Source organism: Chenopodium album, chromosome 7, assembly GCF_948465745.1.
Source record: "Chenopodium album chromosome 7, dcCheAlbu1.1, whole genome shotgun sequence".
Lineage (NCBI taxonomy): Eukaryota > Viridiplantae > Streptophyta > Magnoliopsida > Caryophyllales > Amaranthaceae > Chenopodium > Chenopodium album.
The window spans coordinates 61,447,745-61,519,833 of NC_137840.1; the positions used below are offsets into that span (position 1 = coordinate 61,447,745).

Below are 72,089 nucleotides of genomic sequence, written 5' to 3' on the forward strand. Positions count from 1 at the left end.
ATCATATAATATATTGCCATTTTAACGAGTACATTGTAATCAGGTATAGTAATTTATACCACCAACATTGTCAAATTTATATTTAATTTAAGATATAACATGTACAGACTTGTTTTTTTGTGATCGGGGAGGCATGGCCTTCCATGCTTTTTCTTATTTGTTGGTTCAGTTTCTTCTTCTTCACCTTCCGTAATGACAATTGGAACGACATTTTCAACTGCTTTTCTTTTCTGGGACGTTGCTTTCTTTTTCTTCTGCTGCTTTCTTCTGCTGGGGGTTCCTAGTAAGTGACAAAGCAACTCATTCATTTATATTAAATCTTACAAGATGTACATTTTGATAATTGGATCTATTATCAAATAATCAAAGACAAATTAGGTAACAACTTACCTCTTCCTGTATGTTCTTATCCCCGAACTCATTTCCACCAAGCTCTGGGTTCTCATCCCCAACTTCCTGTCCACTTTGAACATGAGACTTATCCCCACCTTGTGCTCCAGCTTCCTGTCCTACATCCCCTAATAGTGAAGCCTATTTACATAAAACATAATTGTCAGATTCATTCCCAATCTTATACAATACAATAAGTTAAATTGCTTGAATCATTTTTGTACTAAGAGAGTCAGGGTTAACTTACTGTAGTTGCCCTTGATTCCTTTCCCAAAACTGCATCTTCACCCTCATCGGTGGCATTAGTCTCACCCTCTCCACCATTCCCTTCTGGAGGCTTTTTTTACACATAATAACAAAATATCCCAAATTTTACACAACATAATAATTTAAATATGCATCATTTTTGTATGAATAGAGTAATGGTGAACTTACTGAAGATGCATTTGATTCCTTCGATGATCTCTCTGATCCAGTCGGTAATTGGTTGAGTAACAAACCCGTTGTTGCCTTGTCTTGGGTCTCAGTACTATGATCCATGATAGTTCCCTTCTGTGACCCTGCCTCCCCTGAAACATTTGTCTGCACAAAATGTGACAAAATATAAATATACACTTCACTAGGTCTTCAGAATGGGCGATAACACTTATTATTGTTGCTAGAGTGTTACATAAAATGTATCATTTTTGGTTTCTTAGTGTCTATTAACAATTACCATTGCTTCTTATCCAAAAGGAACTAATCAATCTTGCAAAACATTGCAGTAAATTGTAAATATAAATACGAAGTACTTTGGTGGAACACAGGACTTACTTCACTTTCAGGATTAGGGTCAGCGCTATGTGCATCTTCTGTAACTTTGCTGTGTTCAGGACCAGAAACATTTGGTGCTTCAATCTGATGCTGTCAAGTAGACAATTTACTCAAATTATTCCAATTAAAACATCGCTTCTAAGAACATTAAGATATCAAGCAAATTATAAATTGTTACCTCAGACTCAGACGCAATTACTGATGCCGTAGTAGTGACATCTACCCAATTATTCAACGCAGGATCGTTGTTTAGAACGTCCTTTGGATTGCTTCAGACCCACATGAAAGTAACATGGAAACATCTGTTATTTATAAATTTTTATAAATGTTTTTTTTTTTTTATAAATTTTCATTATAAATTAACACAAAATACCAATTTAATTAGCGAAGCGTGAAGCATTCACAGTGGACGATCCTGTTAGGGTTTTCAAGCAGTATATGTAATTAATAATTCTAATTTTTTTCCCCCACGAACAATAGCAGTCGGAACAACATGCAATAGCAACGCCAATTAAACAAATTGAGTTATGTAAATCGCTAATCAATAAACCAGTGTACAATTAACTACACTCTTAGAAAACCCTATTAATTTGCAAATTGAATCATAATTTGAGTTCAACACTAAGCTTGCAATTTTCAGAATCAAAGTTCTACTACAATCGGGGAATAATTTAAATGCATGAAATTATGTCTACAAAACGATTAAGACACTATTACGATTCTCCAGACGCATCCATGGTGTGTTGAGTCGTTGATGAAGTCAGTTACTTTGAAGTTTTAGAATTAAACTAATAGTTTGAAGTGATTACAGAGGATAACTGAGGAGCAAATGTGAAGAAACGTTTGAATTCTAAGTGAAAATGGAGAAAATGAAACGAAGGCGGGCAGAATATCTATCTTCTTGAATTGTATCTAACCGCTTTACATGGTAATTAATATGCAAATTTTTTTAAAGACAGTTAATTAATATTAAATCATTAAAAATAATCCATCAATTATTCTCATAAGGCATTATTATACATTATTTAATTTAATTAGGAAACAATATTTACTTTATATTTTAATTGGTTAGTTTTTTTTTATTGAGTAAAGTGTTGTATTAATTAATGTTTCTTTTTCGATGAAAGAAAACTATTACGAAACTATTATTTAGAAAAAAAAATTACGCTTGCTTTTATGAATATTAAAAGTTGTTTTTTTACAATAAAGTGATAAGTAAGTAAAAACATAATAACACTTCGATTTAAAAAAAATAAAAATAAAATACAATTGACTAAAAATAAATGATTAAATAATTAAATATTATAGAAATAAGCTAATGACACCAGAAAATCTAGAGAATACTTAAGGTATTAATTGTAAGACGCCTAAAACAACGTGTAAGCATAATTTTTTTTTTTTTTTTTTAAAAAGGCAAACCACAAAATATTTTGCATGAAAAACTCTGACTTGTCAAATCAAAAGTATAGGCACTAGGTGTATAAGGTTGTCGGTTTGTGATTGTTGAGGTCCAATGTTTCATTTTTTTAAATCTTTTAATTTTTAACTTAAGCATAGAAGTTCCTGATTACTATTTACATGTTATGATACATTCATTTTATTACGTATTTGTAATAATTATTTGACACCATTTTTTTAAGACTCGTAAATTTTTAATTTACATTAATGATAGAAGTAAATTAACATTTGTATTAGTAACAATAAAATTGATACAAAATTATTTGTTAAAAACTTTGAAGATATAACGTTTATGGACGGCGATGTATATGAACCGACCAGACAAATAAACAACTCTAGTTCAATATCGGTTTAAGTTTGTTCATGTTCGTTAATGTAATAAACCACTCTTTTTATTCACAATTTCAATATTTTAAATAAAAATTACCTTCTTTTTATTCAATTAAAAAAAACTGCCATCCTTTCCCTCACAAAATAAAATAAAAATAAAAAAAACTGCCATCCTTGATTTAAGGAAAACTACCATCCTAATATTATTTTTTTAAAAAAAATAAAATAAAAATAGTAACCCACTAATTGTATTTTTAATATAAAATACGATTAAGTTGTTGAATAATACAAGAATCCGGTAGCTTGAGATAATACTTATATTGTACAAGCACACATCATGTGCGTCTCTTAGCTTCTACACCTAATCGTTCAGATTATTTCATGAACAACTGGTATATCTATGTTCATGACACATATATACACTAAGCTTGTTCATGAAACGCTCAGTTAATAATCGAGTCGTTCATAAACGACTCGCAAACATATATGAAATTAAAATAGGTGACCTTGATCAGATGCTTAGGCTTTCTTCAAAGCCCGGGATCGTGTTCAGACTCACCTAATAAGTTGACTAAACTTGAACATGGACAAGGTAGTACTAATCTAATTATTGGGTAGTACTCATATAGGCTCGGCTTAACTACAACCCTAATTGTGTAAGGTTGTAAAGGTAGTACTCATCTAAGCTCGGCTTATCTCCAACCCTAATTGTTTAAGGGTAAGGGTGCAATGTTTAGGGCTTGGTTTTGGGTTTATGATAGACTTATCATTTCATCTACATATGCTACTGTAATCTGAAGATCCCGGTTGACACAAATAACACATGGAATTGACTTGCCTAATTATTTATAATTTTATTAGGGTATATATTCTACCAAAACGGGTAACATGACCGTAATCGCATTCAATTACACTATCGTGGTATAACACATCATCATTGTATACCCTTCAACCATGTATTGTTATAATTATTGACAAAGCTTGAATCAAGATACACGCATACGGTGTTGAGACTCTATACGCCTAATTTTGTAATAAATCGCATTTTGTAAGCATCTGAATTCCCGAGACGGTTAAAACCTTGACACGCTTATGTGGTATTGAAAATGTATAATCGCAAACTACAAATTAATCGTAGAATCGACACGGCTTAATTCAATACACGCTCATATGGCATTGAGATTGTATACTCGCAATTTTTAATCTTTCGTTCAATCGACAAGGCTTAAATCATGTCACGCTCATATGGTAGGAAGATTGTATACTAATGTTGTCTAATTAAAGGTATTATTTACACGGCTTAAAACCTAATACACTCAAACGGTATTGAGATTTTATAATCTTCGGATTCAATCATAATAGACTCAACTCATCACATGATAATGAGATAAATGATTTTCAATTTTGTTATCAATCTCGTCCATCCATGATTGACTACCCAATTCACAACACATTTGTCTCCATCTCTAGATTCATTTGTATTAAAAAAGTTTATAATTCCACTTTTTTTTTAATCCATAATTTTAATGTTACATACAAATTGTCATAAGATTTTCAAGACATAAACTTTGGTTTTTTTTTAAAAAAGGACAATTATTTTTTAAAATTCTTACATAATTTACAAAATGTTAATCAATCGAAAAAAAAAAATTAACCCACTACTCCTACTTTAGAAGTTATTTCATCACAAACTTAAAAAACTACCCACTCATTTCACCCATACATCTTGACAAACGAAGTTATAAACCGTCACTTTCTATTTAAGAATTCCATTTACCAAAAAAATAAAAACAAAAATAAACTTACAAACTCTAATCCGCTCCCGCAAAAACTCAAACATTTACTTCCTTCAACATGGTTAAAATCACATAACTTTTAGATGTAGATGACGTCTCCATCGCTGAGGGTGTAAGTTTATGTTACTGTTAATGTCTTCCCTTAATTTTGTTCATCATGTGTAGATATGGTGGTGCCATATATTCTTAACTTATTTTTGGTGTCCTTAAAATGAATTTAGGCACCAAATAAACAACAACCAAATAACATCGGCGACGGAAATGGAATCGAAGAGGTTTTGTGCAATTCTTTGTAATTTGGATATTTTTTAGTAACTAGAGTATTATTATGAACAAATATTTTTTACAAAAATCCGATTTTCTATTATTTAATTTTTGGGTAATTAAGTTGATGTGATTGTTTATTGTTCATCATTTCACTCATCCTTGTTGTGGTAGGATGTTGATCGTAAAGGGAAACGTCCCTTAGAGTGCGATGAAGACGATGGATCATCATCAAATTTATCTAAGCGCCAAAAGGTGATCTGATTCTTTGTCTTAATATTATATAGTGCGAAAATAGAAATAACCTGTGACAAATAATTTTAATATACTTATATGAATGAAATTTACTGATTATGTTTTTTTTAAAACTTAACTTGTATTTATTTAATGGAATTGGGTGAAATTAAAAAAAATAAAAGGTTAAATGATTATTTTAATGAGTATTCACTCTACTAACACAGATATATTATTTTATCAATTTATCCCCTAAATCTATTAAATTATTTTATTCATTTTTTAAATTTTAATAAACTTTCAGATTAACGACATCAATGAGAACCAGACCGGCACCCAAGCTCTTCTCGATTGGAGGAAATCGGTATAAATATTGATTTCTTTATCTTTTCCCAATATTGACTTTACTTAATGACTTAAAGTTGTACTTCTATTAAAAACTTTAAAATAGGTCTGGATACTAGAAATTATTTATTACACTTAAATGTTGTAATTTTCTTCATATCCCCGTAATTAAGTTAAATGTGTGTACTGTTACTTTCCATTAGAGAGCATTTGATTAATTCCCAATTTCCAGACTTGGTACATGATGGAATTCGAAACCGCAGAATTTAAAAAGGAATTGATGGAAAGTTCATACCCTCATTCTGAAACTACACAATGCTCTTGTGTGAAGTGGGTTTTGGAGCTCGCCATTGACCCTAAGTGGAGGAGACAGTTGCCTAGAGGTTTATACTTTCAATTGTGCAATTCTCATGTTATTGAACCTCTTGATCCGACAGACGTTTGCTTATGGAAGAATCAAGACTTAATAGAAAAAATTTGGGGATTTATGTCTGAGAGAACCCTATCCAAAGTCATGTTGACTTGTAGGGAATGGGGTAGACTTATTCAATTCTTTGTGCACGACACCCCCTACAGGGGTAACTGGGAATGGCAGCACATGCATGAACCTAACTTCATATATGAACGAGGACCTCAACGTGGGATTAGGCGTCCATACATCAATATCTACAAAGAGTACTTCGGAAAAATCGGTTTTTATTATAGTTCTAGATGATGTTCATGCACTACTACAACTTATTTGTGTGCAAAATACAGTATTAGTCTATTAGTTTGTTTGTAGTGTTTTATCTATTTACCTTAGCGTTATTATGTGTCATTGATTATGTTTTCGTTATTTTGTGTTACATGTAATATAAATTTATATGAACTATTAAATTAGAAGTGTTTAAAATTTGTCAAAATTTGTTCAAGGGCTAGCAAACCTCATGCATCATATGATATCAAATATTTGAAAAACCTAAAATTGTTCAGTTACCAATGAGGATAAATTTAAAAAATAGTTTAAAATTTACTTTTTGGAAGGGACTTGCATATATATTTATAACCCTGTTACTATAACACCCTAGAGTTTACTACTTTTGAAACATATTTACGTATTCTTACAAACAAATGGAGAGTATAGAGTTGGCCAAAGAAGATTCTAATTCATCTAAAAAATTTGGGGCTTGGGAGACGATTTTTTAGGCTCATATTTTCCCGCATATGACAAACATATCTGATTTAATGAGAATTCAGATTATCAGCAAATATTGGCAACAACAAGCTGGCTTGCGAATCAAAGAAGATCATAATGTAAATTGGAGTGAATTGGAGAAGATTTATTGTAAGAGCGACAATTCATGCACTGCAGTCCACAACAACGTTGAGGACTTAATGGATTGTAAAGATTGTGATTGGTTTGGAATATGGAGGAAAAACATGTTCAAGAAGGCAAAGTATTGTTACACTAAACACCATGGTGTGTTGTTTCTTCACGATGAGGATAATGCTAGGCCATGGATGAAGATGCTAAACACTAAGCATAACAAGAACACGACTGTAGCCCTGTAACTAAAGTAGATGATAATTAAATGTTTATTATGTTATGTGATAATTATAGAAAGTTTTATTGAGCTTGTAATGGGAAATTTTAATTTTATGCATAAGAATTGATAATTTGAAGCTTGTTTAACTATGTTCATTTTTTGATTGATTAAACTTGTAGCTCTGTTTCGTGTATCAATCACAAGATTTTACCTTATGAACAATTAAGTCTACAGGCTTAACTAATCACGAAAATGTAATGCAATCAAGTTTAATATACAAAATAGTGTTAAAAAAAATTAAAAAGATTAATATTTCTTACAAGCAAATGAAAACAATTGGTCAACCAATGTCAGCCTACACTCCCATCAAAAGTCGCACATAATGATGACCTTTATCACAAGATGAAAAAATCTTATTACCCATTCTATTATGCGAAGTAATTCATATTCATTTGGGAGCAATTTTTCTAATACAAGATCTCAAATCGTTAAGGGTACCATAATTTTAAATTATATATCATCATGTAATGTTTATCAAAATAAGTTTGTGATAAAAGTCACTATTAAATAATTGGACCGTAAACTATCTTATAAAGGTCAATATTAATCCTCATGAATGTTTTTTTTAGAAAAATTAAAAAAAGAATATATCAGTTAAATCACACCACATAATTTTTAAAGGTCAATATTAATCATATTTTCTAAACAACATGCGATGCACAAAATAACCATTTTTTTTTTGACATAAAATTTTATCTAAAAAGTTGTATTATAAACCTTTATTATAATTAATTATTTAACTTTGGTCACATAAGTATATCACTTTTTTTATTTGGCATTACACTTTAACCTAAATTTGGTAATTCAAATATATCTTAAAATTTAAATTATTTAAATGTAAAGTAGATGATAACCATTGGGGAACCAATGTATGGATATTGTTACCTCGATTATAACATAAATTACTAAGCTTTGTTGAATAGTCAGACTTTCTTTCGTACTATTTATTCTATTTTTATTTTTGCTTTTTTTTTTTGTTTTTTTTTTTTTTTTTTTTTTTTTTTTTTGTGTGTTTGAGGAAATACTTTCTTCCCACTTTATTATGAACTATTTTATTTATAGCTCAATATCAAAATGCATTTGTAATATATATTGTCTCAATAATTACAATTACATATCAGACTAAAATTCAATACCAAATACAATGAACGTTTAGTAGTTATGTTGTGACTATAGGGTAGAGGTTGAATTGATTATAACATCCACATGAACTGGTATGAAGAAGTATTTGCGAAAAATAGATTCTGTAAAACAGTTTATGATTCTGTAATAATTTCCCTAAACCCTAAACCCTAATCCCTAATCCCTAAACCCTAATCCCTAAACAATAAACCCTAAACCCTAGATCTATCAAAACTAGATGGACCTAGTAATAGGTGTTAGGGGTGTCCATTCGATTTTGGATATGGATTTTGTCTAAATCCCATTCATTCCGATAAATGATTCGATTTTCAATTTCCAATCAGAATCGATCAAAATTTCTCTCCCAATCAAACTCGATGGTATCCTAATTAAACTTTTGTTAGTAGGATCCAAAGTTAGCTAGAGTTTAAAGAACAAAGAAATAAATATTTATTACAAAGTCTCCCAGATGTAAGTTATGTAGTAATGAGTATTTGATTTAAAGTTTGGATTCGACCCGAATAAATAATTCAGTTTGGATTGGTTTGGATTTCGTATTTAATCGAAATAATAAAGGAAAAATTGCGGAAAATAATACAACCTTTGGCCCGTTCTTTTTAAATAATACAACCTTTTGATTAATTCTTAATAATATAAGCTTTGGGGGTGTCAATTTTAAACAAGACATTACCTGTTGGTAACCTGTTTTTGAAGGTAACTTGACACGTGTCATTGTTTTATTGGTTTTTCAATATAATTAATAAATTAAATAATTATTATTATTAAAGAAATTTTTTTTTTAAAAAAAAACCCAAACCACTCAACCACCACCACCCAGTCACCTCCTCTCCCCTCCCCCTTAACCCCGACCTCCCCCCTTAACCCCAAACCACCCAACCACCACCACCCAGCCACATCCTCACCGTCGGCACGCAGACCACTTCCCCCTTAAACCCGACGCAGACCACCCCCTTAACCCCCTTTCCTTCCCAACCACCACAACAACCACCCTAATCCACGCAACCGCCACCACAAAACCCCCCAAAACACCACAAAAATAACCCATTCCCTTTCCCAAATCCCGATAACCACCTCCCTCCCCTTTTATTTCTCGAAAACCGCTCCCCTCTACTTCCCCTATATCGAAAAAAAACCCATCATTGTGTCGTTCACGTTTTGGTGGTGGTTGGGAAAGGGGAAATCGACAGGGGGGAAAGGGGGTAATTGGGTCGGTCGGGGTTAGGGGGTAATTGGGTCGGTCGGCGGCGGAGGAGTGATGTTGCTGGTTCAATGGAGGGTAGAAAGCTCAGAAGGTGCTTCAATGGAGGAGACGAAGCTCAAAAGGTGCTTCAATGGAGGAGTGAGAGTAGAGTGCAATGGAGGAGAGAGAAAGGGGGAGGGGTGTGGCGAGGCAGAGTCAGCGTGAGAAGGGGAGGGGGAGGAGGTGGCGTGGTGGTTGCTGGGATTATGGTGGTTTTTGTTCGCGGGGGAAGGGCGGGCTGCCGTGGTGGAAGAGGTGGTTGCCTTTTTTTTCCTCTCTTTTTTTTTAAATCTAAAATTAATTATTTAAATAAAAAAATTTAATTTATTATTTAGACCAATTACCTGATGACACGTGTCATGGGTAACCGGTTTTAAAGGTTACAAGTTTTTTGTCTTGTTTAAAATTGACACCCCCAAAGGTTATATTATTAAGAATTAATCAAAAGGTTGTATTATTAAAAAAGAACGGGCCAAAGGTTGTATTATTTTCCGCAATTTTTCCAATAATAAACACCCGTAATAGGTATTCTAGTCACAAAAATACTTATTATTACACAGTAGACACATAAACCGTTGTAACGTGAAATAGTTGAGTTTTGTTTTTTTCTACGCAAATCCAAAAAATCAATTTATATAAAATTTATGACCAATAATGATTCATATAAAATAGTCGATCACGTGTGGATAGAACGTCGTTCAAAATAATTGATTTAAATAATGGACGCACGTCGTGAAATAGGTAGACATGTCATGACTTTAAACGTTCACAATTACAGTGGAGCCTAATTAAATCAAGTTAAGTTCAATGCTAACTTTAAAATTATGATTGAGATATGATCGAATTAATAGTCGTAGAAATCAAGTCGATCCTATTTAGTTCCGAGGGTGTCCATTCGGTATAACTGTTTAAGTTCGGAACCTAGCCGAAATTGACCCAAAACCCAAATCAACCCGACCCGAGTTAAGAGTAATTTGAGACGAAGGAAGTACAAGAATAACTCAAAGAAATTATTACAACAATGACAATGATAATAAGAGTACGTATTTAAACTAAGATCAATAAGAGAGTGAGGTATAACTCAATTAGTTCTTTTTAGTTTCAGAAGATCCTGAAAGTGATTCTTAGCCTAAAGTTCTAAACACACACACAAAAAAAAAAGTTAATTAAAGTCAAACAATTACTATAATCCATGAAAAAAATAGCCTTAATAAATATAGTGAGTTTTTCATCAACAAATTAATAAATATATATACAGAGTTGAATTTAACCCAATGAATCACCCGAATATGACTCGACTAGAAATTAACCCGACCCGAAGTTGACCCGGATAATGAACCCAAAAATTGACCCGACCCAAACTGACCCGACCCATTCTTGACCGGACCCGAACTAGACCTGAACTGTTGACCCGATACCCGACCCCACCCGATTATCAATCGACCTAAAATCAACCACAAACCTGAAACGAACTGACCCGACACGAACTTGACCCGATAATCTTTTGACCCGAACTTGACCCGACCCGAAATGCCTCGACCCTTACCCGACCCAAATGACCCATTTTCCAGGTCTACAATCAGCTATGTTCAATTCATTTCAATTTTTAATAGTCCTGTTCACTACCACAAAATGTGGAATAAGCAACACATAATACACAACGCTCATCTTATAAAGGCGTTCTCTAGAATTCTATAAAACGCCTATGTAAGATGAGCGTTTTGTATGTGAAAGTTATAGAACGCCTCCCTTAGTCAACCGTTCTATTTGATATACCCCAATTTTACACCACACAATATAGAACGCCCCTCTCCATTAACCGTTCTCTATGTGTTTAACATAATTAAAAAACTAAAATAAAAAAATAAAAACCTAACCCTAACCCTAACCTTTTCTTTTCTCTCCAGTCGTCCCCTTCACTTCTCCCTCCTCTAATTTCCCTTCTCACTCTTCACTCTCTTCTCACTCTTCATTTCCTTCTCTAACACTAAGATCTAAAAGACTAAAACTCCTAAATTTTTTTACTATTTTTTTACAAAAAAAAAAAATCATCTAACTTTTTAAGTTACTTTAGATCTAAATTCTGTTAGTTTATCTTATTCTCGTAAAGCATTGGATGATTTTTGGGTGGTTTCGCTCACGTAATTCCGATCGTAATTTTTTGGGTGGTGTGGTTTGAATGACGCCCTTGGTTCGATTGAACCATTGAATCTCGTTTTTCTCTATTTTGAGCAACTTGTTTTACATGTTTTCTCAATTATTATTTAGATCGTACTTTTCTAGTCTTATCATTTGTTGTTTTACATGTTTTTTCAGATATAAATTGGAAATTTGTTGGTATTCATATGATGATTTTTATCTCCATTGCTGATCTATTCTCCACCATCGAGCCACAACTCGTCGCACATCCACCCCGATGCAGTGGTTACGTCGCAAGCCATAGTCTAGCCACCTCCGCAAGCCCATGAGCATTAACATTAGAAGGTTTTTCATTTGTAGATCTGATTTTAATTTTAGTTTAAGTTAAAATTCCAGATTTTAGTTAGTATTATTTTGATTTAAATGTAATTTTTTTTTTATTAAAATACTTTTAATTTATTTTATTATTATGTATGTATTGTACATAGTAGTGGAAGAGACTAATTTCCACCATTTCGTTCTCTTTCTCCCACCTTTTCTTTTTCTTTTTTTCGGTTGCTCTAAGTCTTTGAACTTTGGCTCTGTTCTTAACTCTTCACCATATCAACCACAGAAAACAATACTTTTAATTTATAAATTATAATTGTTGAGATAATTGTTTACTTTTAAGTTTGGATTATAACTATTTGTTGTATTATTCTGTATTTTTTTTAAGTGTTTTTGTTGATTTTGTGGATTATTGTGGGTCGTTGGTGGCCGTGGGTAGTGAATCTAGGTGGGGGCAGTGGGTAGAATCATTTTATTGTTCTTCGAAGTTCTATCTTCCAAAAACCGTCAAATTATTATTATTATTATTATTATTATTATTATTATTATTATTATTAATAGTAATAATAATATTATTTTTTTTTTGAAAAAAAAAATATGGAATAGAGAACGCCTATCTATAATAGGCGTTCTCTATTTACATACTTATAGAACGCCCATTTTCAAATGACCGCTCTTTTTCCCATGTTTTTTATGTACTTTGTACCTAGAATATGAAGCGCCTATCTTAGATAGGCGATTTATATTGTGTTAAATATAGAACGCCTCAAAGAGGCGATCTGTAGACTTTATAAGGCACCCCACCAGAAGAACGCCTCTGAGGCGTTCTATATTGCTTGTTTTAGGCGTTCTATATTCCTATTTTTGTGGTAGTGGTTACAGACAGTCTAGTTCATTTACACTCAATTCATTCTACGTGAATACATCGTAGCATATGTCCTCCCAATTTTAATTTTGACAAATCAAAATTTTAAGTATATCTACACACTTTAAACTACAGTTCAAGATACGATAACACACACATTGTAAATTAATTAAGTAAATACGCCTTCTTAATTTTAAAATAAATCGTAACGCTTTTGCATAACCTTTCTATTTTTTCCAAATAAATAAAAGTTGACTGTATAAGGGGTCCATATACAATTTTTATTTGCAAATACCCACTTATACCTTTTTGTTAATTAATAATTCAAAATTGAAAGGGGACAAAATACCAATGTTCTGCACCGTTGGATTGTCCAATCACAACTGTCCACGTGTACTGTCAAATATGTTTCGTTTTCCAAAAAAAAAAACAAGTAAATGATTCCTATAAATCATATTTGATACTATATAATCGTTTAAGATACTGACCCGATATTAAGTAAGTTTTGGTACCAAAATTCAAGTGAAAATGACTATCTAATGTAAACTCCCCCGCCAAATTAGAATTTCTATTACTAACTTGTGGCGGGAATTAAAATCTCTATAAATGAAACATTAGTGTACCTCATATCTATATCCAAAGAGCACAAATACTCTAATAAAACACACTACAACTTGTTACTCCAGATTAATTTTTACATTGTATTTCACGATAAAATATAAATGGCTAAGCGGAACAGATGCACAGGTAACTAATCGATTTCTTGTAGTCGAAAATGGTTCTTCAGTTAAATTAACATTGTTGTTCTATTTATATTGATGTTTGCATGCACGTAATGATTTTTGCCAGCACCCACAGAGCTAGATCAAAGTCAGATTCAAAGAGTGAAAGATCAACACAGCTTTCGACTATTCATGCGAAATGTCTTGTACCACATAGGACCTTTGGATACGGGAAAGTTAGTAAGTGTTGGTGGGCATGACCCATTTATTGAGCAAATGTTTCAGGAGGAGCGCTTTAACTACATGATTCACAAAGGCATTGCTGGGGCTATACCAATTAACAACAAAGGGATACGGCTAATCACACTTGCTGATGTTGATGACCGAATTGTGAAGGTTGAACCAATAGATCTTGATGAAGAGATGTCCCCCAAGCGCATCAAGAGAATCGATTTTATTGATCTGTCTACCGAATAGTAATTTGTTGGGTGTTTGTATAATTTCTTAATTAGGATTTTATCCGTTATTGTGCTCCAATTTATGTATCAGAGCGTTGTATCCTGTTCTACACTCTTTTTAGGATATACAATATGCAACCAATTCGTCTATTATATTGATTCCATAAAAACGAAAATGACCTTACAAATTAGACAATGATTAAAATAAGTAATTAGTAGACTGAAATATCACTAATTAAAATGGCTTATATTTTACATAAAGTCCTTCATAAACATCACATACTAGATTCCATAAAAAAAAAAAACATCACATACAAGATTCATTACAGATATAGCTAGCTAAGACAGTAATTTTAATAATTATACGAGAAGATTTCTGAAACACCGAGTACATCACTTTTTGTGTCCAAACCATTGCTTGTACTCCCATGCATCATAAATTCTTCTCTTCCTCATGCCACCATAAGATTGAACAAGGTAGGAAGAACCCTTATGAAAAGCTTCTAATCTCCATGGTACAGTCCAGTTGCAGTGCTCACAGTTGAACATGTTGTCGAGGTTGACATGGCCGCCCCAAGGAGTATCATATATATTCTTACAACAAAGCCTCTCGAGTTGTGACCAATCCACATCCTCGTTGGCATAAATCCTTTCACTCACTGTGTTGTTCCAATCTGAGTTTAGCGGTAGCAAATTCAGTAAGTGAAATATCCCATCAATATTTGGGAAAATATGCTCAGCAAAGATTGTTTCCCATGCCCCAAATTTATCATGATCAGGGTAATAGGGTTTCTCTTCCTCTTGAGTTTCCATTTTTTGTTTTTTTTTGAAGAACCTTGAGTATCCATTTTTGATTAAACAATTCTCATATTTTTTAATAATTAGAGAAGGAAGGGGAAAGGTTTTTAATATTTTTTTTTTGTGCATGCAATAAAGAAGTAAAAGGTATCATATCTGAAATTGGAAAATTCACCTAAATAAAGGATTTTGATTACATAATATTAACAGTGGTAACGTTGACTAACGGTTCAATTCTAAAGACCCTCTCCCTTAATTTTTTTAATTATTTAACCTTGAAAGTAACGATAACTGAGTGGGAAACCTTTTTTTAATTGCATGCATTGGGAATCAGCAATATTTTTTGGAATAAGGTCAATAGGCTAGGTTTATTTACCCCTATATTAAAGACTACTCACCTCAATATTTAACATACGTATAGGGGAAAAAAAGAAGACATACTTTTAACTCAATATCCCACTTTGAATTTCTAGATTAATACTACACTAAGATTTTAAATGTGTTGTTCTTGGATTTAAGTATTTTTAACATCCTTCACAATACCATTTTTTTACTTGCAATTTTATTTCACCATACCAACATTTTGTTGACGTACTAATTATATAAAATGTTGACTTCAAAATATTACAAAATACAGAAAAATGTACATATCTAGCCACAATTAGAAAAAGAGTTACTAGTATATTTTGATGAAAAAATCAAGGGTAACTAGGATTATAATATTTTAATTAGGAGGTAAGATAATCTTTTTTGTAATTTAATTCATTTTAATTTCAACTCGGTATTAGAAACATTGAGCTAACCAAATGTGCAGTAGCTGCATTGAACAAAGAGCTCAAGAATACATAACAACGGGTCTCTAGTTATAATATTGTGTAGGTTTTATGTTATAATCCATCATTAGGAATTAAACACAACTAAAACTGTGTATCCCTTGTTATAATTTTATTGAATAGTTCTTGTAATATTGTATATCCTTTTATGAAGTGTACATGGTCATATAAATCGTTTAACATAAATATTTATTATACAAGATGCATTTTTTTTATATAAAAAAGACCACTAAACATATCACATAAAATCGAGTATGTAACCCCATATATAAATCTTATATAAGAATCATCCAAAAAATATTTATAATAAGAAGGAAACAACTTAATGACTAATGAAGGAGTATAAAATTTAATAAGTAATGTACATTTGCTTCTGTAAATTAAACAATTAAGGGTACGTAATTATGCATGCTTGAACGTTTAGTGTTTATTTTCATCTTTCTATTATATATATTGTTAATAAATCCTATAATATTTTTTTATAAAAGTAATCATTATTTTTGTCCTACGGAACATAAGGTCTGCTATGTAGAAAATCTTTTGTCAGATTCTTTTTTTTTTTTTTTTGTGGCCAGAAATTTGCCCACTCTATCCACATTAATTAACATTTTTTAATTTCATAATCTTATCAACTAAGTGTCCTCTCCATTTCTGCCATAGCGAAACAAAAAAAACAAAATTAAAAAAAAAAAATTAATACAAAATCACAAATAAACATTTAAAATAAAATTACAAATCACCAACAGATATTCATGACACATGGTCCTTATATTACTGTGATTTGCTTAGCCTATTTTTTTTAATTGTCTTCCCCTATGATATAATATAGTTTGCGTGTTGGTTTTCATGTAATAATTGTTGTTCTTGTTTTTTTTTTTGTTCCTAATTTCAGTAATATTTTTAAAGGTCATATGCAATGGTATTATACTATATGTTGTACACATTCACATACAATCTTAACCCCATGACTAACTTATCCCTTTCCTTCCTAAAAACCCCCATTATCTTATCATCATGAACAACAATGATCAAACTGAAACCGAGCCTTAGTACCCCGACCATGATTTATTGGCTGATTGGGATCATATCTTTCTAAAAAATAAAAGATATATGTGCACTATGTTGTATGTTGTTCCTTTTAAGTTTCCCTTTTTGCTTGAACTTTAAGTGTGTTTTGTAAACAAGATCATTTCCGAATTTACAGAATCATAATAAATTTTAGGGAATCACACTATACGTGGGGTTTTGTTCGAGAGATATAATACAACAAACATAACTTCAACTGCTGTGATTATATGATAGCATAAAAAGCACATTAATTTCATTATGATTTGAAAACAAAGTACAGTACATAATCGAACTAATACATGAATGGATAGTAGTGCACTTATAATGCTAGTAGAGTGCATTTATAGCGCTAGTGGATTGCTACATTAGCATAAATGGTAGTGCACTTATAGTGGTGCACCAATAATGGTAATATTTTGCAACATTACATAATCGAATTCCTACATGAATGGATAATCTGTGGGGTCAATGTCTTCTGCTAACTCATCAGTATACGGGTGATTCCTAAACCTACCCTCCAGGATCAACGCATCCCTCCACTCCCAAGACTCATCGTTTTCTCGAATGTGACCACCGTGAGTGTCCCTTAAAAACTTAACAGCGTTTCGGAAAGTGCACTTGCGACATTCAGTTCTCCACGAACAATGGCGACAACTCTCGAATTCCAAAAAATTCTTATGCTTAACCATACACCCGAGATGAGGCCTACTGATGACCGTCTCAAGCTGACTCCAATAAATATCTTCTTTCTTGTTAATCCTTAGCCCTATAACACGTTACATCCTCTTGTTTACAGGATGGAATTTTAAAAGGTATCCAATTTCTGGTATCTTTGGCAAGATGTGATCCTCAAATATTTCGTCCCATTTGCCAAAGTCATATAACTCTACTTGTGGAGCTAAAACCCTTTTATGTGAATGCTCCATTGAAATAGTTTGAACTTAGTTGGTTGTACTTAAAATGTTGTAGTCATATTAGGTATCATAGGAATATATGTAGAGGAAAAATTAGGAGGGAAATGTGAAAGCTCTTACTATTTTTTCCCTCCAAAAGTACTTAACAAGGGAAAAAAACCATTGGGGAACCATTTACATCGATATGTACAAAAAATAAAGACTATAAACTGGAATAAGATATCCCAATTCCTATTATTCACGTAGCTTTTACAACTACTTATAACCTATAATCCATGGGAGAATATTATCCAAACCACGACCATTTCGGTCAATGGGAGGTGATTTTTAGGGGGCATATATATCCGAAAATCAACGAGATTGAATATCTCTTGAAATTTCAGTCGTTAAACAAAGAATGGAAGGAAACTACTGGAAAACGGATCAACGAGAACAAAAACATCAACTGGAGCCAGTTTGAAAAATATTGTTGTAAGCCAGTTACAAAAGACTCATGTCAACACAACACATTTGAGGAAAGAGCGGGTGTGTAACATGTCAACATCAAGTCAGTTGGAGAAGACGCTGCTATGAACGTGGGAAACGCTATTTAAGACAAACTCATTGAGGCATAGGCGCAGGGCTTGGATATTGATTTGGCATCCATTTGTAGTAATTTACATGATTTTAGTTCTTTTAATTGTAGTTGTTTAGAGTCCTTGTAACGTTTTGAAATATAATAACATAGTAATTTACATGATTTTAGTTCAGTATGATTGTTGTTATAACCATTGCTTAAACAAATACATTTAACATATTTAAATATTCAATTTATCAAATTATAATTGATATGTAACAATTTCACCCTGCAATGTCTGGATAAATAAAACGCAACCCGCTCATAATTTATTTTACAGTATCAAAATATCATTTAAAATAGCAAAACAAAATAAATAAATTTAATTCAAATAGAACTAATAGAAGACGATTCAATAGAACAATACCAATAAAATTGTTAAGGATAACATCTTCAAGATCATTAACACAATTTTCTAAAAAAAGGATACAAAAGGCCAAAACGGAGAAAACACATACACTGGTAAACCATAAAAGGTCCAAATTTAATAAAACGATAAGAAGATTGCATGACTTCATAAACACAATCCAATGAAACCCTAGACACCCACAATCAAGTCTTCATCCTCCACAACCTCAATTTGGTTTGGTCCTCGATGTTGTTGCTGCAGCGCCAGAGTTTTCCTGTTGATTTTCAGAAGTTTTCCTTGTAATATCGGTTTTTAATTGTTCTATTAGGATTTGCAATTCAACTTGCCTTTTTTCTGCCTCCTTCCTTTGATGGAAAGCCTCAACATAACGCCCTTGAAGATATGACAGATAGTGTTGCAAACCGAGCAACTGCAACTCATAAGGAGATTTTGATGATGAAGCTCCATCTTTGTTATTCATTTTCGGTGATGAGGTAGGTTAGTGTTTTGAAAAGGAAATAGAAGGCGAAGGGGTGTATGGAGAATTGGAGGTTAATGGTTGAACAATTAGTTGAATAATTTGGGTTCTTTAATAGACTATTAGGTTCTATTGTAGTCATCTACCCTAGTTTTGTAGGGAATAGTGAAAACCAAAGAACCACCCTTTTTAAAATAATAATTGGGAAAATAATAGATTTTTTTTTTAATTTATATTATTTCATTTTGTTTGAAACAACATAATTACCGATGAAGACGATTTTAAAAAAATAGAACAATAATTAATCGGTGAATGGCTAAGAAATCAAGTACATAAATATAACAACTCGGTACTCTCTTGGTTCATTGTCTCATACAACTTTTTCAATGGATCCGTCGCTACTTCGCATTTTTTTGACCAAAAAAAAACTTGTGTTACTTCCATAACCCGAATCCGAGCCATGATTAGTAGTAGCCCCACACAACCACAGACCAAATTTAAGCAAAATAAAACTTTCCCTTTCGAAGGAGTCCGAAAAAAATCGCATTTCGTTGGAGATCGAAGAAAACTTGTCCTTCAAAGGAGATAAACCCTTTCTTTCGAGGGTGACTTTACTATAACCTAAGACATAAAATCAAAAATTGAAAAAAATTAAAGATTGAGGCTTAAAACCGGTGAAATCCGATGGAAGCCCCTTCACACTTCACATTGGAGGGTAAGGTTATTGAAAGGTTAAATATATTATTAATTAAGCAACAATCCCTAGTGGAACATATAGGACAAAATATGATTCCCACACCGGAAAAAAAAAAAAAAAAAAAAAAAAAAAAAAAAAACAACAACAACAACACTACAATTAATCCAACGTGAATTATTAGTTGTACACATTGTTACTTTCTAAAGTTATTTACAAAATTTGCATTATTTTTTTGAACCTAATATATAATTAGAGAGTAAATTAATGAGGTTTCTCCAAAACCACAATCCTCAATTCTCATACACTCTCATTTTCGATCTCTTTTTTTTTTTTTCTTTTATTCCTTTTTGTATTATTTTTTAAAACCGAGTAACCCTTTATTTAACCAAGTAACCCTTGACACACTAAGCAACCACTAAACAAATAACTCAGCGACACAGTGTGGCACGCCAAATATGGAATTTGGTGAAATATTTTAAACGCATCATGTTTTGTACCCTACCCAATAATTTCATTTTATTTTATACAATAACCAGACTAGCATTTCACTTTGTGTTGTTTTCTATCGCGTATAATATAATCCGTGCATTAGCTAAGCTCATTGACTGATTTTTCTAAATAATGCCTAACACATATAATACTAACGGGGTTAACTATATAACACTGAATGGATAACCCCTATAAAACTGATAAATTAAATCCGATAATACCTAGCCACACGGTGTCACCAAACACATATAAGAGTTACTTACCATAAATAATTTAACTTCCTGTACATGAAACAACTTTTTTTATACAGTAATACTAATATACTTCCTTTTTAGTACGAGTATTAATATAGTTGGGAATTAATCGTAAGTTGGAGCATTAAATGTTAATTTTTATGTCTACTCTCGCAAATATCTTTTCCTTTTTTGGTAATAAAATTTTTGGAATATCAATACGTAAAACACATATCAGGTGCATTGCACAAGTACACGTACTTTACTTTAAAAATTTAAAAAGACTACAACAATTTCAAATTAACAAACTTCTTTGTTCATAAAAATAAAATATTGACAAAGATTTATAATTGAGAAAAATCTATTGATTTAAAAAAACAAAAAAAAAATCCCTTAACTCTAACATACTTCATAAAGCCCAAACCTTTATATTGGATAATTTTTAATTGGCTCATAATAGGCAATAGCGTATTCGCTCTATCATGTAGGCCCATATATTTTAATACTACAACTGGTTCCATATATTAGAATAATTATATTTAGTGCAAATGTTATGGCGTGCTGATACCCATGTCCCATTTGGCAAGTAAGTGGTGATTGAGAAACTTGTACTTCTTGGTCCTGGTTTCGATTCCTCTATAACCAGTTTCGCTTTAGTTTTTTTTTTTAAAAAAAAAAATTAAATACAACAACCTTGAATTATTGAAACAAAAAATAATAACAACATATTTTTGCATTGGATATACACCAAACTAATATAGACTGGCATAAGTCAACAATCCAAACGTACCACTGGCTAACATCTTCGATTAGGATGTTTCTTGTCATCAGATAATTTTTTATGTGAACATATTCAAATAAACAAAAACACAAGTTAGTTGATAAATAGACAACAATGTACGATACATCCACTTGATCCTTTCGAATTGATAACAATACTTAATATATTCATCTATAAAACAAAGGATTGAATCCAAGATTACTATTAGTACGGTTTGAGCTACTCGGCTGTGATTGGTGGTGCATGGTATTGAAATCTGAACTTGCCTCGCCCCTTGCACTACCTTGCCCGTTCATTGATGCACCCACTTGACCATAATTAACGGGTCCAGTCTGACTTGATGTATATCCACCAGGTTGAAATGCACCACTAGCACCGGGACCAAAATTAGGGAAATAGTTCCCATTGTAAAATTGTGGTTGAAAACCGTAATACACTGATGTATCCACATAATTTCCATTCCCATTGATATTGCCACCATCAAGCTCTTCTGATCCAATTTCTTCATCGTCATCATAAACCTATAACAATACACAATTTTAAAAAGTTGGGTTAAAGCAAGTTACTCAAAAATATTGTTACAACATAGACACTGGAAATAATAGTTATTTTTTTTGGTATTAAAAAAAAAAAAATTTAACACAACATGAGACTTACGCTTTTCTTCTTCTTTTTACGACTCCGTTTTTCGGCTGGATGTTTATTTCTCTTCGTAGGAGCCCTTCCAATGCCTCATTTGTCAACCGGATTCTTAATTTGACCTTCACCCACAGGCTTTCAAGATGCCTTTGATTATTCTCCTTAGGCCTTATCCTACGCCGGCCAAAAACTCTATTCATGGATGGGTGACTCCAATCAAAACCATCCACTTCATCAGTCCTACGAATACCAATAACATCTTCAAGAATAGTACGAACTTTGTTAGTTGCTTCATAATACATTGAGAGTATCTCATCATTGTGCATTGCTAACGTTGAAAGGTATTTGTGCCTCCTTTGAATTTCATCTTTCTAAGCTACGTTAGCTGAATCCTTAGGGTCGTAATAAGACACCTTTATGCCCTCGTAATCCCTAACGAGATCCTTCCTCCATCGATTCAAAATGTACTTCTCTGGGATGCACTCGATATCTTCAGTATGAATCACCTTGATAATGTGCCGGCACAAGATACCCCTAAACTCAAACAGCTTGCAGCTGCAACTAAATTCGCCTTTTTCCTTATCAACGGAAACCTTAAACGTCCGCCTCGTTGCTTTCCATACTGGTTTGGGGATCTTCTCGTCTGCATCATACAAATTCATTGACCCTATGTTACCTGTTTTAACTATATTGGTGTGCTTTAGCCCTATCACCTCGTCCCTCACCTCCAAAAACTTCTCATTAGTGTAAGCCTTGCTAAACACCACCTCGGCTACTACAGTGTTGTCATAGAAAAATGGATTACGCTTTGTTTGGTAATTTAGGTCCTTTTCCGTTTCCACTAAGCCACCACAATACGCATTAAATTGATTCATGAATTGCATCAGCCCAGTATTCAAATTAACGTACACTTTTACACCACGGTTCGTGCTTTCACTACGTTGCGTTGATGACATGCCAGCCCAAAAGAGCCCACGCCAATAGTCAGGCGCCCACCGATGCCTATTAGCATATGCGTCACTTAACTAAGTGTTCTTTTGTAACTTGTACTTTATAACCATTGCCTTCCATGCATCCTCAAACTCTTCAATGCTAAAATTATCGTGAACAACGTGATCCAAATCTACCTCTATCTCCTTCCATCTCGGTAACTTACCCAAGTTCCTTGCAGCGTTTTGCTTAATGTGAAATAAACACAGCCTATGCGGCACATCTTGAAACACAGTTTCCACTGCCTTCCCTATAGCCTTACACTGGTCAGTCAATATTCCTTTAGGGGGTTGGCCCATACATTCAACAAAGTGTCTAAATACCCATTCGAACGACTCGAAATCCTCATGACTGATTAAGGCAGCTGCAAAATGTATATTAGACCCATGATGATTGCAGCCTACAAATGGAGCAAATGGCATTTTGTACCTACAACATTAATTTAGAAGATAAATAATTTATGTTACACATAAATGATTCTGTAAAAAAAATAAATGATTCATCTTACAAATATATGATTCTGTAAAAAAAAAAATACATGATTAGATAAATGTTTCAGGTTAAAAATAAATGATTCTGTAAATAAAATATAATGTGTTTATGCAACGTCATTATACCTGTTACATAAGAATGTTGTATCAAACGAGACAATATCACCAAAATCTCGATACATTGCACGACCCCTAGCATCAGCCCAAAAAACATTTAGAAGTTTTCCTTCTTTATCTTGTTGAATAGCACTATAAATATTAGGATCTTCTTCAGTCATCTTTGTAAAATGTTGTTCTACGGCAAGTGCATCCCCTTGAAATAAGATAAGTCGGCGTTGAACGTGCACTGCATTTATCATATCTTGCTTGGTGAACGACAATTTCGAATGTCCTCCTTTCTCAATAACGAACGAATTAAAGCTCTTACCCAAAGAGATCCCAGCAGCATCGTTTAGTGCCATTCTCTCATAACTATCGTCTTCTATACCTCTATAGTTCACCATACGCCTTGTACAATCCGGCAAAAGAGGATGATTGTGATCCAACACACATTGTGTGATTACAAACCATCCCCCTGACATTCTTCCATCAACATATACCTTACATTCTGTACAAGATTTCTTTTTTTTTTGCGTTTATGCTCTACATTTTTGCTCCTATCTTTGACACTAAGCTTACAATCCATTCTAATACGGGACATCATATGGTACTTCGGCTCCTTTTCCCCAACACCTCTACGATTAACGTCTGCTACTTTGTACTCCTTCATCAATGTATCTGTTCTAACATAAAATTCAAATCCTTTCTCATAAGCGTACTTATGGCAGCATTGGGCAAATTCTTCACCGGATTGAAATAACATCCCAACAGCTGGGACAATGGCAGCAACAAGATTATTGTCATCGTCTACACTGCTATTAGTTTGGTTAACAGGAACATCATCACCTTTAGATGACGAACTAGCATTTTCCTCTGCTCTTCATTAAGATCAGGAATTATATTGTCGTCATTCTCAACGCCTTGGTTCATCTCATCCAACACATCGTGTTCAATGTTTACAGCTTCACCATATAATTGGGCTTCGCTTTCCATTTACTGAAACAATACGCAATACAATTACATAATAAACAATTTGATACTAGAAAATTACAAATGACACATACATTAACAAAGTAATACTGTAAATTTAAAAATGTTATATAATATATTAGAACAGGGGATGTGAAATTTTAAGTAATTATATAACTTTTAACGAACTCCTGAAACAACCATCACAAGTTGGAATTGAAAGACAAACATTCGATCTACCACAATCCCGAAAGAATCATGAGCTTGACTGCAAATAACTTAATTGGACATTAAACATCAAGTCGTTATAACCGTCTAAAATTACAATGATAATGGAAATATAACCCTTCACAATAAAGGGGAAGTCAACAATTAATGGGGAAAATATCGGATTCTTCAATTATTAACAACGAAATCAGATTGCAGAAGTGGGGAAGAATTGATATTATACTTACATTAGTATAGATGTTGAATACTATGTAGAAAATTATTTGCATGCTAACTTGCTAGCTATGTCAATGACAGCAATAAAATAGATTGAAGGACAACGATGACGAAATTAAGTGGGATCCATAATCACTTTGGCGCTCTCTCACAATATTCCCACCTTAGAACAACAAAATACCGCCAATAGCCCAGATAATTCATTTATCACATGGACCTAATATAATACTCTATCTCCTCCTATTCTTCCACTACTTTTGCCTTTTACAATTTTTTATTTACTCAACTACCCCACTACCTCCATATTTTATTACTTTTTCCAAATTCTCCTAAAACCCTGCACATGGAGAAATGGAGCAAGTATTTAAAAACGGATAGAGTAATTATTCCTTATCAAATATCCCGGGGTGCTCGTAAGCAGAATCTTAGAGCAAGTTTAGCCCCAAGTCTTATGCTTAAGACTTTTTCCATTTTTTTTTCAAAAATCTCATCATTTTAGGTATTAAGACTTATGCTTAAGACTTTTTCCATTTTTCTTCAAAAATCTCAAGCAAGTCTCAAATTGAGTCTTGAAATTTTAAGGCTCAACTTAAAACTTGAGATTGAGACCCACTACTCCCACCTTACTTTTATTTTTATTATCCTTTTTTTTTCTTACATTTTTCAACATATAATATGTCAAATATTTAAGTCTTAGAGTTAAAGTGATAAATTTTCGTAAGTCTTAATGAGTCTTAACAAGAATTTGATGACATCATTTTCAATGGGGACCACAAAAAATGATGTCACATCCAAGTCTTAAGACTTAGGGCTAAACTTGCTCTAAATACTCCGTAATACTGTAATAGACTAATAACTAATTGGGTGGGTGTGGATTTAAAAAAAAATAATAAAAAAAATTAATTCAAACACTTGCATTCATTTTGAAATGAGAGAAGCAAAGACTGACCATCCCCTCCAGCCTTCCGCTCTCCGCTCTCGTAAAAGAACAAAAATTGACTCGTGAAATGTGATGACCAATCAAAACCCAGGAATATGACGAAAGCAGTTATAAATTCTCCACGTGGTCAAATCTGACAACCTCCACCTTCAATCCAGAGTATCTCAACCGTCAGATTATCTTCTACATCAAATATTTTGAAAAAAAAAAAAGAAAATAGCGGGAGAATATAACTCATTTCTCTGTTCAAAAAATTTCAAATTCATAAACTTTTTACTCGTACTTCTTTTTCTTTTTTTTTTTTTTTATAAAATAAAAACCCTTCAAATTCAAGATTCAAACTTTTACAAATTTAAATCCAGAATTCGCAGTTTTTGTTCCTCAAATTTACAATGATCGTTAATACCCACTTCAAATTACTTCTTTAAATTTCAAGAATTTCGTTTTTTTAGTCAAGTTTATGGAAAAAGATATGGATTTTCATGGGTTGAAGAGGAAAGAACTTCAATCATTGTGCAAGGAACATGGAATTCCAGCAAATTTGAAGAATGTTGAAATGGCTGACCGTCTTTCTGCACTTCTTAAGGTAAATTTCATCACTTTTTTGAAATTTTATTTCTTGAATTTTTTTTTTTCTGAATGTGTAATATGTTAAATTTGCTGATTTTGATTGTTTTAATGATTATTTTTTTTCGAATTTTCATGGGATTTTTGGGGGTTTGTAATTTTGTATATTGAACTGAAATTTGAATGATTTTGGTGGGGTTTTTGAGTACAGGAGGAAAAACCCACAAAAAGGGGGAGGTCTTGCTTAAAGAATTTGAGTGTTATTGACGAAGTTGATGAGGAATTGGCTGATAGTAAAGAACCAAAGAAGGTAAAATTTAGTCCTCAGAATGAAACATTTGTTTTTGAGAAAACTGATCCTAGAGAACTGAGGTTATTGGCTAGGAAGAGGAGGGTTTTTCAAAAACCCGAAATCGAGGAAAACCCGGGTTCAGTAGTTGGGAATGTGAGTGAATTGGGAAATGTTGATGATGTGGAGAAACCTGTTGGAAGGAATTTGAGGAGGAGGTCTGTTGTGGGTAAGCCTGATGCAGTTTTAGAACCTGAAGTTGTGGAGAAACCTGTTGGAAGGGTTTCAAGGAGGCGGCCTGTTGTGGTGAAACCTGACTTGGTGTTAGATGCCGGAGTTGTTGATGGTAATGTGGAGAAACCGGTTGGAAGGGTTTCGAGGAGTAAGTCTGTTGTGGTGAAATCTGATGTGGTTTTAGACACTGGAACTGTTGATGATAATGTTGAGAAACCGGTTGGAAGGGTTTTGAGGAAAAAGTCTGTTGTGCCGAAACCTGATGTGGTTTTAGACACTGGAACTGTTGATGATAATGTGGGGAAACCAGTTGGAAGGGTTTCGAGGAGAAAGTCTGTTGTGGTGAAACCTGATATGGTTTTAGACATTGGAACTGTTAATGATAATGTGGAGAAGCCGGTTGGAAGGGTTTCGAGGAGAAAGACTGTTGTGGTGAAACCTGATGTGGTTTTAGACACTGGAACTTTTGATGATAATGTTGGGAAACCTGTTGAAAGGATTTCAAGGAGAAAGTCTGTTGCGGTGAAGCCTGCTGCAGTAGTTGATGACGGGAACAATTTGGTTGAGAGAGGTCAGGCAAGGAGGTCAGTGAGACAAGTGCAGAAGGTTGAGACTAAAGGTCGGAAAACAGCTTTGAAGGAGCAGAAGAATGCTGAAGTATTGGAACAAGCTGTTGCTGAGAATGTGCAACAAAAGTCTCCTGAGATGGTGGCAGATGTCAAGAAAGGCCAGAGGGTAAGGAAGCCAACTGCGACTTTAAAGGCAAAGGGTGACACGGAAGGACTAGTTATGGATACAATCAAAGAAAATGTTGAGAATGATAAGAATTCAGAAATTAGAGGTTTGAAGCGGAAAGGTTTGAGAAGAAAGAACGATAATGTTGATAAGGATGTTGGTTATAAAGAAATTAAAGTGGTGAGGAGATCACGTAGGCAAGCCGGAATGTCCAAGGTTGATGCTTCAACTAGTGGCCTAATGGTAGAAGATGAAAAAGTGAATGAAGTGGAAGCTCAATATACAAATGAATCTGAAGCAACAGGCTGCAGCGCGCCTGCTACTGATGGGACTGATTATGTCCAACACGAGGAGACTATGCCAGGGAATTACGCTCATGTACAAAGCCTTTCAGAAAATAGGGAGCCAACTATAGATGGTAATTATGGCTTTCATCAACTTTTAATTAATGTCAATCAGATTGTAATTTATGATGCTAAAAAAATCTTTAGCAAATTGAACATCATGCTTACTTTTATTTTGCATATGAAATTCTTACATCTTTGTTCAAGCAATATAAGACTATGATAACTTCAACGGCAGCATGTGTAGAATTTTGTTTAGAGACTTGATCACTGTAAAGCATTTGATATGGTTTTAGACTTGCCCATCAATTATCATCTATTCTTCTTATCAGTTATTCTGTTAACTCCAGTAAACGGATGTAAATGGATGTTTATATATTAGCGTTATTGAATGTAAATGGACATTTCTATCTAGTAGCGTAATTGAATGTAAATGGTATGTTTATACATGTAAAAATATTGCATATTTCAGGATGTGAACCTATAACAAATGAAATAGTGAAAATTGTGCTTGTAATATTATGATAATCTGAACAGTGTATTGCTTGTTAATATTTTTCTTGTTTGTTTCTTAACATCTTATGTGCTGTTCTAGAGTTACGTCATGCAACTGGAAACACCACTTCTGCAGAGAAGAAAGCAGAAAATTCCGAGGAAACTACTGGATTTTCTCCCAATAGATCAGAAAAGCTGTATGTTAAAAATAATATAATGCAGTTAGAGGACTGCCCAGAAGACACAGACATCATAGACAAGGTCCATGAAGATGTAGCAAACAACGAAAGTTCAATGTTTCTAAACAGTGGCAAAGGCAGAGTTAAAAGTCGAAAGTTAGAGGACTGCCCAGAAGAAACATACATCATAGACAAGGCCCTTGAAAATGCAGTAGCAGCTGATCAGATTCCTGCAATCGATGAAAGTTCAATGTTGCAAAACTTTGATGAAGGTGGAGTTGAAAGTTCAAAGATAGAGGACTTCGCAGAAGAAACATACATCATAGACAAGGCCCTTGAAAATGCAGTAGCAGCTGATCAGATTCCTGCAAATGATGAAAGTCCAATGTTGCAAAACTGTGGTGAAGGTGGAGTTGAAAGTTCCAAGACAGAGGACTTCCCTGAAGAAACATACATCATCAATAAGGCCCTTGAAAATGTAGTAGCAGCTGATCAGACTCCTGCAAATGATGAAAGTCCAATGTTGGCAAACAGTGGCGAAGATGGAGTTGTAAGTTCAAAGTTAGATGACTGTCCAGAAGAGACCAACATCATGGACACGGCCCTTGTAAATGCAGTAGCAGCAGATCAGACTCCTGCAAACAATGAAAATTCAATATTGCAAGATAGCGGCGGTGGTGGAATTAAAAGTTCTATGCAAGCTGACAAAGTGAAGGAAAATTCTTTAAATATGATTTCTGTAGTTGACAATAACTCTTATGAAGAAATTGCATCTACAAAACCTAGCAATCTTAAAAGGCAGCTTAGTGGTAAGCTTGGCACACTTAATGCTTTCATTTGACTTGTTTAAAATCAAGACTTTATACATTGAACACTCATATGTTTCCACTGCCTTAACATATGGTTTCATGTTAATTTTTTACATTGATGTGCTGGTGTAGGTGAACCTGATTGTCACATTGCTGTGGAGCCTAGTTTTCCAAGAGGTAGTGGAGGCAGTGATACTGATGGGGTGCAACTCTCGAGCCCCTTTGGTGAATTAGAAGCTGGAAGGGACAGTAAAATTTTAGAAAGTAGTGATGGACTTGAATGTTTTAATCAGAATAGAAATGAGCATTTCATTGAACAGGAAAACACGTGTGTAGAGTCGCCACCTGAGATTGAAAATGCAGTAGAAGAAGAAATGGTTGAGCATGCAGCACCGATTCTGGAGGAACAAGAAAATGAGTGTGAACACAGTGAAGAATCCGCGTCTGAGAAAGAAAATGCAGTAGAAGATGAAGTGGTTGATCGTGCTGCAGTGATTCTGAAGGAGCAGGGAAATGAGTGTGAAGAGTCTCCATCTGAGAATGAAATTGCAGTAGAAGATAAAGTGGTAGACAATGCTGCAGTGATTTTGAAGGAACAGGAACCCGAGCTTGAAGAGTCCCCATCTCAGAATGAAAATGCAGTAGATGAAATGGTTGACTGTGCCACTGTGATTCTGAAGGAATCAGATGTTCAACCAACAGTGCAAGAGGAAGCTGCTAGTTTATGGAGTTCTTGTGACACGATTGCCACTAATGTTGAACAGGTGCCTGATATTTATTTTGACCAGCAGCAATCTTACCATCTTATGTCAGAAGAAGAGGTAGTATTGGGTCCAGAAGCTGACTTGGAAGCCAATGCCCAGTCTCCCAATGTCATGGAAGGGCTGACACTTTCTTCAAATGCATCAGCTGCAACGCTCAACAAAGGTATGGAAGAAGGCCAAGCTACTACAATAGTCATGCCATTGTGGAACCGGGGGATAGATTGCAGTAGCAGTGATGCTGAAGATTCTCATTTGAATCATTCATTAAAAAAGAATGACAGTGAGGCTAGGACAAAGTCATCTTCGACTATGAACATTTCTTCATTGTACCTACTATCACAAGTTGATGGTATGCCCATTCTTAGTTAAATATCACTTTTTACATGTTAAATCATGTGTTGAAGGTAGCTGTTTTCATGCTTTACAGGTGGCGTCGGAGATTTTTCTAGTTCAATGAAAAAGGGAGAAGAGAGCTGCAACGAGACATCAAGAGGCGTTATTGGTTGTTTAGAAAACAGCATTAAGGCGAACAACTTAGCTAAAGAAGACAAGGCTGTATTTGTTGAACAAGTAGATGAGATGAAAATTGGGTTAGAAGCTGTTAAGGATGACTATGTGACCAACCCCAATGATAGCAAGGAACTGAAGTCTGAGATGGCTGTTAGTGCTACAAAACAGGATACTATTGTTTTGTACGATGGAGAAGAAACTCCTGTTTCTATCCATGAGAGGAAGCGGTTTCAGGTAGCACATGAAGGAAACTTATGCTCAGATGCTTTTGGCAGCATCAGTAATAATGCATCTGAATGCATATCAGTATCTGACAAAACCAAGTGCTTAAAACAAAGTTCTGTGGATGCTGCTGAAGGCAGGGACACTGGTGATGGGGAAATCAAGAATAACAGTGTAAATCCTTTGAATGTAGAGGATAGAGAAAGAGAAATGTCCGAGACATCATGTACCAGAAATGTTGTATCATGCTTTGATGTTGGAAGTGTCTTCACTGAGGTGTCTGAGCAGTGTGAGCACAACCCAGAAGTTGATACTGTTGCCGTTGTTGACGAGCATGAATTTCACTTGAAACATGATGATAAAAGTGCTGTTTTGAATAGTACCCCACAGAAGGATATTCTATTCCGATTGGAAAAGCTATGTGATAATTATTTTTTTCCATTAAGTGAGAATTCTCGAACTCTTGATTTATGTATCTACTTTTTCCATTTGTTGAATTTTGTATGTTGAATAATCTTTTGTTTCTGACTAGTGCCTGTCTTCATTCTGCGCAGGTGACCTCACCAGTCCTTCAGGTTCAAGGGCAGTAGAGACACCAAGCAGGGATTTAACATGCTTTACTAATGACAGGAACGTTGATGTAGATGAGTATGACAAGTACTCATCTGCTAAACAAAAAGAAGGGGCCAGCTTTTCAAATGAGCCTAAGTTACAGCACTTGTTTTCTGGACATTATTCAGACACTGTCACCAAGGATACATGCAGCAAGGACCAGGAGTCTGAGTGTGCTGCTTGGAATACAGAAGATTTGCTTGCTTTGGGTGGTGAAGTAGAAGAACCAGTATCTGACCCAACCAAGGATTTAGAGCTTATTACTGTTGAGGATGCCGAAGACAAAGATGATGTTGATGTTATTCTCCATGGGTATAACAACGGTGCAGTAGAATATACTGTATCTGACCCAACCAAAGATTTGGAGCTTATGGTTGCTAAGGATGCTGAAAACACAGATGATGATATTAATTTTCATGGAGATACCAATGGTGAGCCTGCAGAGACATCAAATAATGAAATTGCAACAGTTGGCGGTGACTTGAAAAGTAGCAGCAATGAAATATCTGAGAATAGTCTGGTTAAAGAGATGGCTGATCCTGTGAGTGCGCTCCAACTAAGAGACAATAAATCAAGTGCTGATTTGAAAATTAACCATTTCAGTAGTCCGGCAAAGCCAATGAAAATTCAAACACCTGAAGTTTTGCTTGCCCAAAATTCCAGCCATTTTGCAACACAAGAGAAATCCAACCTCAAACTCAATGTTGACAAGTATACTGCTCAAACATGTGAGAAGATTGGGTCTCTATAGTATATTTGAAGTACCTGTGGAATGAGTTTACATGTTTGCCGTGTTATGTCATTGTGAACATAATGCTGTATAATATATGACTGATCATTGACCCTTTTTTTTTTTTTTTTTTTCAGCCAATTCCTTAGGTTCAGTTGAAAAGGAAGAAACAGGATGTACTAAGGAAGCAGAAGATTTGAGCATATGTGGAAATGAGACTCCGGGAACTACTATTTACGAAAAGCTTGATGAAGCTCTTGAACAAGAATTTTGCCTACAAAGTAATTGGCAGCATACTTTTTCTTGAACTTTTGACCTTATTATCTTCATTTAAAAAGGCTCTAACTTATTTTCTGAAATTTTCCTTTAATCTATGTAGCTATGTCTGTTGGTTCAATCAAGAAGAATTTTGAGTATTTTTCTCAAGCATCAGGATCTTTTGAGGGATCAGCAAAAGAATGTAAAAACATCCGTGAAAAGGAAAGTTTGAAAAGTAACAATGAAACTGATTTTGTTGAAGCTGTAGAAAGAGGAATTGCCATGCAAAACAGTTTGGACATGTCAGAGAAAGGCAAAAGTGATGTTGGGGAAGAAATGATGGAGGTTTGCTCAATGGTTGAGCTCAACCCAGTACACAATGTTGGGAATGGGGAGGATGCAAGAAGTAGTAACGGATATCTTGAAATGGCTGAAAAAAGTCATAGCCCAAAGAGAAAGTTTGAGACTTTTTCACTGACAGATGCAGCTTCAGTGTTGGACAATGATGCAGGAACAATAGCAGTATCTTGCACTCCTCTTAACAAAACGAGTACCTGTCATTCTTCTGATGCTTATGCGGCAACAAGTGAAACTGCATCATACTCTTTGCAATCATCACAGAACAAATGCAACAACTCTCTTCAAAATGGTCAGTCTTTGAAGGCAGCTGCTTCTTTTGCTCAATGTTTTATAGAATGATACGACACATGTCAAACTAACAATCTTACACTGAACTTTTGAGCAGTCTTCAATATTCTAGACATTCTTATAATAATAGTTCTTATTGCAGCTTGTGTTAATGATATGGAAGAATTGCATTCAGGTGAAACCATGCTTTGTAAAGATGATCAAGATAATACATGTCAATTACATTCAGGTGATACCATGCTTTGTAAAGATGATCAAGATACTACAGGTCAGTTGCATTCAGCTTTTCTCTATATAATACGATCATTCAGCTCTTCTTGTCTTTTGTCTCATGCTCTTATTCAACATACACAGTAAATTCAAGTGACATGATGAAGACTGATGCAGAGAATTCAGATGTCTTGCCGCCCGAATTGGCAACGCCTGCTAAACTATCATCACTAGCTTCGACTACTGAGATGCATAATGGGCCAAAAAGCATAGCTGGAAAAGATCTGGGTGAATATGCTAGTACAACAGAAGAGTTGCAAGGTTTGATCAGCTGTCCATTTTCAGTTGTCAATTTTGTTTGCATGAGTTCTGTATATAAGTTGCTTTCAAAAGGCTTAGTGCAGCAACAGAAAAGGAAGGAGCGAGGGGGGTGGATTGAGAAATCAAAATGAAGTACTACCAAATAAAATGTATTCTCTGGCAGGCTTTATGATAATTGGTGTATTCATGGTGCAGGAAGTTGCTTGTTTGGACAAGAAATTATTAATCAAGAGCATGTGGATCATGTAGCGTTGGAGGTGTCTATCAATTCAGAAAGCTCGCCTTGTGGCATCTATTTGACAAATTCTGATCCAGAGCACAATGTCCATAGAGAAAATATTAGTCCAGGTAACCTTAAACGCCTCAACAATTCTCCTTTCCACAACTTGTTAAAACTGTTGACTTCAAAAATGCGTAGACTTAAATTTACACTTTCAGTGGTTCTAATTTTGACTGTTACTGCAGCTCAAGAACTGGATTCTGCAAAATTTACAGAAGTTAGAGATGCTCTAGATGATAGATGTTAGTCCCTTGTAATTATCATTTTAGTCATGTGATACCAATATGCCAACTTATGAACGTAATATATGGATGTTATAAGTTATCATCTATAATTATATTGGTGTAATTTTCTCTAATTTTTCTCAACTGTTTGTCACATTGAAACAGGTTGCTCAGCGGATAGAGAGGCTAACATAAGCTCCCTTACACCGCCAATGATTAACACAACAAATTCAGCATCTCTGATTGCTAGGCATGAAGTCCTTGAAGGCACCAGCAACCAAAAGTTTGTCAATGCTTATAATGTACATGAGATGGCACAGGAAGTTCCGAGTACTTTTACACTGCTCAATCAAGAAAATGATGAGGGGTACAGTAGAGGAAATTCTGATCCAAATTTAGAAGGTAAAGATCAACCTCAGGAACAATTTTATTAAAAGGATGTAAATTACTTGCAATCACGAGTCACATTTCTAAAAAAATCCAAAGACTCAAACACTCATAACTTACGCAGAGGCTTTATAACAATGTGGGATACATTTATTTACTTATTTGAATTCATTCTTTTGTATGATGCAGAAACTGAAGGTATGATGTCCAGAAATGAATCATTTGTGTTCACTGATACAGAAATTGATATGTTCTGGGATGAGATAGAAAAAGAAGAGGCCAGCAAGCTGCAAACAGAAGTTTCAGATGTCACATTCTCCGTGAACGAGTACGACTCTGCAATTGTAGAAAAACATCAGCCTGCTGTTGGAGTTGACAGTGATCCTGGTGAACAGAAACTTCAGGAAGTTAACGAGAGAGAAAAAAGGGGTGACAGTGCTGATCAAGTTGGTGATGAGCAGAACTGCATAAATTCTCAGGAAAACGAGAATTCTATGATCAGGAGAAAGAACACCCGAAGCATACTAATACATGGAACTCCCAAAAAGCATCCCCCTTTCATGCATGATATGAAGGAGAATGCAGCAGCTCCCAAAAGGCTTCAAATGGTTGGTGCAACAGCTGTAAAACCCCGAAGGAAGGCATTGGGAGATGTCAGGAAGTAGTTTCAGATTTCCTGCATGCTATCAGGGTTTTTAGAGTGTGGCATGTGGAGGATGTTAACTTAACATATACACAACCTGTTTGGATAGTACTTTTGCATCTCTCATGCATATAAACTAGTTTGTAAATTGAAGTTATTTAGTTAGTCATTTGATGAAGCATTACTCGTTAATGCAATTGCTTTGTAATCGTTTGGAATGGGATGAAGAACATACTGGTCATATCATCCTATGTTAAAACTTGTTGCTGAATAGTGGTTTCTAGGTTGTAATTTTTGTTTGCAGATTTGTAGATTAACAAATTTCGAATTTGAACTTGTGACTTCAGTTTATTTTTTTCTGCATTAAATGTGTATGATTTTCGCGTCAAAGCATTTTCCTTTACACTTGAAAATCGTAAAAAGTTAAGAAATTATCAAATTATAAACACTAATTACACTGATTTACGTGTGTTTTTGTCATGAATTCCTAATTTTATATAATTTCTAAATTGTATTTAATGCTTAATATAGCATTACCCTTATTAAAATATGGTAATTGATACTTGGACAGTTGATTATATTTCTGGTTAGGAAGATTCATCATTTTGAATTATTAAATGCATGACTAATCAATCACTTAGCATTAATCACTATAGCAAAAATTTAATTACCAAAATGTATGTTGAGGACACAGAACACAGCAAGTTAAGCTGAATATCTGATATCTTGTCCATCTGTCCTAAAACAGATTACTGACAAAATCTTAATTCATTGAATTCATATAAATTGATAGTACCATACCAGTTTCTTGGTAGTTGAGAAAACAATATATCCTTCAATGCTACTTTATACACTACTAGACTTGGACAATGTCTTAAATTGATAAAGATAACTTTTAAAGCAGTAGTTGCCGCGCCAATTTGAATCAAGTAATCGATTCCGTCCGGAAACAATAGCCATTCTATTAGTCGTTCTCACTTTGACTTTGACACTAATCACAAGTTTCACTTCGACCAAAAATTCACTATAGTATACTATTGGATATGACTCGATGTGTATTTTTAGAGATAAATATGAGACGACAATGGTCAATATTTTTATATGGGTTGGTAAAAATGCAAGTCAAAGTGAAACAACTAAAACTACAAAGATTATGCCATTTCTTAAATTAAACAAGAGACAATAACAATAAGACAATTAGCATAAAGATTGAAGGTCCTTATTTAGAAATGTTCTTGTATACATCAATGCATGTTATAGTTGAGATAAACGAGTAAATTATTAGTTGAGATTGTTGGTTAATAATTGGGATAAAAAGGAGAGATTAAATATAGTACCAAGATTGTGTTTATAGAATTGAGCAAAAATATTCAATACTCATTTATAGCTACAATTTTCGGGATTAACCATCATCAATAACACTATAGCCTACAGTTGCAACACATGTTTTCGTTTAATGTATTTGCAATGAAACATCTTTACAAGTTACGTACAATTCTTGCTTGCTTACAGTAGACTTGATTAAAGAGGCTGGACCATTACTTGATTTCTTTGCCTAGCTTAGCATCACTTCATCAGAGATACTCCTCCGTCTGAATATAATAGTCACATTTCTCGTTTTAATTACCATTAATGTGAGTATAAATTCTGAACAGAGGGAACGCAATGTTTTGATTATTTTCAGAAATGACCGCAATACATATAGAAAAAGAAAGAAAAGGACTATTCTAGGATCACTAGTAACAACTGAAAATCAAACTTTAAGAAACGGAAGGAGTATCGAAAAATGAGACAAGAAATATAGCAATAGTTATTGTAGCTTAGACATTAAGTAAGAACACTAGAACCACTTTATTGATATACTAATCCAAAAATAAGAATAAGAGTAATATGCTTTTCAACTTCACAAGTCTAAAAGAACCAAAAAAATTGTTCCTTAAGTAACCACAAAACTACAGAGTGACACAACATTTGAAGTCCCTTATTACTAAGGGGGGCCCTTATAAATTATGAATAGCAACTTAAAAAAAATTTAAAATTTAAAAAAAAAAAAACAAAAAAAACAACTCCTTTATGTTCATGGGGATTACAGAAATGCCCTGAATTCCATAATCCCCTAACTTTGACGCACAATTAACGACGTGTATCAAAAGAATGAATAAACATTTTTTTCCTGACAACAAATTTTTTTCTATGTGTCAGCTGCCAACTTTATCTACACAACACAAACCCAACTGTGATAATTTTTATCCTTCGATTCGATGATCGCGTTCGAGCCCTCAACGTAGTTGTAGTAGCTCTTGCGGTTTCTGCGATAAATTTCACGGCTTAAATACCTTGGTTTCGTTTTTCTACACAAAATTCTTCATAAACCCATCAAAAATGTTTGCTGTACTAATCACAATCCAACCCACAGACTTCAAGCACAATACCGCCTTTGGCTGTGAACGGGTTTATTCTGACCCACAGTAGGGAGAAAATGGACGCGAGCAGAATGGACCAGACGATGATAATGGTGGGGAGACGGTCTTGCTTTCCCATCATACCCTTGAGGAAGGGGTAAAGATGCATGATCACCCACATGGCGAAGAAGAGCCTACCGAACAGGGGACCCCATGACTCGTATCCGTTGTTAATGGCATCTGAAATCCCGACTATAACTCCGATGATGTTAATGATGAGCAACGTCATGGGTGGGATCAAGAGGGAAGTCCACTTGAACAAGTAAAGGTCGGAAAATTCTCCATCGTCTGCTGCTTTTGACGTGACAGTAAAGTTGGTGTTCACACCAGCAAGAACCTTTAGGAGACCTTGGAAGAGGGCAAATAGATGGGAAGATACACCTCCAATAACCCAAAACTGTTCATTCCTCCACCAGTCGTCGATTTGTACATGTCCCCATTGCATTTCGAGGACACTTGTAACCGCAATGGAAATAAAGAGCCCCATAAACAAAATACTGGCGTAACTGCTGATCTGTAGATCACAACATAACAATCAAACATTAGACTATCAGAATCAAACAGCCAACACAAAGTAACAAGGTATGACAAAATAAAAATTACTCGAAACAAAGCAAGAGTGGAAATTACCTCAGGAACAATAAACTTTCCGGTGAGCAGACAGACAGCAGGAAGAGTACAGTAGACAAGCAGTGGGATTGATGTCAATGGGTACACAACAGAAGCAATATAAGAAAATCGCTCCAATGGTTTGAGACCACTGTTATAACCATACCAAATGGGGCAATGTCTACTCAACAAAATCTCAACGGATCCCAAAGCCCAACGAAGAACTTGATGGAGACGATCAGAAAGATTAATGGGAGCAGACCCTTTAAATGCAGGTCTTTTAGGCATGCAGTAAACTGACCTCCAGCCATGGCAATGCATTTTAAATCCAGTCAAGATATCTTCTGTAACTGAACCATAAATCCAACCAACCTGAATTCAAGAAAACGTGGTCAGAGACAAACTTATGCAAACATTTTCCAGGAAATAGAAATTGAAAATACAGCTTTACCTCTTTTCCCCATTCGGTTTTATCCTCGTACCCACAGCTGATGACATGAATAGCTTCCTTCAATAGTGATGCTTCGCTTACACCATGAGGCATTCCACCTTCCTCCATGAGAGTTGAAGCTATAAAGACTGGTGACTGACCAAATTTCTTCTCGAATTTTACTTGGGGCATAAGAGCAGACTTCTCATTATCGATTCCTGCAAATGCATAGTCAGACTCAGAACAGTGAGATCTCAGTAGAATGAAAGAAAAAATAGAAGTAACTGCTAAGTATCGGAGGATTTTGTCAGAGTTAATTGCTTAAGCTTATGGAATACTTCCTCCATCCTAAACTAAGCAAAAAGAAAAGAACTATTATAGCATCATTACAATCAATTTTCATTGAAAATCCAAACAATTTCAATATGAAGTTTGCATTTTGAACAGAAACCTTGCCAATATTTAGAAGTTCATAGAATGATATACAATACACAGGTAGTGTTAATGTTTACATACCTTCAATTCCTTCCTCAATGTTTTCAAGAGCGTGTATTTGTGTGGATGAATCCTTGTTCTTGGACTTCTTTTTACTGTCCTTTTGCTTGTCATTACCCTTGTTCTTTGATTTTCTGTTTTTCTTTCGGGATCCAAAGCAGCAGCAGCAGAAGCACCATTTTGGCCAACAATTACAGGTCTTGCCTGGGGCCTTCTTTTGTTTTGGGGCATCATACCCATAAAGTGCCTGCCTTCTGAAAACACAACCTGTTCCGACGTAAATTGGTCCTTGAATACCATCCAAACCTTTCATGTTGATCTGTTGAGATAGGAAAAAGAGATCAGTCATCATTTACTTTTAAACACAACATAATAGGCAACCATTTTTGTAAGGCGAGGTTATCAGATGAGGATGTTACTTACATCAAAGAAGACAACATTACGATTGGAGTATCGATCGTGTCTATCAATACCATCAAATCTCTGAGGAAACTGGACATAACATATTTTCTTTCCTGATATGGGATCCATCAAGAAGCACATGGCTTCACGAAGAGCCTTACTGTTGTTGATGTAGTGATCACAATCGACATTAAGTAGATATGGTGCATTTGACAAAACTGCTGAAACTCTTATCTGTAGTAGATAGTAAATGATTAGGTAAAATACATTATCCTAATATCAGAACCAAAACAATTTCAGAATGAGAGAGGGACTCACCAAAGAATTCATAGCACCAGCTTTTTTGTGATGATCAAATCCAGGCCTCTTCTCACGAGAAACATAAACCAGTTTAGGCAGCTCGTTACCATCCAAGTCACGGACACCATTTTGGCCAAGGAACACCTGTTAGACACATAAGATATGTCAACAATGAGGAAGGGAGTTTAAACACTTGGAAAAAAAAAAAAAAAGGGCAACAAGTCAAGCAACCATGTCCCCCCATTACCTGTATCATTCCAGGATGATCCCTAACATTGTTTCCAGGCCATGGGGTTCCATCTTGCATGGTCCAACCCTCTTCAGGAACTTTCACTGCCATGGAAACCAATCCATTTATCCGAATTTTGAACTCTTCATAGTCTCTCTGAAAGGAAAAAAAAAATCAGCACACAAAATAAACATCATGAGATACTGACAAATAAGAATAGATGTCAATGCACTCATGAAAAAAGCATGCTATGCCACAATCTACCAACCTTCATGGCACGACGTTCCCTGACAAAGGCAGGATGCACTTTATCTTTCAGGTAATCAACCTTCTGAGAGAAATACCATTCAGGAGCACGAGGTTCGATTTGGTACTTCTTGCAAAATGGAACCCATTTTCTTGCAAACTCAGAGGTCTCAGAAAGGGCTTCAAAGGTAAGCATGGCTGCACCATCATCAGAGACATAGCAAGAAACCTTGTCCACTGGGTAATCGGCAGCAAGGATAGAAAGAACAGTGTTTGCTGTGATCAGTGGAGGTTCCTTCAAAGGGTCGACAGTTGACACAAATATATCAACTGGAGCTAGCTCAGATGGTTTGCCTTCCTTCTCATACCTAATTACATTTTTATTTTTCAGTTCAGTACAAAATTGGTTGCAGAATAGGAGAAATGACGGGATAGGGTAAAGAGAAATACCTTAGTGAAAGCCTGTCAAGATAAGTTTCTCGTTCAATGGGCTGCCATTTCGGAAACTGATCCAAAATCCACGACACAGCAAACCAAATCTCACAAATGACTGACAACAGCCACAGGGCAAATGCATCATGCACAGGGTGCAGAATTCTATAGTGAAAGAAGAGCCCAAGAACAACCATACGAAGAACAATAACTATCCTGTAGGGATTGATCCTGCTTGATGAAATTGGTAGTTTTCTCGACAGTGGCTGCCTTCCTTCATCCATCCTTCAGAAACAGAAACAAAGAAGACCGTTGTTAGAATTTGTAAAGGCCATGAGCTAATGTGAAATGTCTGCATATGCATGCATAATGTACTTTCCAACTTCCATTGCATAATAAGCTAGCAGTACATCTTGCATGTCTAATAGGGTCAGGTAATGCTATAAATATGAATGACACACGAAGGAGGTCAAATTACACACGTAAATCCCACTAGAACAAAAAACGGCAACTGGAAAAAGTACATCTCAAAGACATACTAGTCAACAAACACTTAATAATAATTGGGGCAGTGGACTCATTAGTGAATTATTTCACACAAAAAGCATTAAAAAAATCTGATCATATTGTTTTAATTTGCAAAATCAATTCTGTTGCAAAAGGGAAAAAAAAAAAGTGAATTCACTCCCACATTGCTGAATACGACAGATGTTAACACCCTAGATCCATTAAGTTCTGAATTTTTTAACTCTCTAAAAAGTGCCCTTCAGTCTTTCACTATTTCTAACACATAAGCATTATTAATTAACTAATGATGCTTTAATGATCGTTTATGTTTAACTTCACCTAGAATAATAGCTCTTTCAAGTTAGTAATGGAATCAAGCATATGATAACCTATAAGTAGCTGAATGCAGCAAACTACATGAAAATCAGGAACAGATACTAGCAATTGTTCAAACTCAAACAAACACCAAAGCAATTTGGACAGTTAATGCCATAATTCAAAAGCTTTGAATTCTAGATCAACATCAAAATCACTTTCTTAAATCCACTTAAGTCTCAAATCAAGCTGCGAAAACCTACTTAGGCAAATCGGGGTCCTCAGGTTCCCCTCCATCATAGCTTCCATCCTCTCCTTGATGCTTAACCATTTGAAGCTTGTCATTCTGCCTTCTTTTCCACTCTTCCATCCTATCTTTCCAAGCAACACTTCCATATCCATAAACAGCTAGATCTTTCTTGGGGTCCATTGGTCTAGGCGGCACTGAAGTTCATCGGAAAAAAGCATGATCAGCAAATTATTCCACATAGTTTTCAATTCAATTCAATTCAATTATACATTATGCACAAATTTTCAACCCCCCAAAGGAACTTACAGGACATTGCAGAATCAGGAAATGGTACAGGATGGACCTTCTTCCCACGGCTCATAAACGGTGGGACTATCAAAGCATGCCTGTCGGGCGAAATCCCAGGATCCTTCATTACAAAAGAGAAACAGAAAGTTAAATCACATCACAATCAACACTGATAACAATTGAGCTTAAATTACACACAGATCATATCTAATTACAAGAAAATTCAGAATTCTAAGATCAATTATACCTCTTGCCCGAAAGTCAAGAGAAGCTGTTCGTTAGAATGAGCAGCTGGATCCAATTCCGCCGGTGTTGAAAGCCCGGAAGCATTGGAAGGAGCCCGGCCAACATTAAGCCGGGAAGAAAAAATCGCTTCAGCAATGTGCTGAGGGTCATTGTCCTTGTGCGCGTATCTAAGTTCGTTTTCAATATCATCAAGGTCATCCTCATCTTCATCACCCTCAACTCTTGCACTCCCTATTACAAAATTTACAATTCCATCAGCACATCTGACTACCGACATTAAAGACAGCACGAAATCGAATCCAATCAACTGAATTACGAATCACAACAACAACAAAAGGCGAAATTAGCTACCTTTGATTCGCTTGTAGCGGGTTTTGCATTGAGGACACGATTGATTCCCTTCGCCTCGCTCATACTCATAGCAAGCTCTACACACTGGAAAAGCACACTCATTGCAAGCAACAAATGGTTCACTATTTCCATCACATTCTATCTCATCTCCACAAATCTGACAAAGTTGCCCACTCAATTCTTTCACAGAAGTCACCTGTAATCATGATTTTTACACAATCAGACCAAAATTCAATCAAACAAAAATTAATCAATAGATCTAAGTACCCACCAAAATCCAGCAAAAAACAAGCTAAATTTCCCACAATTTCTGGGTCAAATATTGTTACAAGCTCAATAAACAATACATTTTATCAAAAAAGTAACAAATCTACCAGCTAAATGGCAAAAAATTCAGAAAAAAACAGCCAAACACAGCCTGTAATAGTGTTCAATTAACCCAACCCACAAAATTACCACTCCAAAGATACAGTCATGAACTGGAATCAGCTCAATTAGCATCAAACGCGGCCGAATTAAATATAACAAATGTTATTCCATTATTACAAGCAACACCCATTATTCTAAATCAAATCGGATTTGCGAAGAACCACTTACTCTGCCAATATCATCAGCATTGATAAGAACGAACTCGTTCCGGTTGTGAGAACCAGCCACCAGCCGTCCATTGGTAGCCATTTTAAGTTTCAGACCCCCGAAAATCCGAGAAATGAATCAATCAGGGGGTCAGAATATTGAAAAACCCAGATTTAGTTCTTGAGAAATCGAACCCCCATTAAAAATAACGACACGAATTAACAAATTACGTGAAACTATATATACGAGATTCGGTTTGTTTTTGGTGTTGTTCTTTGTTTGTGTACCGACCACACAAACAAAACAACACTACTCTTCTCACTCTTTCTTCTTTTTCTCTCTCTTCTTCTGTAAAACAATAATCATTCACAAGCAACAACACAACAACTCCACATTAAAGTAAGGGAAGAAGAAGAGGAGAGGAGAAGAGTGTAGAGAGAGAAAGTGAAGAGAGAGAAAGAGAGTGAAAGATGTGAGATGGAGAAATAATACAGAAAAACAAGAAATGCCCACAATATAATATCAACAAAAAAAATAAATAATTATACCTAACAAATTAAAAAATCAAAAAAAAAAAAAAAAAAAAAAAAAAAAAAAGTGGGTTTTTTTTGTTTTAATTAAATTAATTTAACCCACCTGTAAAAATAAAAATGGAGGAAAATTGATGGAAAAAGGAGGATTAATGGGGTTTTAGAGAGAGAAAAAGAAGGGTTTTTAGAGAGAGAAAGGGAGTGAGTTAAGGTAAAAATGAAAATTAAAAATAAAAATGTAAGAAGAAGAAGAAAAGGGTTTGATAATTCAACGCGTAAGCCAGAAGTTAGAGAGAGAAAGAGCGACCGACAGACAGATTAGAGGAGAGAGAAAGTTGGGGTTTTGGTTGTTTTTCTTCTTTCATTTCCATGTGCAAAAAATTTAAATTAATTATTTATTTTAGAGAGAGAAAGTGAAAGGAAAGTGAAGTGGGCTTGTGTAAGATCTAACACTGTCTATCACTATGTTTGATTATTCAATACAGAATTATTATTATTGGGTTTATTTTTATACTCACTTATCAATCATTATATTCCACTTTCAACTAGGATGAATATTAATATGTTTTTTATTTATTTATTTATGTTGTGTGATGTAAATAAATTGAGTGTTGGTGAAATGAATTACTTGGTAAAAAAAGAGGGTAAAGTTGAAACATGTGATTTTTTTTTTTTAAAGTTTAATTTTTGAGATATAATAATTATTAGGCTGGTTAAAAACTTGTTTGATCTGGTTGGATATGAAATCTTGAAATCTCATGCATGATTATGACAGTATTAATAATATATTTGTTATTCATTATGTTAGCTGAAATCTGAAATTACCTAAACTTGAGATGTCATACAATATTTTCAAAAATAAAATTTGAGATGTGAGGTTTTTTCAAAGCCAAATTATGATATATCTTTATTCGGTTGGTTAAAAGTTACTCAATCCGGAAGGAACTGAAATCTTAGAAGATTATGACAGCATTGACATTACATTTCACACTCATTATGTAAGCTGGAATTACCTAAGCTTGAGAAGCCATACAAAAATAAAATTTATCCTAATACTCCCAACTTGATCGCTTAAATCGACACTTCTTAGGCAAAAATTAAATAGAGTTAACTGCGAATTTATAAAGCCATTATAAATTGGTACTCATATAATTAAAAAAAAAAAAAAAGTCAAAACTTGAAAATTTAAATTGATTGACCAAAATTTGATCCAACCAATTTGTTCAACCATTACAGTATATATACACGTAATTATTAATTCAACATTTAAAATATCTCTAGAAGAAGTTACAATTGTACAAAGTAATAAAAAATGTCTAGAGTTTCGAAAAAGAAAAAGAAAAATAAATCAAGGGGAATTGAAATTAATTATTAGCCAAAAAAAATAAAAAAAAATATACAAGTAACATATTGACCATGGAAGACCAAATAAAATATTAGGGAGTAGTAGTTAGTTAATAAATGGAAAAAATGAAATAAAAAGAATTAAATACTGTATTTTTTTTAAGGGTGGGACCTAAATGCGGAGGTTGGTGGAGGAAAATGGTGGGGGCCACTTATACCCCACCGGAAGAAGGAGGGAGGCGTCGGTGGTAGTAAAAATAAACAAGGGGTAAAATAGTAATTTAAATGTCTTATTCATAAAAACCCTGGTAAAATGGGACCCGACCCATGTTAGGAAAATGGGTTAAAATAAAAAATGGGTATTGAAAATATTGAGTTTCTCTCTCTAAAATAAAATTAAAAAAAATAAAAAAAAAACTAAAAGGCAGCTGTATTCACGGTAGTAAGAGTGGGGACCAGTGGAGTATGTCTGAGTCAGAGAGTTAAGTGGTGTTGTCAAAGGAGAGAGAAAATGAGAAAGTGAAAGAGAGAGTTTTAGACTTTAGACGAAGATGAAGAAGGAGAAGTGTAGTAAGGGTTAAGTTTGTTTTAACTCTTCACTTTACCTGCTCGTGCAAAATCTTGTTAGCCCAACTTCATATTTTTGGTCCAATTTATTGCAAAATCTCTTGTTTTGTCTTATAAAATGTCTATACTCATCTCTTCGCTTTTTTTTTTTTTTTTTTTTTTTTTAGGAATCATAAATTTTTATATGTGTTTGATCAATTGGTCACATTATGTGATCGGCTTTACTTATTTTAAGGTTACTTGTTAAGGGTTACTTGTTCAGGGGTTACTCGTTCGATCAGGGATTACTCATTCGGCCATGGGCTATTTTCACAGGGGTTACTTGATCGATCAGGGGTTACCCTCACACACAAAACACGCTAATCGATTTAGTAGCCTAAGAATAAGTAACTCTTGACCGATTGATGAGTAATCCCTAAATAAGTAACCTCAGCTCGGCGAAAACTTGCTAACCAATTGAGTAACCCTAGAATAAGTAACCTTTAACTGAATAAGGGGATGTTCACTTCAACTTAATTTCAGTTCAGTTTGGCTCCAATCAGTTCAGTTTAGTTCAGTTAATTCAGTTCAGTTCAAGCTCAGCTCCAAATTTCCTTCTCTCAAAAATATTCATTTCAGCTCTATTTAGTTTAGTTCAGTTCAGTATAGTTTAGCTAAACTCCAATAAGTTAAGTTCGGCTTAATTCAATGAATGTGAACAGGCCCTAAGTAACCTCGGGTAGGCGGCCACACAAAAAAAGCATTGTGAATCTCTATGATATTGCTAAATTTAAATTATTTTACTGAATTTATATTATTTTTGCTAAACTAATATATTTTTAATTGATTAAAATTTACTCCATTATTTTTAATAATTCTCTATAATATATGCTTTCTATAATTACTAATTTTTACGGAATAAACTTATTTTTTTACTAAATTGGACTTAATTCTGCTTAAATTAACTTATTTTTACTGAATTGTAATTAATTTTACTAAATATTATTTGAATAAGACAAGGAGAACAACGCCTTAACTCACCTTATTTTTGCTTATATAATCTAATCTCAACTTATTTTATTTTTTGTATAGTCGGCTTATTTTATTTGATTAGCCTTATATGTATGCTAATCTACAATATAAAGAATATCAATTGTGTTCTTATTAGATTCGCATTAATGGTCTTCAAAAAAAAAAAAAAAAAAAGATTCGCATTAATGTGTATGATAGAGTATAAAACATATTCATGGGCCTTAACCATCAGCTTAAACTTTTGGTTGAGTTGGTCCTTTAACATGGTATCGGAGCTAGCGTGACATAAAGGTCACGGATTCGAATCTCATTTACCCTCCACTTTCAAGTGGAATAAATATTAAGCGTGTATTTTACAAATATATCATTTTAATTTTTTTTAATGAAGGAATCAAAGTTATTGATAAAGTATATATATGAACCGATTCTAGTCTTTAACCATTGATTCAAGTTTTTGGTTAAATTAGACCTACTATTTCCCGTCTTTCAAAGTGGTACAATATATTCAACGTTGGGTATGATGGGGACAATGTTGCATCCACACTTTAAACCTAACGGATTTTCATGTGATAGGGATGTGAGTCTACATAAATCAATCTTGGGTTTCAATCATCAGCTTAAGATTAGAAAATACATACAGATGTATATTAATACAGGATGTCCTATCTACAACGCAAGTTTAGGAAACTATAAAGAGTGTGCTTGTATAGGTAGGATTTAGTATTAGTTGCATATGCTTCTTAGTGCTTATTTGGCCGATAAAAGAAACCTTGTACCTAAAACACATAATAATTTCATAAAAGTAAGAAATGTAGAGTTATTAAGCTAGCAAAAATAAAGAAAATTGAATTTTATTTTGATTGTTTTATTTCTAATAATTTAACAAATTGAAGTGTAGATAATTTGTGCTAGGATATGTAGAACTAGATCGGAAGTAAAGGAATGTTCTAATTTACTGAACTGAACTGAATATTTATGAGAGAAGGAAATTGGGAACTGTACTTAACTGCACTAAACTGATTGGAGCTGAACTAAACTGAAAATAAGCTGAAGAGAACAAGCCCTAAGTGGCCATTGACCACCTTCACAAGGCTACAAGGCCATAACTACTAGGGCTGAGCAAAACTACCCGAAAAACTGAAAACCCGAAAATCCGTTCCGTTACCGTTCCGAAAATTAGGGTACCCAATCCGATAACCATACGGTTCGGGTACCCATTCCGATAATTTGTTATCGGGTATGGTTATTGGGTATCATTTTAAAATTAACGGTTACCCGTTCCGAACCGATAAGCAATTTTTTGTTTTTTATCCTACTAAAATCTATATTTTCCAAAATCTAAACTTTTTCTTTACTTCATAATCACTATATAATATTAATGATTAGTAATATAATTAATAATTTGGTCAAGATCATGTTGTATTGTTGTTAATTAGTGTTAAAATTTTATCATAATAAATAATTTATTAAGTTTAATTATCACTATTGGATACTTTATTGGGTACCCAATAACCGTTCCGAAAATCCGGGTACCCGAACTTATCGGTTCGGTTTATAGATATCACTTTTAGTGATATTGGTTATCGGGTACCCGAACCGTTAATACTAATGGTACGGGTACCCATCCCATGCTCACCCCTAATAACTACACAACTAACACATTGCCTATTCTCTCAATTAAATTTTGTGATGTCAAGTATTATTATTACTATTGTTATTAATTTTTTTTTTTAAATGTCTCCATGAAATGTGAAAAAGATCAGAAGTGAGTTTAATTCATGCAACACAAACATTGCATTGGTAACAAAAATATACTGCATGTTATGAATCTTATGCAAATACTACCATTGAGTGCAAACATTCATTTGTAATCATTAAATAGTTTTCGAAATGCACATTTGTTCTGCACTTCATTCTGCCTTTCAGATCAAGTATACACACTACCATTGCACACATACATTCACACATGCATACATTCCATAAGACTCATAATAAGTCTTGCATGTATTCAACATGCAACTGACTATATGCAACTATTACTAGATCTAAATGCACCCTACATCGCTCATGAGTAATGAGTTGACTCGATCATGTATATAATAGAAATTACTCGGTACTTATTTTTATATTAAAATCAGACCATATCAGATTTGAAAATTCTATTATAGTCTTATGACTTTTGACTACCATAATTTTAAAAATGGACGGTTGAGATTATACTACCTCCGTTCCTAAAAGTTCGACTCACTTACTATTCAAGTGGTCAAAATAAAATAACTTTGGCTACATTTTATTATCTATACAATTAAAGTAAATTAATAAATTTGATCTTATTAGATTTCCATTGTGATAAATTTTTAAAATATCAACTTTATAAAAAAATTTCTTATACATAGCTGAAGTTATTGAGAACAAAATATCAACTTTACCTTATAAATTTTACTTCACATGCAGTATATGATAATAAAAATATGAAATTCTATAGGTAAAGGAGTTTTTGAGGACAAAATATGATCTAATTTGAACTAGGATTGAAGCTTTTTTTTTTTTGTTAAATTTGGCTTTACTTTTTAATTGCTAACAACAACAAAATTACTATCCAAATTTAATTACCTACTAAAAATCAATGAAACAATCGAAAAGCTTGAAATAATACAATCAAACACTAAGGCCCCGTTCTTAGAGCTGCTTTGCTCTGCTGAAATCTGCTTTGCTCTGCTCTGCTTTGCTCTGCTAAAATCTGCTTTGCTTTGCTCTGCTAAAATCTGCTCTACTTAAAATTAACACTTAATATTGAATTATTATAATAATAATTAATATTTAATAATAATAATAATAAATAATTAATATTTAATAATAATAATAAATAATTAATATTTAATAATAATAATTAATATTTAATATTTAATAATTATTATAATTAATACTTAATAATAATAATAATAATAATAAAAATAATTAATTATTTATATTTAATAAAAATAATAATTAATTATTAATATTTAATAATAATAAATAATTAATATTTAATAATAATAATAAATAATTAATATTTAATAATAATAATTAATAATTAATATTTAATAATAATAATAGTAATAATAATAATAATAATAATAATAATAATAATAATAATAATAATAATAATAAATATATAATAATAATAATAATAATAATAATAATAATAATAGTAATAATAATAGTAATTATACTAATAGTAATAATAATACTTATAACTAATAATATTAATTATAATAACAATAATTGATTTTTATAATCTAATCTAATATATATATATATAAAGGGGAGTTTTTTCCCGAGATTTTAGAGCGCCATGTAGGATTTTTATTTTAAAAAAATTATTAGAGCGCCACATTATTTTTAAAACGCTACAATAGGATAATGCCACCTAAAATTAGTTAACGTGCCACGTAAGATTATAAATTATAGTTATATCCAATAAATAATTCAAGTGCCACATAAGCATAATTGACCAATGAGATTTTAATGGTTACATTAATTAAATACGAAATATTATCTTTTGAGATTAGGAATTTTATCTAATATTTTAAAACAAATACGGAGAAAAGGATATATTACGTACAACTAATAAAATAACAAATGTAATCACATAAATATAAAAATCTTGATTATATGTTTAATCACATAAATATTTATAGGTATTTTATATTGATACAAATATAAAGTTGCCTTATTTTAAAATTTTTATTGATACAATTTGTATTATAAATACGTATTTTGTATTATAACAAAATACGTATTTATATCAAAATTATAAAAAAATATGTATTTATAAATAAAAAAAGACATTTATAAATACGTATTTTGTATTATAACTAAATAGAGAAAGACATTTATATTATATGGATTAGTTTGTGCATTATAACTAAATAGAGAAAGACATTTATATTATAAATACGTATTTTGTATTATAAATACAAATAAAAACATGATACAAATAAAAATAACAAAATTTTTATTATAAATAAAAATCACATAAATATAAATGTCAAATTTGTAAAAAATATTTTTTACAAAAAAATAGATCGACCCGTGCATCGCACGGGCTTCATCTAGTAACAACTAATATTAAGATAATAACTAATATTTAAAGATAATACTAATTATTAATTTTTAATAATAATAATAATTAAATAATATTTAATAATAATAATAATAATTAATATTTAACTTTAAAAATTTAATGATTATAATAATAATGCGATAATATTAGTAGTAGTAGTAGTAATAATAATAATAATAATAATAACAATAATAATAATAATAATAATAATAACAATAATAATAATAATAATAATAAAAAATTAAAAAAATAAATAAATACTACTAATAATTATTATTATTATTATTATTTAATAATAATAATAATAATAATAATAATAATAATAATAATCAAATCTGCTCTACTCTGCTGAAATCTGCTCTGCTCTGCTGAAATCTGTTCTGCTCTGCCCAAAAGCTTAAAAGAATAGGACCTAAAAAGGTTAATTGTATTTAGGTTTTGGCCTTGATAATAAATCGGGATATGTCGCAAAAACTGATAATTTCTTTTTTTTACAATGTCAATTCATGATGCTCTTTAAAATGTGTACCTCTAAAAAATAAAAATGACAATAAACAAAATAGGCGTCGCACGCAAAATGCATGATAGTAAAAAGACAAAAATTTGTAGGCAATGGTACAATCGGAGTATTGCAAAAATTTGAGTACAAGTTAAGTACCAAACCAAAAATTACAATTAAAAAAAAAAAAAAAAAAGTTCAAACCTCACAATTAAGCTAAGGGACAAATTCTTTGTGATTTTGCCCGAGAGAATCCCCATTTTTCTTCATCATAAACAAAAAAAATCATTTATTTAATAACATTTTTAATTGTAAATATTTCACCAAATTATCCCAATGAGCATGACATTATAAATAAATTAATTAATATTAGTAGGACTCGCTCTTAATAAAAGTTGTTGCTTTATTTACAATGATGTTACTCCCTCCGTACTTTTATTAGAGACTCATTTCTCTTTATTATGTGAGTACTAGATAAACACTTTTTTGTTTATCATGATGATATGATAAACTTATATTTTCTCGACTTTGCCTATCTACACTTTGACTTTTAAAACTATTTATGAAAGCTAGGTTGCCTATGTGGCTATGTGTGGCAATTCTATACTTAAGCAAAAATAGTCATTTGAGATCTTGTTAGATATGTTTTAATTTATTCTCCATTCTTTTGTTCCAAAATAGCTTATGTCATTACTTAATAGAATCATTTCAGGGTATAATTTTCGAATATCAGGTTAAAGCAACTTAATTATGTGTTGACAAATATATTGATATGATCAATTGGGACATTTATTTTGAAACGGGAGTATCTTAAAAAATCAACTACTTATTAATTTTCTTATTGATGATTGAGATTGTATAGTCAATTTTATATATATTAAAAATAAATATTACTTGGAGAGACCTATTACAAGGGGTTCTTTATTTTTATTTTTATACGAAGGTTTCGATTGTGTGTGTTTTTTTTTAGATGTTCAGCCGGTTTGTGAACGCACACGTTTATCAATGTCTCTATGATTACCCGTTAAAAGATATCAACAAGACCTAAAAGCCTATATACGTAAATTGAAATTGTTTTAAGTAAAGATTACTAGTATTTCAAAATCATGAATAAATGTAAGAATCTAATTACCAACATAAAATAGCTTAGAAATGGATGGAGTATTATTGTTATCAAATACGTATCAAATTTATCTAACAAACAGCTAATTTTATACTATAACATACATTTAAGGTACAGCTAGCAACTCTATCCAACCCAATGGAACGATTCTAGTCTTAACTCAGATACAAACAAACATAAGATTACAAATTGGTAAAACAGCGTAAATAAAGAAAGAATGCTTGTAATGTTGCTACAATTATCTCTTTCCACCAAGACAAGTATCCAGCCTTTTAATCCATTTACCCAAAATACGTTATGCCACCAAAAATAGCAATAAAGTACGTACCAAGGAATAATAATATACTCATTATTTCCTTATAGCCATTTAGCATTTGCAATTAGCACCCACAAAAAACTTGCTTCATTTTCAAAACTCGTGTAACAATTTAGAAAATCACTTATTAAGGCGCGACGATAAGAAAAATAAATTATTACATTATAAGTTTCAACAAACTCCGATCAAAAAATCTTGCGTGGACCTGGTCCACAATAATATTATTGTGGACCTGAGATTTATACATACGTAGCTGGCATTATATTCAACATAGTATCCTTAATTTTAATATAGTAACCTTATTTTTAACATAGTAACCTTTTTAAAAACTTGTGCGACCTTTAATGTTATTATGAAATTAAAGTACGACACATTATGTTGATAGTAACTTAATTTTAACATAGAGGTGTTTATTATTCATATTGACCATTGAATTACAAATTTCATTAAAAAAATTAATTAACCTCTTATTGCTTATGACACAATACCTTTTATTTCAACATAATAACCTTTATTTTAATATAGTGACTTTTTTTTTATTAACAAAACAATCATATTGTCTCTAATATTGGTGGTCCACAATAAATTAGTGTGAACCAGGTCCATTTAAGAATTTGTAAACTCCGATAACTTTAGAATGTGTTTTATTTATCTGAATTTAACTTATCTGAACTTAACTTATCTGAACTTATAAGTCCTTATTAAAACTTTTTTAGTTATAGATTGAACTTGGGTAGCCATGATTAACCCTTATCACAACTAATCAAAACTTATTTTTCCTGAACTTATCTTATATGAACTAATTAACCCTTATCTAAACTTATCCTGAACTTATTCCTTTCGAAATAAGTGGAAATTAAATAAGGTGAACAGAATAGACCCTTACATTGATTTCTCGAGTTTATTCTATTTCAATCAAATCATTTCATTTCACTTAGACCTAATAAGTTTTAATTAAATCATAAGTTCCATTAAGTTTACATAATTTTAAATTTGATATGTATGGTGAAGAGATTGCACCGCCAATGAGTTGTAATAAAATACCTAAAAAAACACATACTTCGTACTTTGTATTAATGTATTACTACAGTTACAACTTACAAGTATGTGATTACATGTATGAAATGGTGGTGAAATATTATGAACTTCGTAGGTTTGCATCACTACATATAGGCATATCCGTATATAGCTGGATCTACTTTTTTTTTTTTTTTTTTTTTTTTTTTTTGAATAGATAGCTGGATCTACTTAAGTATGTTTAAGTCACCTAATTTGATTTAATTTGGATTTTTCTAATTTTATCTGATTTTCTAATTAGACTTAAATTTATCCTTTCAAGCTAGGAGAAATTCATGCGTGTTCATATAAATAATCTATCAAGATCAATTCTCTCTCTTTTTTTTTTCTTTTTTTTTTTCCAGATGGAATTTTTTTTAGATGGTGGTAGGTTTTTTTAGACAAAAATATGAGGGGTGAGTAGTTATGAATTATTATAGGATAGTTTTGTTTTGGCATTTATTTTTGGTAAAAATGTAATTTTTAAAACGTAGTAGGGTATTTAAGGAAAAGCAAAATTTATCAACTAAGAGGTCCTTTCTCTTTATATAATACTATAGATTAGGAGTAGATGTATAGTTTATCTAAATATTGATATTTCATGTAATTTTTTATTAAGAAATTAAGGACATTTGACGACAATCAAATGCCAACACAAAAAGCTCCTACTTGATCATTTCTTAAAGAAGAAATAAAATATTTGTTGAAATAATTAAAACTGGACATAGTCTAAAATTATTAAGCATATGTTCCTTTCATCTTATAAAGTTATTTAAATAATACTCATAAAATTAAATTCAGTTCAACTAAAATAAGTTTTAATAGGTAAAAGTTCAATAATTTAAAGAACAGATACAACAAATAATGAAATAATTAATAAAATTAAATTTTAAATTAATACAATAATCAATAAAATAATTTAAGCTAAGCAAAAATAATTTTACTACTAATTCTATAAAAATAATTTCAATTCAGAGTTAAGGAGAGACATTGTTCTCTTCATCTTAAAAAATATTGTGAGAAGGTAATGTTCAGTAAAAGCAAATATAATAGAGAATCAATAATTAATACTACCTCCGTTAAATGCATGTTATGTGCAACTTTTGAATTTTTTATATTTCACAAAAAATACCCAAAAGTTACAAATAATACGTACTCGTAACAAGGTAGTAATAACTTTTACGGATTAATCAGTGAATAATTTCAATTTCAGTTCAACAAAAGTAATTTCAATTTAACAAAAATAAGGTAAATAAAACCGGACCTAAATGTTGTTACAATCTACCCCTTATTAGGTGATTGGAATTTCGAAGAAGACATATCATATAATTCCTAATTTCCTATCATTGTTTTAAGGATTTAAAAGGAATAATCAAACAAAAATCAGTACAGTTGGACAACAAAAGCAAAGAACCACGTGAAAATCTCATGATATTTTGGAAAGCGTTCGGAAATCATCAGAATATCCCTATAATTTACTCCAATTTTAAGAGAAAGAAATTACGGAGTAGTTTTTACTGACTGTAAAAAAAACTAATACTCGTACGGAGTTTTTTTTTTTTTTTTTAAGGGGGGAAAAAAAAACACTAAAAAAAACTCATATTCCGTATTATATACAGTAGTTTGGATAAAGTAATAAATTTACAGGTGAAACAAAAGTGTCGGTGCCATGTAAGTACACAATATGCGTCGGACGGCTGAGCTAATTAATTGACTTTGTTTTTTTTTTCTTCTTTTTATTTTATTTTGAGGTAATAATTTAATGAAAATGACTTTTATTAATGTAATTATTATTTTTTAATTAAGCAAAATGAACAATGGAAAATCCATCACATCCAATTAAAATATTGACCATAATAGTTGGCAAACACAGGTGCAAGAATTCTAAACTAAATTTGTTACTCTTTTTTTTTTTTTTTTTTTTTTTTTTTTTTAATTTTATTATTATTATTATTATTATTATTATTATTATTATTATTATTATTATTATTCTTTTATACTCAATATTTAATGGGAGAAATGAAATGACTAAGGTAATTAAGTTGGGTATTTTATGTTATGTAGATGATCCATGCATGTGGTTCCACTCACTATTTGGTAAGTTAGGTATCTTTTTATCTTTACATACTTTAAACTGAACAATCATGAGTCTTCTACAAATGAGAATGGAATTTTGAATAATAATACTAACGAATAAGCATCGATCATTGTATTGGTTTTACATACGGAGTTGTTAGTGGACCATCTTAAGCTGATAATTGAGGCCCAGGAATATGTTTTATACTCTATCAGGAGTACTCGTATTATTTTTCACGGTACATGTTTAACTTTAACCATTAATACATTTAATTACATATAAATACAAATTAAAAAAATTTACATTTTGGAATTAGAATGAGTATAATTAGATAATTGAATTTAAAAAGTTTCCTCTTGGTAAATTTTTGTAATATTAAATTTTTATGTTGTAAGTTTTCAAACTTTGATCACCAAATATAAAATGTAACAAGGCATAACATTTCAAGGAAATGAAGTATAGGTACATAATACAATTATGAAGTGTATAAGAGGGCAAGAGGCTCGTTGTGAAAACCTTACTACTCCGCGTAAGAAAATAATATCATAAGAAAAAGAAAACAAATTTTGGATCGATGTATATTGTCATATTAGTGTATATTGTCATATTAGTGTTAAGTTTAACGCAACTCGGTCATTATCAAAATTTAAGTCAGGTCATTATTAAATCTTACTGATTTATGCTAAGTTATATATTATTACTGTTTGATCGATTATTTATGGGCGTTAGTTGAACTTTTCAAGTCATCATCATTTTTCAAGTCATAATCACTAAACACATGTACTAACACTTAATCATTAAGTTGATTAAGAGGAACACTAGTGTCAAGTGCTCACAAGACACAACCATGCATAAAAATTAAAAATTAAACCATACTATAAATAAACCTACATGCAACATCATTATATAAAAAAAACCCTTAAACTCCAATGAAAATAGTGTGTGTATTAATGTATTATATAAAGCCAAATAGCCAATAGTATGTACGAACGTCTTTCATAATTCTTCTGCCCATTTTGTCTTTCATTTTAAGCTTTCAAAGTCATGGTACTTTTTTTATGTTTGTATTTTGCCAGTAGTTACTCGTACATTTTCCTAAAGAGGTCATAAGTACTTGTAACAATATTTATTTCTAAGCATCCAACCCTTCAAGCTGTGTCTTACTAATATATTGGATTGGTCCACTAAAGTTATCAAAACACTAAAACCTCAAAATCTTATGATCAAACATTAGCACATCATCACTTTTATGATCCTTTGGACTCATCGCCAATTAGCATATTAGTTAAGGAAAGCGTCATTTAGTGTTGAAATTGTTTAAATATTTAGCCAAATATGCTTAACTTGATGAAGACGGTGGAGAACCACTCACCTTGTGGATTATGAGGTCACAAGTTCGAACCCTACAATTAACATATACTTAAGATTAGAGGATTCTCTTACTTTTCGTCGACTCTCATTAAATGTTAACGCGAGATTCTAGCTTGAGAGATATTATTGATTTACTAAGTTCCTTGTTACCAAATACAAAATACTTCCTGTATTAAATTATCAGATTACACCGAACATTAACAAATCATTTAAAGTTTAAAATATCAGAGGTAGATATAATTGTTGTACTTATGTTTTGACATATGCTTAATAATATAATTAAAGTTAAGGATTACAAATGATGGAATAAGTTCTCGTGCTACTTAAAAGAGCTTTACTAGCTTCCATTCAACATTACATAGAGTATAAATAAAACACAAGTACAACTTCCTCACAAGAAAAAGTTGGCTTGAACATCCAAGTTGCCTTCGAACATGCTGTAGGAGATACCAAAATTTTTCCGTGTTAGCTTTGGAACCCCATATATGTTGATGTTGGGAAAGGATCGGAGAGGCAAAGAGCACACGGTTGTTGGCATACATTAACTCGGGCTCAAAAAGACACAAAGATCCCCATTCTTGTTACTTTTATCAATTATGTACATAACCTTTAAAAAAAAACTTACAAAATACGGAATATTATGAATGAAGGAGTAACAAAAGGGAAACCCTGAATACGAGTATATATAGCCGTATGGGCCAAAGTACAAGTATACGCAAGCTGGCAGCCTCCACAATTTATTTGGTTCTTGACTTATGAAGAAATACCTGTTTTTTTGTGACTAAGAAATATTGTGGTTTATCTATATTGGACATATTATAGGCATTTGTTGGTCGTTAGTGGGTTTTGGAAATCCCACAAATCTAACAATCATCATCGCACATACGAAAGCAAGTACTCACTGTCTCACCCCCTACATCTATATGGTAAAGCCAAAGGAGCATGCAATTAATGTTAAATTTATTGGTAAATTCAAACACGATTTTGTCATGCATGTTATGGCAAACACATACAACTATATTTGGACTTTTAAAAATAAATAAATTTAAAGTATGTCAATATCACGGAACACACTTTTAGACGGAACTAATTTAATATTAGATCGAATCGTTATTATAGATTATTTATCAAACCCTAAAAGTTAAAGAAAAAATTATACATATGAAGCATTCAATAAACGATTCTAGTCTAGAGTGTGTTTTTTGTTACGAGTACTTGACATTCACTTATTTATAGTTTGTTTAGAGCAAATCGTTACTTGTTTAAATAAACTAAAATTAAATAAATTTATCAAAACTAATTATAAAAATTTACTCTTGTGAGCTACGAGGTGAACATGACTAAATGAATAGACTTAGGGCCTGTTCTCTTACGTTGAAATTCAGTTCAGTTCAGTTCAGTTCAGCTCAGTTCAGTTCAGTTCAGCTCCTAATTTCCTTCTCTTATAAAATATTTAGTCCAACTCAGTTCAACTCAATTCAGTTCAGTTCAGTTCAGTTCAGTTTAGCTGAGTTCAGTCAATGAGAACAACCCTTATTTGAAAATAATCTAGACTAATTTGGACTTGTTGACGTACTCTTATTTAAAATAAATTATCTTTTAATAAAGGTGGAAACATAAAGGGATAATAATTGGTTGAATTGGTAGTATAAGTTCATCTATACATATAATTTTTAAATTTATGATTTGAGTTTTTGAACCCATGATAGGTACTCATGTTATACTGTATTTTGAAAAAAGTGAACATCTTAAAATTTTGTATGGGGTACATCTTTTTTTTTTGTTTGACAATATATAGCCTGTATACATCAAGGTTTGAAGTTTAAGCTACAAGTTCAATAGGTATGGAGTATTAATAATTCATGTTAGTCTTTATAATTTTGAACCAATAGTCAATTTATGAGTTATATGTTTATTCAATTGTGTATGAATTGAAGGTTAATTTATCTTTAACATGTTTAATTAATCGTTCCTGACGTGAATGATGTTTAATTAATTATGTGGCGTTTAACTAATAGTTAGAGAATCAACTTGAAGACTAAGTTTAAGTTTTATAGTTAGCCTTGTATATTGCATTATTTTACTCCGTAATTCATTAAAGCCAATAAGAATAGTTTGAAACGATATATGATCAATTGTTCTCACTATTTATAATGTTTAAATAAATTTGTTGATTAAGAGATATAGTCTTCAATTTATTTATTTTAAATTACATCACCTTAGCTTAAGCCTTATCTTGATTAGATTGTAGATTAAAAAAAGCAGCAATAAAATTTTCATATTCACAATATTTTTTCCCTCTACTTTCTCTACGATGTTAAATTTATTTGAGGCAATGAGGCGTGTAAGACGGTTGCACGCACCACAGTCACTATCCATCTTTTTATTACTCTTTTCGCTCTACCTTTTTCCGTCCTTAGCCTATGCAAAATGTAAATATCAATTCAAATGTAGAATAGAGTAGTGAATAAATAATCGATAATCATTGTCCTCTATATATTACAAAGCTATCCAAACCATAATGAGATGAAATAAATGTACATATTTATTAACTTATGACAACAAGAAGTTAGAGGCACAAAGTTTAACATCGAACCAACATTTATTATTTTGCCACCCAAGAAGAATATCCCAAAATAACTAGTTAATAATTATTCCTAGATAATTTTGTTAAAAACCTACCAACATTATATATTCTAATTTCTAACCCATAAGATCGATTTGCATAACTTATATGATTCCCCACTAATATACAATAATAAAAATAATGAGGACTTAAGTTCTTTCTATTATGATATCTTTAAAGATTTGACTGCTTTCTTTATTCAATAATTAATAATGATGCATGCATTAATAGATTGATTAACTAATTATCGTCGGTAGACACTAAAGAAGTGAGGTTTTCAACTATTTTATAGTAACTAAAATCCAATTTAATAAAGAGTATTTTTGAGTAGAAAAATCATTGTGAGAATTAATAATTGAAATAGACATGTTGAGTTTATTTTTTGGAGACTATAGAGCACCGACGGAGGCAAAGTACCAACCCCTCCTTTTGGCTATGTGGTGCATATATATCATTGGTACCTACTTTTTGGAGAGTGATAGCAACATAGATGGGATGTGTTATGTGTAGCTTGTTGTTACTAAATTCAGCGAAATCTTGTATAAGGTGGACTTAAAATAACTCGTAATTTATTTTAGAGTTATATTCAGTTAATTCCCCATTTGTTTATCTAGGGGTGTAATTGTCTTTTCAAGTATCATTGGAGGGGTATATGCGTCTTTTCATGTACTAGTTGAGGGGTACATGTGTAATTTCCTCACAAAACAATAAAGCAAAAAACAAACAGTAAATGGACAACTCACCAAAAGTACTAAATAAATGACCCTGCTTTTTCAATATATTTACAAAAATGCTATCAGATTAACAAAAATTCGTTTATCTGGCAGATTAACCTGTATTTTTCCTTTATTTTAATATTATTTTAAGTATGTACTCGTATGTAGTAACAAACTAACAAATTAACAATCACAAATCCTATGGAGATCATGAGAAGATAGAATGTAATTACTTTTACTCAATTTTAGTTTTTATGATACAAATTATTGTTCAAAATTCAACATTGCCTTTTTTTTTAAAAAAAATTTACATATTAGTAAAAATGTTACCTCCTTTACTTTATTAATATTTACATACTTCGTATGACCATAATTTGATAATTAGATGCACGGAGAACTATATTCATACGGGGTGTGTTTAAGTTCGTCTCATGATTATTTTTGAAATACTATTTTTTTTTTTAAATGCACATAAATAACTAGAATTATTTATTTATATGCAAAATTTTAAATAGGTAAATATGAAAAGGTAAGGAACTTAAAGTTACAACTTAACAAATAATTACATAAATGTATCCTTTTTATATGCGAGAGATTTAAAAAAAAAAAAAAAAAAAAGCCAAAACAGGAAGATCAAGATTAATCTAAAAGGCCGGCATGGTGAAATTAAAATTTCTCATTTAGCCACACACAAAATGATAGCATAAAAAAATGTTGACCAAAAAAAATATGCAAATGGAGGATAAATAGCAAAAAATGACAGCTAAAAAATGGTAAGCAAAGGCGAAGGCAGTGGAGGTGGATGCATCAAAATCACATGCGAACAATAAAATAAGAGCAAGTGGGTCGATTGATGAGACCATTAGATAGATGCCTTTCTTGGTTCTTCGTTGTTGTTTTATAAATCTACAGTTAGCACGTCGCTACTAGCCTGTGTTTTCTTTTCACTCTTTTTTTTTTTTAATTTAATATATGTTGTCACTTATTATCTACTCTTTGCTCATGCCGACAATTTTGGGACTTTCTAATTACTATCAATAATTAGGAGACTATTAAGTATTATTATTAAGAGGTGGCTAACGTTGGTTAGGATCGTATTAGCGTCGTGATCGTATTAAGTCATGGGTATTGTGATTTGTATTAATCTTATCTTAATCGTACTTCAATTCATTCCTTCATAATTGTTTATGAAAAATTGCTCACGAATCACGATAATCCCACCTTTGCCTCATCCGTCCAAAATAATCCCATCTTTTGATTATTTCTTAATAATCCAACATTTGATATCAATCTACTGAAAATGGTCCCAACCGGTTAGATAACTTGATACATTATAACAAGTTATGTGACACTTGGGACCATTTTTAGCGGACTGACATTAAAGGCCGGATTATTAAAAAATAATCAAAACGTGGGATTATTTTGAGCGGATGAGGCAAATGTTGGATTATTGTAGGCAATTTTTCCGTTAAGCCTCATTGTTCATTTAAGACTTTAGATTTTCTCTTCATCTTAACCTGTAGCCTCATTTACTTTTCCACAGTTGTTAAATTGCACATTTGAGCTTTATAACTTAAACTGCAAGTTAGTAAATTAAATATATAAAAAGTTAAATTAGAATTATGAAACTACATGCTACACTACAACATATAAATTTAACAAAATTCATCAAAATAGTTACTCGTATTCTCATATACTAGTATATAGATTAACGGGCACATGTGGCCAAAGTTCTTAAACTCAAACCCTCAAAAGAAGTCTGGAGTAAATATTAAGGGGCAAAGGAAGTATAAACCGATTTGTTTAGACGAATTTAATTAAAATTAAATACTTCCTTATTAGCTTCATTAACCAAATATACTTCAAATAAATTGCACTTCTTCCATTTCATTTTAAAATGACAAGTGTCATTATGCTAATTTGCCACTTACATGATCTATTTTGAATACTCTTCAATTATCAATAATAAAAACTTAGAAAATAAACATTAAGACTTTTTTTTCATAAGTATAGTAATTATACATAAAGGAATTCAAAGTAACATATCTAAATACTCTTAGTGTCTAAGTTAAAATACGCCATAACGCCAACTAATTATATAAATAAAGGGAAAATACAAGTTAATCTGCTAGATAAACGATTTTTTGTTAATCTGATGGCATTTTTGTAAATATATTGAAAAAACAGTACAGGATCATTTATTCAGTACTTTTGGTGAGCTGTCCAATTACTGTTTGCCTTTTGCTTTTGCTGTGTGGTGAGGAAATTACACATGTACCCCTCAACTAGTACATGAAAAGACGCATATACCCCTCAACTAGTATTTGAAAAGACAATTATACCCCCAGATAAACAAATTTTGTTTATCTGAAGAATTGGCTGGGTATCCCTCATAAATAAAACAAAGAAATAATATAAAACACATTCTCTCTTTGTACTAGAAACTGTTCAAATTTAACTTTTTCTTTTTAAAATATGCTTAATATATAATTGAGACTTGAAACATGCATTTTTAGTAATTTACTACTTGGAGAATTATAGTGGGACAGTAGCTGTCTTTACTCAACGTAAATCAGTGGTATCACGTTGTATAATGTTGTACAGACAAATCACTCATCAAATATGGTCTACCAATTCTTTATTAAACAAGTAAAAAAAATTAGTTAGGATTAAATTTTTGCATAAAAAGGGTTTTTAACTTGTAGAAGTAACATATCTACGCCAAATAAATAAAAGAAGGTGTATATATTTCGTTAGTGTGGGAAAATAGAATGTTTTATCTACCTAACTATTCTTCAAGTTAGAATTTAACAAGAGTGGACGATTCAAGCTAATCCCAAATGGGGAATGAAGGAATTGTTTAAGTATAAATAAGGACATATACATTTTAATTTTTTAAAATAGTTAATTAAGACTATGTTATCTTCATCTTATTTTTGTTAAACTGAAATTATTTTACTGCAGTTTTCTATTTTTTGTTTTGTTGTTTTTCGATCAAAATCATATATATGTCATGTAATGATTAAAAATTTTGTCAAATTTATTAAACTCGTGAGAGTTTTGAACCTGACAACAGAAAAGTAAAAACACTTTTTTCTTCTTGACTGTTTTTGGTTTTTTGTTTTTAAAAAAACAAAAAATTAAGGGCTTGTTTAACATTGTTTTCTATTTTTAATTTTCTGTTTTTTTGAAAACAAAAAACTAAAAACTGAAAACAAGAAAAAAGTGTTTCCAATTTTCTGTTGTCAGTTTTCAAATTTATCATGATTTTAATAAGTTTGACTAATTTTTGTTTCATTACATGACTTATATCATATGAGTTTGAAAACCAAAAAACCAAAAAACAGATTACCACAGCAATCCAAACGAACCCTAACTTAACTAAAATTATTTTGTAAAGTGAAAGAAATAGGGTCTCAGTCATGCATGCATAGTATGGAGTATAATTTATTACGTATATGTGACATATCTAGCTAGCATTAGGGTACGGCTCTAAAATTAAGGTAGTAACATTCACCTTAATATACTTTTACATGGTTACTAGAATGTTAGGGGTTTTTTTTCTCTTTATTTTTTTTTTTCCAATAAAGAAAAAAAAATTCTTCATCAAGTTGTACTGTGTTCTAAAAGTTTGAGAAAATAATGCACTATTAATTGATGCTTCCTTAAATTGCATTAGTTTATGTTTATATGCGACAAGAGATTGTTGCATGTGGTTGCCGGATTCAACGTTTTAGTGGAGGTGGTGTTCTTTGGAAAATGATTGATGAGCAGTCATTTTTTTTTTTTTTGGGGTCACAAGAGTGATGACATGTATATTCATAGACCATAGTAGTGTCTTGTTAAATGACTGAACGAGTAAATAATCAATAATGTAAGGCTTTTATCATTCTTTTCTTCTATGATGTAATTTGGCATCTTCGATGTTAAATTAGGCTAGTAGCTTCTTGCCTTCTTCGTTCTAATAACTTCAAATTTTGGTATATCATTTATTTAGATTTGAGGTCATGGAGATGAGATGTAGGGTTCTAGTACATATCATATGTACGATTGGTAGATGCTTTGATGATCATTAAATTCATTAATAGTGAAAACTGCTTGTCACATCATGTTTTTATTCGATAAATTATCAATATATGTGATTGATAATGTCACATATATTAACAGGTTATTATAATCAGGCCAAATCAACTCTAAAACTGTGTCAAATAATACTATCCAAGTTACTCATTCCTAATGCAAAATTTATTAGGTCGTTCCAAGCTTGTTAGCTTTAATAATCAATAGTTAATAACCTATATATTTTTTTTTCCAATTACATTTACTCCTTAATGCAAAATTAGGTTTAGTTTAGTTTTCTCTTGTCAAAAAAAAAAAAAATAATAATAATAATAAAAAAAAAAAAAAAGCAAAATTAGGTCGGTCCAAGATGATTAGCTTTACAATAGTTACATACTTTGTACTCGTATATTTTTTTTCTTTTTAGTCTTTTCAAAAGAGGCCATAAATTCATGGGTTTCTTGTAATTAAATGTGAAAGGGTGAAAATCTTTGGCTCTTTGCTCAAATTTGCACCATACATTGTATTGGTCAATTTCGTGGTTCAAACCTTAATGTTTACGAGATCAAACATGAATTGAATAAGTAAAGAATAACCATTTAATTGTCATTGTGTTCAAGGCAGGTTACCTAAAGTAAAGGAGCTATGTATGTGTTCCAATTGGTGACAGTAAAAAAAGTACCCCAAAAATAAAAGTTACTGCACTTTGTAATTTGTAGACATAATACCGAGTATTCAATTTATGAGGCAACTTATAATTGGTGTAAATCGAAGAATTTGAAGTTTTTAATGGTGAAGTAACAAAAGACGATGACAGTTGTAAAAGAGAATTTTTTTACCATCATGTGTTAATATAAAGGTGTCTTTAAAGTGTAGGACTTAGAAATTCATTGGTGTTTCTGCAAATTGATGCAATTAATATATTGATAAAATGAATTCCACTTCAAATCTGTGTTTATGGAAACAGAATTCTCCTCGGGGTATTAGGGTAATATATAATATCAAGATGTCTTAGAGACTAAGTCCAATGAATGTCCAGATGTCCTTCGGCTCTGCCTAGCAAGGGTATGTCCGGGGGCTCTACCTTGAAGTCCGAGAGCTCGGCCTGCAAAAGAGAGAAGATTAGCTGCCTCAGGGGGTGTGACCCGGGAAAGTCCCTCCAATGCTTAAGTCAGCGAATGTACTTTATAGAGAGAGAGAAAGTACTTAGAGAGAGAAACTAGAGAGAGAAGGAGAGAGAATTAGGAAAAAGTTATCATCATTAATGATTGGAGAGCTATTTATAGTTGTACTTTCAGGTGGCAGAAGTTGTACTTAATTGGTTAGATTAAGGGTAAATCTATAATTTGCAATGATTAATGATAGGCTGGATCATGGAGGGGGAAGTAATTTTAGGTCACTGGGCTTAGTACAATGGACTTGGCCCAAACAATTTGTATTTTATTTTTAAAATTTTACAATAGAATAATACTCCCTCCGTTTTAAATACTTGCTCCACTTTCCTTTTTCGGTTGTTTTTAAATACTTGCTCCATTTCCTTATTTGGAAAGTTTTTACAATATTTAACTAAAATCTCTCACTTAGTGAACCCACCAATACGTAGTGACCACCACATATTTTCTCTCCTCCAATCCTCTCCACTACTTTTGCTTTTTATAATTTTTTATTCTTCCACTTACCCCACTACCTCCATATATTGTTATTTTTTCCAATTTCTCCTGAAACTCCGCGCATGGAGAAATGGAGCAAGTATTTAAAAACGGAGGGAGTATAACCTTTGATGATATACTACAATATACGTACAGAGTATTCTTATATCCACCCGTTTCTAAATAAGTGGCACGGTTAAACTTGGCATATATATCAATGCACAAGTTTGACCTTAAATAGATGTAGCATGCAGTATATTATCAATTGTTAGTAAAAATATATATATATAAAGTTAATACTTCCTCCGTCCCTTAATTAGATTCCTACTTCTAGCATTTATTCCGCACATAATAGAGAGAAGTAGGAATCTAATTAAGGGATGGAAGGAGTAAAACTTTATATTAATATCTATTTACAATAATAGACTTCTTGATAAAATTATATTTACATATGTCACTAATAGACAATGGTCAAAGTTAATACTCCGTATATGAATAGTGAAAATAAGTCAAACGTGTCAATTATTTAGGAATAGAGGGAGTATTTGACAATGACTAAATCAATCTAGCTAATAATATGAACTTAAACTTTGAAATATCTATTATTATTCCTAAAATTCCATCTGTTTCTTTTCGTGTTTTTGTTTCACTTTTTGTATATATAGTTTTCAATACACGTATTTAAACCAATGTCATCTTTAGATATGAATAACTAAACATTCAAAAAGTTAATATTTGAAATCTACGCATCTAAATGAATCAAACAAGATTTTTCCACATTTTTAAGGTTTGGTTTGTCAATAAATTATTAGATTTGATTTGCATTAATACCTTCAAAAATTCCAAATAAAAACAACAAAAAGAAACATATGAAGTATGGAGTATAAAGATAATTGTAGAAAAATTCAATGAAGAGATTATTATCCGCAGACTGGTCGAATATTTAATCATCTCCGCTAACAAGTTTTATTATTTATGGAATATCACCTACACAAACAAGTTGAATTATTAATCACATAGAAGTACAAACTTAAGACTCGACTATATAACCATCAAATAAAACATAAACGTATGGTATCCGTTCCATGCCTACAGTAAAAAAATTAGAAACTTACTATATGCACCATTGGGAAAACAATTTTAAACCATTATAGTCAAAACAACAGATTAATTTGCATGAACCTATGCTTAGTGTTACTCCAACATGCATGTATATGGTAATATTGGATAACAAATTTATTGACTTACTTCATTGAAGTTTGAGACACATGAACATGGTCCAACTTATAGATAGCTAATCAAGGAATATAGCATTTCTATACAACCCTAAACATACTCTAATAATCAGTAATAGTAGTATTAAAACTGTATCAATAATAAAGTGGGAATACTTAGACATTAAACAACTTATTTAATTAGTACTAATGGATTTTTTTATTGTACTAATTAATACCAAGTTTTTTTTTATTAGTTGGCCTAGGGAATGGTAAATTTCTTGCCTTTTTGCCAATTAGTTGGCCGGCCTCATTGGATACTTCACCTCTTTTGTTTTGTGCCACTATGATTTGTTAATCATAAAAGTCATAATTCATGATTGAGTAACCTCCTCGTGACTTACACGTGGCATATAATTATGTAATTACCTTTTTTTTTTTTTTTTTTTAAGAATATACATTAATCATAGTTAAAGTTGGTATAATTTTTGCGTTAGTGCTTCATTCAACTTAATTTAATCGACACATTAGCCTTAGAGCCTTTAGTAGATAGTTTTATGTGATAAGTTATTGTTGTGGACTTGTGGTTTATCTAATACTCATTATATTTTACGGAGTAATAGAAAAAGAGGTATAATGGAATATATCAAAAAATATTTTTATTACTTTACGAGAGATAATTTAATTGTGTGAGATTCTAAAATTTTAGACTCTGTAATAACAGTTAAATTTGACACAAAGTAAAACAAAATGTAACACTTAGGGGGCGTTGGTTAGTGTATTTTTTGGATTGGAAACGGATTGGATTAAACCATTATCGTTACTGTGTGTATGGTTTGAAGACATGGTAACAATTACTATTTCTTAAGGATAATGATTACCCCTCATTTGTTACCTCTTAAAAAATTGGGATAATAAATACTCTTACCCTTCTCTTAACAAATACCCTTTTCATAGTTAAATCAAACAAATAAAAAGGTAATAGCTAAATGATTCATTTCCACTCCATTTCCATTTTCCGAACCAAACGGTCCCTTAATTTAAAACCAAGGAAGTAACTAGGGGAAAAAAATCATTTAAAAAAGTAAAGTTAGGTTATTTTATTACTTTATTATGAAAAGTACCGTTAACTTAACAAGCAAGGGTGCTATTCAAAAAAAAAAAAAAAAAAAAAAACAAAAAAAAAAAAAACAAGCAAGGGTACTTACGTAGCTTTAGCCAAATGATAAGCAGAAACAAAAAGGTTGTGAAAAAACGCACCATCTCATAATTTGCTTGTTATACGTGTATTTAATTAAGCAAATGCCTAATTCTTCAAACAACTTCAACTAATAATTATTATGGGCTTATTATGGCGTTTGGTTTGAGGATTATAATTTTTTTCACATTGTTTGCTGAATTAAGAAGTTTGATAGATCATGCAAATATAATTAAATTTAGGTTATTTAGGTAATTTGAGAACCCAATAATTAATCATAGTTGGGCCCAACAACATATAACGGGGGTTTGAGATTCTCATTGGTCATTTATAGGCTTGTTAATGATCCAATATAGTTTATAAGCAAGGTATATTTATTGGGTAATTACTAATTAGACGACTTTTCATCATAATTTGAATCCTCTATTCAACAACTATGAATATTTTCCTATTTACAACTTACCCATCAAATTATACCCTTTGTCAATTATTTATTTATTTATATTTTTACTTTTTTAAAGAGTGGTGACAAATTTGAAAAGCTTCGACTTATGTAACTACATGTTTGTTTGTTTGTTTTTTTTTTTTTTTAATTTTTTTTTTAATTTCCATAAAATTTACTTACCTCTAGTTACATTAACATATGTAAATTAATTAGTTATGAACTTTACTTATAAGAATTATTGTATTGGTGAATAATGTTTCTTTGTCAATTTTTATAAATGATGGAAAAATGAATTGGTAAATCTTTTTCGATAATGAATATAATTTCTGGTGGAATTTGATCATTGGAAGTCGAGGTGACAATGAGAAGTTAATTACACATATTAAATAAGTTATAAGGTCGATTTCAACATGATATGGGAATTAACTTATGAGGCTAGTTTATACATAAAATGTTGTGTATATATGAGCTATCAAACATTTGAGAAGTGGAGAGTTAATTGGTCATTTGACTAGTTTGAGGAGCTACATCTTCCATTCATCCATTATTGTCAAGCAAATTATGTTTTCACATTATTAGGTCATCACATTCAGATTTTAAGGGCATGTACCCTTTTTGAACAATAAATTGCCCTATTTTTTGTCTTTTAATAGGGTGAGATCATATTCAATACTGGTAGATCGAAGACTTGCCTAAATTAATACTATCTCCGTTTCTTGTTATGTGCAACAAAATAATATTATTTTATATCTCACAAATAATACCTCTTTGTTACACATTATAAGAAACGGAGGTAGTATATATGTATATACATGTGACGGTTGTGATGATATCAAAAATTAGTTATTTTAACTACCTATTACAAATTTTCATCACATGTATACAATGAGAAATTAATGTTAATGAGAAAATATTAGATAAAAATAATTATATTTGTCATGTTATAATTTATTGATTGTTCTATGTCATTATATTTGTCTCCTACTCTACATTATAATAGATGACCAAATATAAAATAAATTTGATAATATAAGAGATATATTCACAGATTTTACACTTAAAGTCACAATTATTGTTTATGAAAACTTTTGGAGTCTGTGCTAAAAAAAAATTAGTCTAAATTGAGTAGATGGTGTGACACGTGTTAAGTGTATGAAAATGGTGTCGCATGACACATATACTCCATCTATTTTATAAATCTCTTACTTTTCAGCTAGATTCATTCCATGAAGTTCTTCTCACTTTTACTTTATTCAATCATTCATTTTTTGTCAAGAAAATACCATAACTTGACCCCAACTTGAACCACTTTTTGTGATTCACATTACTTACCAATTCATCACATTACTTTATTTTTTTTATTAGTATATGAATAATGGAAAAAATTTTGCGGAACGAAGTGAGTATCTTCTTAAGGACACCTCCTAAGTTGTAACAGATTATTAAAGATTTTAGCAACCTTCTAATAATTTATTTACTTTTCCCATTTTTTGTTCTTATTCTTAAGAAAATTATTGTATATCCGGGCTTGTAAGCTTACATGGCTTAAGAGAACTAATACCTAGAAAAATGATGTAGTAAACAAGTGGTTTGATACTTTGAAGTTTGATGTGTGTTGATTATTCCTTTCTTGCTTTCAACTTCTCCGAACGTTTGATGTTTTGCTTTCTTTGATTTTCTTTGACTTGATATGGGCTTCTCCACTTTCTAAATGGGCTTGCATCTTTTATTTCCAATGACTTGGGCTCTTAATGAGTACTCATAACCATAATATCCAACAAATTAACACACTCAATGCTAGTGGTTAGTATATTGTTAGCACAAACCTTAATGCCTCAACACTTCTAATGCTTTTGGGTAGTAGCAAGTGGATTAAGGTGGTTACAACTTACAAAGTTGTGTATATGTTCATTGTCTTAACGTTTTCTCTTCAAAACTATAAAGTACTCCATCTGTCCCCAATCATTTGCTCCACTTGCCTTTTTTAGGTGTCCCTAAAAGATTGCCCCATACTATTTTTGATATGTTTTTCAATTGCACTCTCTCTATCTCTCTTCTCATTGATATTTGTGTCAACCAATGTGCACCATTTTTTACCCAAGCCTTAATAAAGTGATTTTTGGTTTGGGACAAACAATTAGGGACAAAGGGAGTAAATGAGCAATGCATTCTGAGAAACAGGTTGGTCGGTCAGTGACAGATAAGAATGTGATAGTGTGTATTTTCAAACTTTTTTTTTAACACATAACAGACGATATTATTAATTACTTAAGAATGTTTACAACATAAACAGAAGCAAGCAACCTCATTCCGCTAGCAAAATAAGAGGACTGCCTAATAGCTAAAATACATGATCTCAAATGATCCTTAACAAAATTAGAGATCATACTACCTAGATAGTTAGTAGTGCACCTTCGAAAAGCAATAAAATATTTATCTACATACAGACAACAGCTAAACAACTTATGGTTAACATAAAGCTTGAAACACACAAGTCTACTCTTCATTCCCAGCTGCAGCAGCAGCAACTATTGCTGCCTGCTCCTCTTCATATATGGGTCTGACTTTCTCAAGGCACACCATGTGGAGAGTGTGACTAATGCTCATCTCAAGTCTAATGACTGCAAGCTCATGTACAATCGCATT

The 72,089-nt window shown here is 32.1% G+C and overlaps 4 protein-coding genes across 4 annotated transcripts; 1 reads left to right on the plus strand and 3 right to left on the minus strand.

Annotated features, from left to right (window-relative positions):
- Positions 1 to 22,376: 22,376 nt before the first annotated feature.
- On the minus strand, positions 22,377 to 22,961 carry LOC145640422 (protein FAR1-RELATED SEQUENCE 5-like). The gene has a single exon (XM_081691705.1). The coding sequence runs from the start codon at positions 22,959 to 22,961 to the stop codon at positions 22,377 to 22,379; it is 585 nt and encodes a 194-aa protein (XP_081547831.1).
- A 69-nt stretch (positions 22,962 to 23,030) lies between these two features.
- On the minus strand, positions 23,031 to 24,556 carry LOC145640423 (protein FAR1-RELATED SEQUENCE 5-like). Its single transcript, XM_081691706.1, has 4 exons — positions 24,546 to 24,556; positions 24,165 to 24,463; positions 23,613 to 24,060; positions 23,031 to 23,424 (listed from the first exon to the last, which is right to left on the minus strand). Exons 1-4 carry the CDS (start codon positions 24,554 to 24,556, stop codon positions 23,031 to 23,033), a joined length of 1,152 nt encoding a protein of 383 aa, XP_081547832.1.
- Positions 24,557 to 26,264: 1,708 nt separating this feature from the next.
- On the plus strand, positions 26,265 to 35,733 carry LOC145639127 (uncharacterized). Its single transcript, XM_081690292.1, has 14 exons — positions 26,265 to 26,524; positions 26,717 to 28,181; positions 28,703 to 29,590; positions 29,723 to 30,703; positions 30,782 to 31,531; positions 31,641 to 32,426; positions 32,566 to 32,709; positions 32,808 to 33,335; positions 33,477 to 33,602; positions 33,689 to 33,865; positions 34,061 to 34,213; positions 34,331 to 34,387; positions 34,535 to 34,771; positions 34,946 to 35,733. Exons 1-14 carry the CDS (start codon positions 26,399 to 26,401, stop codon positions 35,419 to 35,421), a joined length of 6,894 nt encoding a protein of 2,297 aa, XP_081546418.1. The 5' UTR covers positions 26,265 to 26,398; the 3' UTR covers positions 35,422 to 35,733.
- Positions 35,734 to 37,231: 1,498 nt separating this feature from the next.
- LOC145639128 (cellulose synthase A catalytic subunit 6 [UDP-forming]-like) lies at positions 37,232 to 44,044 on the minus strand. The gene is made up of 14 exons (XM_081690293.1): positions 43,559 to 44,044; positions 42,962 to 43,157; positions 42,612 to 42,841; positions 42,383 to 42,485; positions 42,090 to 42,270; positions 41,023 to 41,289; positions 40,595 to 40,940; positions 40,345 to 40,482; positions 40,116 to 40,241; positions 39,819 to 40,031; positions 39,417 to 39,714; positions 38,922 to 39,118; positions 38,492 to 38,842; positions 37,232 to 38,375 (listed from the first exon to the last, which is right to left on the minus strand). The coding sequence occupies exons 1-14, from the start codon at positions 43,637 to 43,639 to the stop codon at positions 37,794 to 37,796; spliced, it is 3,309 nt and encodes a 1,102-aa protein (XP_081546419.1). The 5' UTR covers positions 43,640 to 44,044; the 3' UTR covers positions 37,232 to 37,793.
- Between the last annotated feature and the right edge of the window lie 28,045 nt (positions 44,045 to 72,089).

Excerpts from the sequence above, each read along its gene's own strand:
- LOC145640422 (XM_081691705.1), bottom strand. The coding sequence starts at position 22,961 with ATGTCATCAACGCAACGTAGTGAAAGCACGAACCGTGGTGTAAAAGTG.
- LOC145639127 (XM_081690292.1), top strand. The coding sequence starts at position 26,399 with ATGGAAAAAGATATGGATTTTCATGGGTTGAAGAGGAAAGAACTTCAA. Across the intron at positions 29,591-29,722 it reads TCTTAAAAGGCAGCTTAGTG|GTGAACCTGATTGTCACATT; the intron begins GTAAGCTTGGCA and ends GTGCTGGTGTAG. Across the intron at positions 30,704-30,781 it reads CCTACTATCACAAGTTGATG|GTGGCGTCGGAGATTTTTCT; the intron begins GTATGCCCATTC and ends CATGCTTTACAG.
- LOC145639128 (XM_081690293.1), bottom strand. The coding sequence starts at position 43,639 with ATGGCTACCAATGGACGGCTGGTGGCTGGTTCTCACAACCGGAACGAG. Across the intron at positions 40,941-41,022 it reads CTTGACAGGCTTTCACTAAG|GTATGAGAAGGAAGGCAAAC; the intron begins GTATTTCTCTTT and ends AAATGTAATTAG. Across the intron at positions 40,242-40,344 it reads ATCATCCTGGAATGATACAG|GTGTTCCTTGGCCAAAATGG; the intron begins GTAATGGGGGGA and ends TGTGTCTAACAG.
- LOC145640423 (XM_081691706.1), bottom strand. Across the intron at positions 24,061-24,164 it reads GTCCCGTATTAGAATGGATT|GGGGATGGTTTGTAATCACA; the intron begins GTAAGCTTAGTG and ends GAAGAATGTCAG. Across the intron at positions 23,425-23,612 it reads ACAACATTCTTATGTAACAG|GTACAAAATGCCATTTGCTC; the intron begins GTATAATGACGT and ends TTAATGTTGTAG.